The following is a 71725-nucleotide window of genomic DNA, read 5'->3' as shown; positions in this document are numbered from 1 at the left end:
TACGCAGTGGACTGTATTTGGGTTTGGGAATGGGGATGGCTATTGGCCGGTTTGGCCTCACCGGATGTGCTCACGTCTCCGCAGAGACGGAGCCAGGTGAGAGCAGGAGTATTGGGAACTCCTTCCCGAGATGCCCTCAGGCTGTGAAGTCCCAATGACTTCACCTCTCAAGTGGATAATGCTCGCGTCCCCGCAGAGACGGAGCCAGTTGGGAGCAGGAGCGGTAGGGAGCTCCTTCCCAGGGATGCCCGCAGGCTGTGAAGTCCCTTGCCAGCCGGGTTGGTGGTAGCCATCTCGAACGTTCCACGGCGTGCACTCACAGTCGTACGGGGGAATATGGAGCACAAAGGACATAAAATGGGGAAGTGGGGGTACAATGGGCAGTCAGCGATACAATTTCTTCTTTCAGTTCGCCTTGCGGACTGAACACACGTTTTATGGGGAGATTTTAGTTTTCATGTACACAGACGTCAGTATTGCGACCACATGGTGGTTACGTCAAAACGTTCTTTTCAATATACAGTAGACGTTCGGTCGGTGCAAGCGGTTTAACTGCAATGCTTTTTAACTGCAAGTCCGGTAAGTGCAACAAATTTGCAGTTATCGCACCGCCAAATGTCAAAATGGTGCGCCATGTTAGCCCAAATGAACAGACGGATGAAGTTCACGTTCATTTAACGTCAGTTGATGGTTTGTTGACACTGTCAGGCGTTGCAGTTATCGGATTTTCGTTCTCATAAATCGAAATTTTTCGTCTAAAACGATCTAACTAATTACGTTAAAGTATAGCCTAGGATATGACGAAAAACTTTGCCGAAGACCGCAAAGTGATCCGACGCTTGTGAAAAAAGTTATTCATCTGGTAACTTAGGCCAAAAATTGAGATTTTATTATTGATGTTATTCCTTTACATGTTAAACGTTAAGCACCACCGGGCAGTCTGTACGTTATAACTTTTTTAACAAGTGTCGGATCACTTTGCGGTCTTCGGCAAAGTTTTTCGTCATATCCTAGGCTATACTTTAACGTATTTAGTTAGATCGTTTTAGACGAAAAATTTCGATTTATGAGTAAAATGCAAAAAAGCACGTTTTCCCATACTAAATTCCATACAAATTTCAATCGCAATGCGGAATACGGGGAAGCAACCAATCGCTCCCGAATTTTGCACAGTTGCTTTGGACGCTAAAATGAATCGAAAAGGCTTTGTTCCGAAAAATCGACTTTGTTGACCCAGTCTAATATATATGTATTTATATAAATAAGTTTGTGGTTAAACAGTTAGTACACAGGGTCAAATATTTGTCCAAAAAGAAACCAATGCTCAAACATCTCGTTTGACTCGATCGATTAGTGTCAAACTGATATTATTTCTTGAGTTCTTTGCTTGTCAAATATTTGACCTTGTGTACTTCAGGCCTTAGGAACGGATAAAGAATATGGAACGGTTAGAAAAGAATATGTCCTTTTCCTTGTATCAAGTCGTAAAATGTGGATAACAAAATGAGATATACCAATATGTTATTAATGAGAAATCATTCTGTTTTCAATTAGTATTATTACATGTAACAATAATAACACTTAAATCATACAAAATAAAAACTCATTTCGTTATCAAAATTCGTGATATTTATAGGTATAACTGCTATAACCCCGGCTATAACTAAATTTGTTTTCAATTAGTTGTCATAAGCTATTTTACGAGACGTTCTACCGGAGGGCCGCTTATTGTTATTGTTTACATTTGATGTTTTTGTTTTCACGGAAAGTAGTACACGGGGAAACGAAATAACTCAAAAGTGAGATAAAAAGAACTTAAAATTAAGTACTCCGCCAACACTATTGAATTGAGTACAATTTTGTTCTGGTTGTTGGATACTTTTAACTTAATATTGTAGTATGGCGCAAATACTCAGCTTTGAGTAAATTCAGAGTTGACGATTTTGTTTTTGTTTTTCGCTTTGAAAGTATCCAAAATTAGGTGTTGTTACCATACACGATTTTGGGTGAAAATTTTGTTCTGCGCCATGTTGATTTCAAGTTGGGTATTCGGTGATCGTTTTGTCTGCTTATTTCGGTAAGTTCCCTCATAATTATAATAATTTTAGGTATTGTCAGCCTTTCTTTATCATTTTCAGGAATCTTTCGTTACCAAAAAATGTGCCAAACGAGAAGCACGCCCCATTTCCGGAACATTCCTGGACTTACACTACGAACTACTTGAAAAGGAAATGGTCACCTATTCTTTCACTTGTTAATCACAGGTAAGTTTCATACTGCATTTATTAATTCAACACAATACTGATGTTTCTCATCATTATCATCACAAACAGAACATTCATCTGATTTCCAGGTCGCTTCCGGCGCGAGTTCCGACGATGCAAGATGATCACCAAACGCGACCGCTGCCGTAACCAAGATCCGGATGGCGTATGCACCAGGCGAGAATATTTGTTAATAATATGTCATGTTAATTTTAAAATGTGTGAATAAAAACTAAATTGATACTTCGTTTGAAACCCATACGCGCATTTATTAATTATAAGAAATTATCATTTTTTCGTAAAAAAATCTATTCATAAAAACCTAGTTTTGAGTACTTTTTATCCAAAATCCTCTATTCTCAAAACACTTACTTTTTACTCAAAACAGGGTCTTTGTGAAACAACTCAAATTTGAGTTCTTCCAAAAAAACTCAAATTTGACTGGTTTTACTTAGCTGTCAAGCTGAGTGAAAAAGACTTAATTTTGTGTTATTTCGTTTCCCCGTGTATAACATGTGGTTAGCGCCAATCAGATTTTTGCTGGCAGAGATTTTTTGGTTTATAATGTGACATGTATCAATCCCCCGTGCTGCATGATGACACTAGCAGATGAAGAAAGATCCCTACGGTCTACGGATATTGATTATAGTGGTCGAATTGACGCATTTTTGCAGATAAATGAACCCCGTTTGTTGGATGGGCCTGTATCACATGTTATGCTAGCGAAAATGTAAATAAATGGGCCCACCGGTTTAACCACAGAGAACAGACATCCAGGCTAGAACAAATTTCATTCGAAAAGTTGTGTAAGGATTTGAATCTTTACTTGAGTTAGGTTGCAAACCAATACACGATGACAACACTAACGCCACCAAATACCATATTGCCACAGTCAGTGGTGAATTGAAACATTTCAAGTGGTGAATTAAATTTGTATGGGAAATTAACCGATTGCAGCGCCACGCTATTGCCACTTGTGTTGCCGATTTCAAATGGCCGTTAAATTCCTTACACAGTTTCGGAATTGGACTTGGATGTCTGTTCTCTGTGGTTTAACTTCAAAACTGGTAAACATTCAAAAAACAGCTGATTTGAAACGTCTCATAAAATGCCTTATTCACTGCTCGGGATGGTTGCGTAGTTTTTGAATGCACACCACTACATCGTGAGCATGCATGCATGTGGGCGAAGTTAGATCTGTTTTTATTTTCATCTTCAACGTCAGCAAACGAAAGTGATGTTATCATTTTGTTAAATATACCTAAAGTTAATTTTAGTTGTGGAAGGTCGTAAAAGAACAATATAATAATTAAGTACATAATAGAAACATTTTATGTACATTAGTGAATGTTCCGGAGGAAAAAGTGTATATAAACATTCAAACTACATTATGGTATTCAACTCGGAAACGGACCCGGTCAATCTGTGTCGGGTCTGCATCCAGGACGTCACGTACATCCCATCGGAAAATATCTTCCAGTCCTCGGATGATCCTGGCCATGTCAATATCTACCGTAAACTGAGTGCCGTTTGCTCGCAAGTATTCGCAGGTGATGAGTCGGAAAGAAAACCGTCGGCTACTGAAGCACTCGTACTGCCCTTGAATGTGTGCCACGATTGCAAAAGAAAGATAGACGATGCTTACGAGCTGCACAGAATGTGCCTGGAAAGTCACCGTCTGTTTGGGGAACTGCTGGCACCAAAGCTGGAGGAAGTGATAGTCAAGAAAGAACCGGTGGACCCGGTTGAGGACAATCTTGTACAGTTGGAAGAGCCTACAGTGTTCGCTGATATTCTGGAAGTCCCATCGAAAAAAACATCAGCTAGAGGAAAAGGAAGGCGCTCTAAGGTCAAACAAGGCATCAGAAACGAAAAGGTGAGACTTGCAACGATGTTGAGGAAGATTTCAAATGGTAATTTTGTTTTATCGCCTTATAAGCTAACGTGTGGGTGTTCTTTTTTCAGGTCGCCAAGAATCTAGAAGACAATCAAGAAATTCCAGCTTTTTCCTGTGAAAAGTGTGGCGCAGTAACGAAGCGTGAGTTTACCCTGCACTTGCACATGAAAACGAAACATCCCAAGGATGTCTTCCAATGTGACAAGTGCTACGAAGTTTACTTTGACGAGGCCAAAATGCTGGAACATAGGAAAAATCACGATCTTGCAAAACCGTACGCGTGTCCCAATTGCCAAAAACGCTTCAAACGCCGGAGAGATGTTACGCTTCATTTGGTACTCTGCAAGGGCCAGACGCCCTTCCTGTGCATCGAGTGTGGCAAGGGTTACGCCTACGCGAGTAGCCTGACACAGCATCTTCTAAGTCACAAGGAGAAATCGGTCGCGTGTGACCTGTGCCCGGTTAAGTTCCACACGAAGGGCGCACTAACTATGCACATCCGGCTGAAACACAACAAGGAGAAGAATTACGTCTGCCATATTTGCCCGAAGCGGTTCGTGTCAGGTGACTCGTTGAAGTTTCACATATTAGCTCATACAGGTTGGAGGGTTTTTTTCCTAAGCTAAGAAGAAACAAAGTTTGCAAATATCTTATTTCTCATTTTAGACGATCGACAGTTTAAATGTGATGTATGCGATATGAGGTGAGAGGGGGTCATTGTGATCGTTTTCCCATATCAAAGCTCTATATCTTCTCCAACAGGTTTTTGAGAAGAAACAACATGATGCGACACATGCGCACCCACACCGGGGAGAAACCCTACAAATGTACCCATTGCTATCGATCATTTTCCCAAACGAACGACCTGGTCAAGCACAGCAAAGTCCACTTCGGTGACAATCCGTACAAATGTGACCGATGCGATGCGGCGTACCGTCTGTTGACCGAGCTGCGCGATCACTACAAAGTGCACTCGGGCAGCGGCGGATCAGACCAACCGGATAACTTTAAGTTCACCAGTAGTGTTAGTGCGCTCCAGTGGCGTGCTGCGCAGGAGCTGCAGCATGACGTCAGTCAATCGTCGGCTGAACTAAGGCAGGAGAAAATGGCGGAATCGCGGATGGAGGCGAATGACGACTTTTGAATATTATGTAAGTACCTAAATTTTGAATTTATGTGTAGTTATTGGTCCGAACATTCCTCAGGCATTCTTAGATAAGCCTGTGTCTCTATTCGACACCATGTGCTCCATCTTGGCACTGTAAATTCAATTGTAAAGCCTATTTTTGCCGTCTTTCTTTTGAGAGCATCGCTTACCTCATCATTAAGAGATGTTTTTTTTTTCAAATGAAGGCATTTCGACTTCTCGGTCTCGTAATAAGTCGTAGGACATTTCAAAAACGAATTGAAAAGAGTAACCCCTCTGTGATAAGCACACTCTAGTCTGTGTCCTGTCTTGTAGATGTGGCATATGGCCAACGTATCTAAATACCAAGGTAAGAGATTCCCGCAAATGTCTTGTAGGGTCTAGCTCGAATTCAAAGTAAGGTTCAATGAGCCACGATCAGATGATTAACAGAAAATACCTAGTTCTTCAATTACTCGCGCTCTGGAAGACTGCAAAGGCCAAAAAATATAACGTTTCTCTTTAAAGATGTTCCTGGAGAAATTCCGGGAGGACTTTTTGGTAGAATCCTTAAAGGAATTCTTGAAGGAATCTCTGGAGGAATCCACTATGAAATCATTGCAGCAAACTATGGGTAAATTCTTGGAGGAATTCATTGATGCATTCTTGGAGAGACATCTGTAAAAATTTCTAAAAAAAAACGCGTGAAGCATTTATTGAAATAAACCCTGGAACACTCACTCCTGGAGACCCACAAGATTTCCATGGAGGTGTTCTCGAAGGAGATTTCTTGAGCAATTTGTGAGTGAATTCCAGGAGAAATTATTGTCAGAATTTCTGATGGAATCCTTGCCAACTCCAAAAGAAACTGCTGGAGGGATTCCCGAAAGAATCCTTGCAAAATTTTTAGGGAGGTTCTTGGAGAAATTTCTGAAGAACACACAATTTTCTGAAGGAGATCCCCGGTGAAATACTGGAAGGATTCCTAGGATAAGTTCTAAAATAATCGTTGGAGGAAACCCTTGAGGAATTTCAAGGGGATTAAAAAAATCCTTTGGCGATGTTTAGGAAGAATCCCTAAAAGACATTCACCCTCAAGACATCCCTGAAAAACTCCTAGAGGAATCCCTGGAGGAATTCCTTAGAAAATCCATGAATATGCAGACTATTATTGAAATGTTAAGTCATTCGGCACTCGTAGGTTGTTGCTCGCGATTCGTGCTAATGGGAAACACATGAATTTTAATTTTACTTATAGCATTCAAGGGCTATATGCGATCTTCACAATATGTATGGATTCCATAAAGAGCTGAAACAATCATCCATATCAGCCAGCTTACAGAAAAGTGGTAAGGTAGATATGAACGTTCTACTTACAACTATTGGGATCAAAGTAATCCGCGATTAGTTGTAGCAAGCCATGAGCTTTAGAATTAGTAATTTTTTTTTTGTCTTTATTAAAGAGATTTTCAGCCCTGGGCAGAATTAGTAATAAATGTCATTCCACTATCGTTACTCAACCTATCAAGACGTCTTTCAATTCCGATAGGTTATGAGCCCAGAGAAACGGAAATAACCAGAAGTCCTCAAGATTTTTTCAAAAGAAGATTTTTTTCAAGTAGTTCTGAAGCTCTTTCCATATGGCTACCGGAGGCGGAGATTCTGGAAGCGGAACGGGATCGGGATCAAGCGCAGCGGCCTTGGATCGTCGGACCGTACGACCCGCTGGAAGCAGTGTCGCCTTGGCGGTGGAGAAGCTCAAGGGAAGAGAGAACTACGTCACGTGGGCGTTCTCGATGAAAATGACCCTCATCCGGGAAGGCACGTGGAGCGCGGTGGAGCCACGACAAGGTGAATTCGTTGATGAAGACACGAAGCAGCGGGCGTTGGCCACCATCTGTCTTAGCTTGGAGAAGACCAACTACAGCTTGGTGATGACCGCAAAGGACGCAAGGAAGCCTGGGACCAGCTCAAGAAGGCTTTTCAAGATGACGGAGTGTACCGGAGGATAAGTTTGCTGCAGCAGTTGACGTCTATCCGATTGGAAAATTTCCAAACAACCGAAGCCTACGTGGATGCCATGGTTTCGACGAGCCACAAACTGGCGGAGATGAATTTTGCTGTTAGCGACGAGTGGTTGGCATCGTTACTGTTGATGGGGCTACCGAAGTATTATGCTCCCATGGTGATGGGAATGGAGGCGTCGGGTCAAGCAATATCAGCCGATGCGGTCAAGAGTAAGATCCTCCAGGACGTCAAGCCGAAGCAGGGACCCAAGAGCAGCAGCGAAGAAGGTGCGTTCTACAGCGGCGAGGAGCACCAGCGGCGTCGCAGGGGCGGCGGTTCAAGCAAGGGTAAGGACGACAGTTGCTTCAACTGTCACAAGCCGGGTCACTACGCAGCCAAATGTCCGGAGAAGTCTGGACCGTCGTCGTCGTCGAAGCGGAACAAAGGTCGAGCGATGTGTGCAGTTTTTGCCATCGGCGACGTGCAGCAAGAGGAGTGGTACTTCGACTCCGGAGCGACCACCCACATGACTCGTGTGGGAACTGGATTCGAAGACAAGCAAGAGCTGGCGTTTCAAATCGGGACGGCGAACAACGGAACCATGCGGTCGCAAGGAAGAGGTACGGTCAACTTGGACTGCGTTGAAGGTGACGTGGCCTTGCAAGAGGTACTGGAAGTTCCAGACTTGGCGGCAAACCTGTTATCCGTGAGTATAATTTGTGCCAAGGGATTCGAAGTGCTTTTCACGAAGCAAGGATGTCAAGTTCTAACCCAGGACGGAGAAGTTTTCGCATCGGGGATTGCGGAACGAGGATTGTACCGGCTCAACCGGCGCGAGGTCAACCGAGCGTACACGGCTGCAGACATGACCATGTGGCACAGGCGACTGGGGCACCTTAACAAGCAAGGTTTGCAGAAGCTCCACAGGATGGCGGACGGAATCCAATTCAAGAATTCCGATAACCTGGAATGTGTTGCCTGTATCCAAGGTAAGCACTCACAAGATTCGTTTCCTTCTTGCGAGAGTCGGGCGAAAGAGAAGCTAGAGATTGTACACACGGATCTGTGCGGGCCGTTTGAAGTTCTCTCGATCGGCGGCAGCCGATACTTCATGAGTTTCATCGACGATGCGACGAGGAAGGTGGTGATCTACACGCTCGAGACGAAGGCAACAAGCTGAAAGTCCTACGTAGCGACAACGGTCGCGAGTACGTGAATTCAAGATTCAAGGCAAGCATGACTCGTGACGGGGTGCGACACCTGAAGACTTGCCCCTACACTCCCGAGCAAAACGGGATAGCCGAGCGGATGAACCGCACCATACTGGACAGAGTGAGGAGCATGCTGAACGATGCGAATCTGCCCAAACGGTTCTGGGCGGAGGCGGTGAACACGGTGGTTTACCTCATCAACCGTAGCCCAACACGAGCGCTGGCGGGAGAAATGACACAGGAAGAAGCGTGGACGGGCAAGAAGCCATATCTGGGCCATTTGAAGACATTCGGTGCAACAGCGATGGTCCATCAACCGAACCAGAAGCGGAGGAAGCTAGACGCGAAATCCATCAAGTGTGTCTTTATGGGCTATGCTGAAGATACCAAAGGCTTCCGGGTATACGATCCGGAGAGGGACAGCATTGTCATCAGTCGTGACGTATTCATCGTGAATGAAGAACGCAGCGAGTTCAGAGCACAGAAGGATCCAGTCGAGTTCATCGAGATTGAATTTCCGGAATGGATCGAAGAAGCACAAGAAGAAGCACCAATGAGGGTGCCAGATCGCCGTCTGGATGAACCGGAAGTAGCAAGTGGTGGATCGATTTCGGGAGGAACAACTGCTCCGGCGGAACATTCGGAGGGCAGCTCATCGGACACCGACTTTGAAGACGCCGACGACAATGATGCCATTGCGCTCCCACCGCAATCAGTAAACCCAGCTGTCCTAGAGCATGGGTTAAGGCGCAGCGGTCGGGAGCGCCACCGTCCAGGCAAGTATAGTGATTTTGTTTCCTACGGTACGCATACTCGCCCAAACATTTCCCAACAGACACACCGGCCGGCAGAGATGAGCGATCCAACTTCATACACCATACAGTGAAGTGCTGAAGCGGCCAGATCGGGACCATTGCACTAAGGGCCAGAATCGCAATCTAGTGGAACAAAATTAATTACTCCAAAACGAAGCATTTCCGACACATGGTGTCTTCGACAAAGTTGTTTGACATTAGCAGGGGCATCTATTGCTATGAACGCAGTAGTTCGCAACTCGTCCGCATAGGTGGCGCCACCATCTAACTTCTTTGTTTTACGTCCTAGAGATTTGGCGTCTTCGGTAAAGTTGTTTATTTTTGCAAAATAAACAACTCTTTCTCAGACGTCAAAATTCCACAGCCTACTGTTTTCGAGTTATTTAAAAAATAAAAACCAATCAATGAAAAAACAGTTTTTTAAGCTTATTTTGACATTTTTACTAGAAACCATGTGAGTTTTTATTTTTTCCTAATGCATATGTGTCAAACCAAACACAATGTACGGGAATATGTTGAATATTATCATTAAAAATTAAAAATAAAAATACAAATTCGAAAAAATAGTGTGAATTTCAAGGCCTAATATCTCACAAAGCGCAAAAAATCGCAACTTCAAATTTTCAGCAAATACGGAGCAATACTATGTGAACATACTGCCAAAAATTTGGAGAGGTATTTTTTGGTGTTTTTGAGATAATAGCTTTTTAGTAACAGTATAAATATAAGTAGTGCCAGCATGTAACTTTTTACTGTTACATATTAGAGAGTTTATGTATTCGAAAAAGTTGTTCATTTTGACTAAATAAACAACTATTTCTTAAACGTCAAAATTCCACGGCCTACTGTTTTCGGATTATTGCATATAAACTAGATAATATTGATAAAAATGACAATAAAACACATTTTGATGCAATAGTATGAAGTATTTTTTATTGTTTTTACTTTTACGATGCATAGTAAGTCATGAAAATATCAGCTTACTATTGTCAGCATGGGTCAAGATATCTTTTAATCTTTTGCAAGTCATAACAATAAAAATAGTTCATACTACTGCATTAAAAGGTATTTAATTGTAATTTTTTATCAATATTATTTAGTTTATATGCAATAACTCGAAAACAGTAGGCCGTGGAATTTTGACGTCTAAGAAATAGTTGTTTATTTAGTCAAAATGAACAACTTTTTCGAATACATAAACTCTCTAATGTGTAACAGTAAATAGTTACATGCCGGCAATACTTATATTTATACTGTTACTAAAAAGCTATTATCTCAAAAACACCAAAAAATACCTCTCCAAATTTTTGGCAGTATGTTCACATAGTATTGCTCCGTATTTGCTGAAAATTTGAAGTTGCGATTTTTTGCGCTTTGTGAGATATTAGGCCTTGAAATTCACACTATTTTTTCGAATTTGTATTTTTATTTTTAATTTTTAATGATAATATTCAACATTTTCCCGTACATTGTGTTTGGTTTGACACATATGCATTAGGAAAAAATAAAAACTCACATGGTTTCTAGTAAAAATGTCAAAATAAGCTTAAAAAACTGTTTTTTCATTGATTGGTTTTTATTTTTTAAATAACTCGAAAACAGTAGGCTGTGGAATTTTGACGTCTGGGAAAGAGTTGTTTATTTTGCAAAAATAAACAACTTTACCGAAGACGCCAAATCTCTAGGACGTAAAACAAAGAAGTTAGATGGTGGCGCCACCTATGCGGACGAGTTGCGAACTACTACGTTCATAGCAATAGATGCCCCTGCTAATGTCAAACAACTTTGTCGAAGACACCATGTATCGGAAATGCTTCGTTTTGGAGTAATTAATTTTGTTCCGCTAGATTGCGATTCTGGCCCTTAGTGCATTGGATTGAAGCCATGCGAGAGGAGATCCAAGCTCTGGAAGGCAACAACACCTGGGTGCTGGAAGAGCTGCCGAACGATCGAAAGGCCATCCGAAATAAGTGGGTTTTCAAAACCAAGCGAGGCGTCGACGGGCGGATTGAGCGGTACAAGGCCCGTTTAGTCGTCAAGGGCTGTTCGCAGCGGCCAGGCATCGACTTCGAGGAAGTTTATGCTCCTGTGGTGAGGTACTCAACGATTCGGTACCTGATGGCGATGGCTACGAAGCACGATTTGGACATCGAGCAAATGGACGCCGTATCTGCATTCTTGCAAGGTACGCTGGGCGAAGAGGAGCTGTACATGGACCAGCCAGAGGGGTTCAGCGTGGACTCGATGAAGGTATGCCGACTGAAGAAAGCGCTGTACGGCCTAAAACAGTCCAGTCGGGTATGGACTCAGCAGCTGGACGTGGCCCTACGAGAATTCGGACTGGAGCGGTCGAAGGTGGATCCATGCCTTTACTACAAGGTCGAAGGCAACCGGATGCTGTTCTTGACGGTGTACGTGGATGATTTCCTAATATTCACGAACAACAAGAAGCTGAAGAAGGCCCTGAAAAAAATCCTGTGCAGCCGGTTCCAGATGAAGGACCTCGGTGAGGCGAAACACTGCCTGGGCCTGCGAATAAGAAGAGATCGTGTTAAAGGTGAAGTAAATCTAGATCAAGAACACTACATTGAAGCGATGCTGGAGAAGTACGGAATGGCGGATTGCCATGCCGCGGCTACGCCGTTCGAGCCGAGTCTACGATTGGAGAAGTCAATGTGCCCGAAAACAAAGGAGGAAGAAGACAACATGAAGAAGGTACCGTACAAAGAAGCCATCGGAAGTTTGACGTACCTGTCCCAAGTTTCAAGACCGGACATTAGCTATGCCGTAAACGCTGTAAGGCAGTACAGCAGCAATCCAGGACGGCAGCACTGGGAGGCGGTGAAACGAATCTTCCAATACCTGCGAGGAACTGCTGGCAACCGCTTGTGCTACAAAAAGGAAGGGAACCCGGACATTGCAGGCTACACAGACGCAGATTGGGGAGGAGACGTCGACACCCGGAAATCGACGACGGGCTACGTCTTCGTAATGCAAGGTGGCGCAATTTCCTGGAGCGTGAAACGTCAGCCGACGGTTGCGTTATCGTCATGCGAGGCCGAGTACATGGCGATGTCCCGGACCATTCAAGAAATCAAGAGGCGTTGTGGTGGCAGAACATGCTGGAGCAGATTTTCGGCAAGCGGAAGGTCGATATCTTGTGCGACAATCAATCTGCGATCTGCGTTGCCAAGAACGGGTCGTACAATCCGCGCACCAAGCATGTGGATATTCGATATCATTTCGTGCATGATTCGCTGGACAACGGAGCGATCGACCTGAAGTACATCAACACCAAGCAACAGGCAGCCGACGGTTTTACCAAACCTTTGGCGCACACGAATTTGAAGATGATGAAGAAGCAAATAGGAATCGAGGATTAGGGAGGAGTATTGGGATCAAAGTAATCCGCGATTAGTTGTAGCAAGCCATGAGCTTTAGAATTAGTAATAAATGTCATTCCTCTATCGTTACTCAACCTATCAAGACGTCTTTCAATTCCAATAACAACAACTTAAACATCAGAGGCTGGACAATTTTATTCGAAAATCTGCTACAAACATGAAAAAAAAACGAAATTGGGGGAAATACTATGCTTAAAAAGAAAGCGGAAATTGAATAAATAAAGAAAACAATAGAAGGTTACAGATAAAATATAAGTACAGATTTGTCCAACGAGGAGTGCATTGTAACTCGAATATTTTTTTTTCCAAGAAATCCTTTAGCGATTTCTTCAGTACCTCCTCCTGGGATTTCTTCGAAAAATCATCCTGGGACACTTCCAAGCATTCCTTCAGGAATTTTGAGACATTTCACCAGGAATTCACTCACGAATTTCTCCAGAAGTTCCTCTAGATACTCCTCTACAAATTCCTGAAAAAAGCTTGGAGGAATGCCATGAGGATTTCCTAGAGGAATCCTTGAAGGAGTTCCTGGAGGATTGCCTAGAGAAATTCCTGGAGGAGTATTTAGAGGAACTTCTTGAGAAATCTCTAGAGCAATTCCTGGAGGAATTGTTTAGAAGAATCCATGCAAGTATCTCTGGAGGAATTTTTGGGTTTCTTCCTATAGACATTTCCGGAGATGTGCTTGCAAGTATCCCAGGATGATTTTCTGAAGAAATTCCAGGATCGTTGAAGGATGTCTTGGAAAATCCTGAAGGAATCCTGTTTGCGCCTAAACCGTTTTTTGCTGCGATGGATTCATCTCATTTCTACTCTCACTGCCACCCTGTTGAGCCGGGTACCGGCCACTAGTATTCGACATAAATTGGAAACATTATGGGTATTCATAATATTGTCCTGAAATTGTTGTTGTAAAAATACTCAAGGACTGTAATTTTTCTTTAACAAACCTTTATTACTATTCAAGATTATATACAATCAATTATACAGTTACAATTTAACCTAAGTTATAATTTTGACTATGACAAATTAAAATAAATACAAAGGATGAATGAACGCGTACACCTTACTTGTATAAAACAACATATTTAATAATACTCGTATCTATAAAACAATCAAAAATAAACACAAACATCGACCTCGAATCTAAACTATTTCAGCTACCACCCACAGTGTGCTCTCCCCGCCCATAATCGCAATCCTTCAGATAGTAGAAACTGTTCTGGTTGATCAGGTCATTGATCGTCCGCTTCAGTCCCAGCAGCGAAGCCAGTCGATACTTGAGCGTGACGGATTCTACCAAATCCACCAGTCCGGCGATGGCCCGTTCCATTTCCGGCGTCACCCGTGGTTCCTGCTGGAACTTTTTGACCAGCGCTTCGATCATTTCGTCTGTCAGCGGTAGGCGGTCCAGGTAGTCTTCCAGATAGTTGAGTTCACCATTGACAATGTAGTGCTGGTAGAGGGCCGTGGTCCAGTTCACTTCGCAATCATACGTCCGGGCAACGATTAGCGCCTGGGGGACACTGGAGGGGAAGAAAGGAATTCTGTAGGATCAAGTCGTGTGGTTGGTCACAGAAAAAAAACTTACCTCAGAGCACTGTACACGAACAGCTCCGGATCCTTGATGTTGAGCACCGAGTAGCAGGATTGATGATCCACCGCGCCTGGTCCAGTCTTCTCCGCCAAAACCTGATTCACCAAAGATATCTGCAGGGCCACCAGCTCAGCGTTGGATGCCGTCCTCTGCGCCAGATTCATCTTATTGTCGAGCAGGTAGTTTTCGGCCGCGTGCATGTACGATTCCATGGCTCCGTTCAGTTCCGATACTACGAGTGGGGTACACGAAAGGCGAAGTATTCCAGCCTTAGGACTTCCACCAGCCACCGTGGAGGGCTTCTCATACGTAGATAAAACCTTGGCGATCGCGGATTTGGCCTCGGTTTCCCACATTTCCGCTATCTCTTTGTACATAAGAAAGTGCAGTGCGGCCAAGCGGAAGAACTCCTTCTGTTCCGGGCAGTGTTCGTTCAGGAACGAAATGATGGCAGTTTTAAGGCCGTTGGAATGCTTCTCGTCGAACTGCCCAAGCAGAGACTCAAACTGATCGTGCTTGATCAGCGTTTCGAAACAATAGTACATTTCCCGGTAGCGTCCGATTCCGACGAGAAGTTTCACAATCAAATTCCACGATTTCGCAGCGGTCAGAACGGAGTTCAGCGCCTTACAGCGTTGCAGTACTTCAACGATGCCCTCGACGGAACATTCGTGGACGAAGCAGTCGTGAGCTTTGATCAGTAGCGCAACTATGATCGTGTTCTGCTTCTTGAGCGACAGAACTTGCCCCCTGAAGATCGTTCGCAGTTTTTCCAGAAGTTCTCGATCGCCTTTACCTGACCCTGAATCTTCCGATTCTGACCTCCCAAGTTCCGGAGATTTCTCCAGGCGTCTATACTGTTTGATGGCGTCGCAATACCTCAGCAAGCAATTTCCCAACATAGTTGTATTGGGAGCCAGTTCTAAGAACAAGTGGAACTCCTGATCGATGTTGTAACCCCACAGGAGTTCTTCCACCGGTTTCGTACTGATGACCGGTGGTGACCCCTGCTGCAGCAGGTAGAACTTGGAACTTACCACGGCCGTTGCTATTTCTCTGGACAGAAACTCCGACACCACCTCGTCGCGCAGCTTGTGCGAGGTCATCACGTCGCTGATGACCTCCAGTTTGTGAATGCAGTCCTCTTGGATGACCTCCGCTAGGAAACCGATCGGATCGCGGATTTTCAGGATTTCGTTGTACTCTTTGTCCAGGTACATGGCGACCCGGTAGGTGAGCACGATTCGCTTGGCAATTTCCTGGCCGTACTGGATTTGGACGCCCAGGCCCTGTAGATGGGGTGGAAAGCTCTATTAGGGGTTGATCGACTATAGATCGGTGTCGGGGTATCCTTGATTGATTTCTCAACCGGATTGCAAAAAATCAGTCTCAAAAAATAATCCAAGGGGAATATCGGAAGCAATCAAGGGAGGAATCCTTAAAAATCGAGAGAAATCCCCGCAGGGATTACGAGAGGAATCTCGGAACGATCCCTGGATGAATCGCTGATAAAATTCAGAAGAAAGCCCAACTAAAATCCCTGAAGAAATCCTGAGGCAATCAAGGAATGAATCCCTAGACGAATCCATGAAGGAATCGCTACATGGTTCCAGAAGAAATCATTAAAATCACATTGGAAGTATTTCCCGAAAAAAATATCAGGAAAAATCCCTGATGGAACCTGAAAGAACTCCCTAAAAGAAATTCGGGAAGAATAAATGAAGGAATCGTGGATTTTCCTGTATTGACAAGATTTAACGAGACATCTATGGAAGAACCACTGAATGAGTTTTGGGAAGCATTTCTATCGTAAACCAGGAAAAGGTCAATCAATCAATCAATTAATCCCGGAAGGAAACCCGAAAAAACGGCAAGAATGCTGAAGGAATCCCTAATACAATCTCGGGAATAAACCATTAAAGCATCCCGGGTGAAATCTTTTAAGAAATCCCAGGAAAACAGCTAATGAATTCTGGGAAATATCTAAGAAGAAATACCAGAGTAATCCTTGAAGGAATCTCGGGAGGAATCAATGAAAAAATTCTAACGGAATTCCACAAAGAATTCCTGTAGGCAGACTCGAGTGCCTGTCGGTAGAAGGGAAGAGGGGAAGTTGTGGTCAGGTTAAAACACCAAACAGCTCCACCTTAGCACGGCCCTGCCTGTAGGAATCTTTTTGAGAATACTAGTAGGAACTCGTGAAGGAAAACTCCGGAAAAATCAATGAAGAAAACTCTGCGGAAATCGCTGTAGCAATCCTTGGTAAATGACTGAATAATACCGGGAGAAATCCCTAAAAGGAATCCCACGAAGAGTCACTGATGGCGGCTGATGAGGGTGACTTGTTGGCGGGAACCCTGGAGATATATTTATAGAAAGCCCTAATGAAATCTCGTGAGAAATCACACCCCAGGAGAATTTTCTGTAGAAATCTCTGGACAAATCCCTGCCTAAAGGAATCCCGTGGTAAATTAATGAAGGAGTCTCAGAAGAAATGTGTAGAGGAATCCCTGAAAAGATCCAGGAGAAATTCTCAAAAGAATTCTGAATGATTCTCGGGAGGAATACCTTAAACATTAAGGTATTCCTTTCGAGAATTATTCAGAATTCCTTTGAAAATTTCCCCTTAAAGAATGTCGGGAGCAGGGCCCTACATTTTCAATTTCAATTGAAATTTTCAGGCGAAGTTTGTAAACAATGTTTTCAATCGTCAATGGAAACAAGGCGCCGTCGTCGTCACTCAGCCCGACTGTCATCGTCACCGATGAACCGACGCTGCTGCGTCGTCGTAGATGCCACTTTGTTTCGCACTCACAAGCTCACGCGCGCTCGATCGACATCGAATGAATTTCTCTGTTATAACTCAATTAATGAGTGTAACAACCGTCAAATCTGTGTGATTTTAATGTATGCTATGCATATTTTACTGAAATAGTTTATTATTCATAAAAATATTAAGCAAACATACATTTTAGACAATTTGAAAATTTCAGTTGAATCCCAGTCGATGTGAAAATGAGCCGCCACCCGTCGTTGCGTCGAAGAAAGTGACAAGAAGGGCGGATGAAGCGAAGCGCATGCATGTTGTTTTGAATGTTCCCGTCGTCGGCGTCTGTCCGATGCTGATGTGCGCTCGCTTTCAGCGTCATGTTTTGATTTCGACGATGTAGGCCCCTGGTCGGGAGAAGTCCTGGAAGAAATCTCTAAGGGAATTTCGCGAGAATTCAATTAAAGAATATCGGAAGAAATCCTGGGAAATTCTCTAAATTAATCCCTGTAAGAACCCCTTAAGGCTGCGGCCAGAGTGGACGCGTCACGCGACGCGACGCGGTGCGGCGCGTTTTTGACGCGGCTTCCAACGCGGCTTGATAGCCACAGTGAACGCGGTGCAACGCGTCTGTTCGTAAAGCAAACTGAAAAGTTTTCATAATTTCCCTCACCTTTGCACATGAATACTGACCATAACTATTTTATTAACCAATATATTAAACTGACCATAATTATTTTATCTTTCGAATTACAACAAACGGTGAGAAGTTTTGATAAGATTTTTTGGATATGTATTGGATCACTTCACACCATCAATGTATAATTCCCAACTCGGGTTGCAGAGACAGTTTGTGATAGGTTCGTCTTGACAACAAGTAGCACACAATCAAAGCGAGCTGTCTCCTCTCTATCGGTTTAAAAGCCATAACATTTCAACAGTTTTTAAGAGTTATCTGATGAAAAATGTCCAAGAGATATGTGATTATTGTGCTCAACCTAAAATTAAAGTGAACCATTTATCAAAATGCACCTTTAAATGCTATTTATTTATTTCGGATGATTCAGAAGAGGTATACATTTGGGACAATGGTGGTTCCCTAACCTTTAATCTACCCGTCCTACAGGTACAAATTTTGAAATTTTATGAACAAGTGAGCTTGTAGTCCGAGCTGCCACAGGGTTGTATACGTAAAAAAAATGGCACCCCTTAGTTTATTTTTAATCAGCAAGGCAATGCAACAAGTTTGTTAACTCAAAATTAATATATTTTTATTTTGAAACTATTTTTAAGCTTACAGTCCTAGTAGAATACTTCGAGATAGTAAAATAAACGAGAGGATGCCAACCCTTTTTGTGCATGAAACATAGGTAGGGGTAATGTGAAAGCTCTGCTTGTAATGGGTGTAGAATGACGTAAAAGAGATTTTGATTATTTCCGTTAAGTCTTAAGTCATAAATTTGAAAGAATTACTGATTTTGATTCGCAATATAGGTGAAAAGTGAGGTTACGAGACGTCACCGGATAATAAACATGTGGTATTATTCATGTTAATATTTTTTACATTCATATTTGAATGCATTTGAAAAACATTTTCGTAAAATTAGCGCCATGATTTGGTAAAAACGGACGAAATCCACACAAAAATACAAAATTCTCCGCGCGAACCGCGTGACTTCCGCATCAAAAACAGTGCATGCACTGTTTTGTCGTGCGTCGCGCGGCTAAACGCTTTCCGCTTCGCATCGTTCCGCGCGCACTCTGGCATGTTGTGATTGTTTTACATACCTGTATTCTAATGAACGGAGTTCTGCCGCGCGTCGACGCGCGACCTGTCAAATGCCGCATCGCACCGCGCCGCGCCGCGTGACGCGTCCACTCTGGCCGGCACCTAAAGAATCCCTGAACGAATCTTTGGAAGAATCCATAAAGGAAATCCGGGAAAAGACATTGAAGAAATCTTGGAAAGTATCAATGGGAGAACTTCCTGTTGCAATCCTGGGAGAGAACTTGGAGAAATTCCTGGTGGAATTTCGGGAATAACCCGTAAAAGAGTGCGGGAAGAATCCCGGACAAAACCTTAGAGAACTCCGGGAGGAATCTTTGGGGACAACGCCTGCTGGAAGGCCAAAAATATCCCTGAAGGAATGCCGGAAGAAATTCCTGGAGAAAGCCCGGGAAGAATAAAAAAAGTATCCCGGGAGGAATTCCTAATGGGATTGAAACATCCTGGAGGAATACCTAAAGTAAGTAATCCCAGGGAGAAACTCTTGAAAGAAGCACAGATGCAGTTCCTGGAAGAGTTCTTAAAATAAGAATATTGAAGGGATTCCAGGAAGGGTCCTGAATGGAATACCGAGAGGAATTCCAGGAGAAATCCTGGGTCGAATATCTACATGTTTCCGGAGAAGAGTTACAAGATGAAGCCTGCTAGAAATCCCAGAAGAAATCCATGGAGGTTTTCATAGAGATCCTTAGGATCCTTCCACGGCAGTACAATACTTACATTGATCGCTTCATAGATGTCCTGCTTCTCCCGGGAGGGCACCTCCTCGAACTCAGACGCCCCGGCGCTCGTATCGGACGAATCGTTCGCATTGACCCTCATCGGCGAGTTGATCCACGAGTTGTTGGCCGAGCTTGCACTGATCCTACTGGTTCGTAGCGTTCGACGCTGGAAACGATTCGACGCTCGCTTGAAATCCTCGTTCAACATAAGTCGTTCCTCTTTGGTAAGATTGTACAGACTGACCAAGGACTCGGCCAAGGCCATACAGAATACGATGAAGTGTAGATCGTTCGGTCGTTGGTCGAAGATCGCCTGGTACCGAAGTGCTTGCACGATGTCTCCCTTCTCTAGCAGTCGGTTGATGAGATTGTCCAGTTGCGCTACTTCATTCGGATCGATCAGCTTAAGGCTCGATATGGTCAGATCGTTGATTCCGGCCACTTCTTTCAGCTCCAAAAACGTGTGGTACAGAACGCCGCGATCACGCTTGAATGCGGTGTTGAAGAAATGCGAATGATACAGCTCCAGCGTGGACGGATCTTGACGGCATCGAACGTAAGCCACCGCCAACTCGAACTCCAATCGATCGCGATCGTATACTTCACTCGGGTACAATCCGCGATCGTTGATCAGATCCAGCGTTTTCTTCAGCAGCGCATACCTCTGGGGATCACTGTCTTCCAAACGGTTCGCAATGTGAATGTAGAAGTTAAGTAGGACCTCGGCGCCGAAACCGTACCGGTTCAAGTCGGTCTGGTATTGATCAAAATCACAAGTTCCGCGAAGATCAAATTCATTGACCCAGTGTTCGAAGATGATCCTTTCTTTTGGAAGTTCGGACAGATCAGCGATCTCAACGGCAGCTTTGTAGAACCTGCCATCGACAAGGCGTCCGCACAGGTCGTCTAGCTCTTTTTGTAGGTTGAGAGGACGATCGTAGAATTTGATAAAATCGATCCTCACCGTAGAACACTGAATGATTTGGGCAATTCGGAGCAACGTGGTGAAATCGACTTTATGAGTAAAGTAGTTGATGTCCGAAGCGACTAGGGTTTCCAGAAGCTGAATTTGATAGTAGAACGACTCAAAGTTGTGATCGAGGTGTAGGATTAACAATTTGGCGGTAAAGTTGATCAGCTCAAGCTTCTCTAACTGCAGTATTGGACATTTTGAAGCGATGTGCAAAAATTTCTTCAACATCTCGGTTGTAGCTTCCGAGAAGTTCAATGCATACGTTTCGGTCAAAAATTTCACCAGAACGTTGAAATTAGACTCCGGGAAGAACAGTTCAATGCTAGTTTCCAACGTGTTTACGAAACCTGTTTCTACGCAGTACACAACAAGGTCCGACACCAGAACATTTTCCGACAAGGTTTCTATCCTGTCCTGATACGGATATTCAACCGACATCATCAACCAAGTGATCCAGCAGTATTTGAGATTCGCTTCCGCGGTCATACCGGCCAACACGGCTAGCAGGGGCCATTTACGTTGAACGGCGCGTTCCAACAGCTTTACGAAAGTATTTGCAACACTCAATCCACCCTGTCCCAAGACCAATTGTTTGAAGTTCTCGTGGTCAAACACCGCTTCGTGGCTGCTACTTCTAGCGCAGCTACTGGTCTCATTCGAGCACAACAGTACCGTGGCAAACAGGTCATGGTTGTACTGTTCGCACAGGAACTGCGCACCACCGTAGTCACCTGGGATGTGCTGTAGCTGTCGTCCGGATTGGATGTCACTTTCACTCGATACGCTCGAATGACTCTCGATTGGGGCAGTGCCGTTGCTCACCTGGAAGTAAATTTGAAGTTTAACTTGTGTCAATTTGCTTGGATACATGGAATAGCTACATGAATTCAAAAAGGTTTATTTAGAAATTATCCAAGCATTCATGTATCTGAGGAATACCATAGAGTTCCACAGAATATCAGAGAACCATGAAATACCACATAACACCATGGGGTATCAGACTTACCTTTCTTCTTCTCCGGGATGACTTCCTCCGCAGTAACGTTGGCGAAGAGCTCCGTCGCTGTTGCACCGTTTCGACGTAGTACTTGATCGCCCTCATGACATTTGTTCCGATATTTACATCACCAAATCCCGTTCTACATAACTCCAGCACCTGTTCAGCAGGATAATCCAGATATTCCACCAGCAACAGAAACCGGAACCAATTGTTGTCCGCCAGCAACCGCAGGAGAAATCGCTCCGGATATTTGAGGGCACTGCAACGACACACCGTAATGATCGCTTCCACGTCCAGTAGAATTTCCGGATCGTCCCAGCTTTTGCCAACAATAACCGCCTCGCAACGATCGAGCAGTTCCAGCGTGGACAGTTTGAGCGAGTCGTTCGTTTTCGGGATCATGTTCAGGCATCGCACGTATGCCCGTGTTTTGGCACTATCCACGCCAAGCATTTCGATGAATGCGATGCAGTGCGCGACCAGGTTGGAGTCCTGGTAGTGTTCCACGGCCACTTCGGCGGCCGATCGCGCTGCTAGGTTGATCTGAGGGGGTGTTATCCTCGAGTAACACCGCAGTTGATCAAGGTAGAATAGGTAGAGGGCGTAGCACGAGCGATATTGCTGAATATAGTGCAGATAGTTCAGATTGACTGGTGTTCCGTACTTTTCGCAAAGTATCGGATGGTTGAAGTGAGGGATAAGACCATGTTCTTTGAGGACGGCCTGTTTGGCATGCATTTCGTCTTGATCGTTCTCATCTTCGTCACGATTCTTGAACAGATTGCTCCGTACCGTTTCCAGGCAAGGCAGATCATGCAATGCTAGCAATTCTTTGGTCGATATCGACGACACTGGATTGTGTTTTAACCTGTTCATAAAACTGCGCAGGTGAGGCAGCTTCCACAATCTTTGATCGTCATCGGGGAATGTTTCATTTTCAGGGTCCAGAAAATATTCGAATAGAAAAACGGCGGGGTATACATCGTAAAAACTTTGCTCAGCGTTGCTCAAATACTCCGAAACTTTGCGGGACATTTTTAGAACACTATCATTATTAATATCACTGTTGTTCAGTCCTTTCAAACACAAATACAACTCCACCTCTCTCCTACTATCACAGTTTGCATCCGTACTCATCTTTTGGAGACATTCTTCATTGATCATACTCAGATCGAACAGTTGGAACAATTTATTCTCAACCAAGTATTTGGTCAAAGCCTCCTGAAACTCTTTTGCCCGCAACAATTCCATATTCGCAGACAAAGTCTGCGTAGTAAACAGTCTCCTAAGAACTAACTGCGGGTCTGACCGCTCATGGTCTACAAACTTCCCACACGTTGCCAGCGCATTCAGCAATACCTCGTTTCGGCACATGCTTCGTTGATTCGAAAGCTGCGACACCATGAAGTCGTTGATTTCCCAACGCTGGAACAGCTGCCGCAGTCGTTCGTTGAACCTCGGATCGTCGTAGATGTCGATCTTGATGTGGGACAACTGCTTGGTACTCAGTGTGGCGTCCTTGGCCAGTTCCGGAGACCATCGGATGCACGCATTGATCTGAATCCATATTTTGACCAGGTTGTCTATGTTGTTCCGTAGCAGATAGTTCCAAACGGCATGCTTGTCCAGCAGCGGGGAGATTTCCGTTTCTGAAATCATCAATGAAGAAAGAATGGTTAAACTATTTGCTTCAGTATTCTTTTGTCCTTGGACATTGCTGAAGTTGAGGATTATTATGGGTCGAGCGTCAAAAGGTTACGTATGGGAAGAACGTTTCAAGAAGCTGGATGTTAGTGTCTGGTACCGGGCGGAATAGAGAGCGCTACAAGGAAGCGATAGCAGCCGAGTAAAGAAGTCACTGCAAAACATTATGCGTAAAACATTATGGAATAAAATGATATGCGGAAAATTTACGAAACTATTGATGGCATGCGGAGAAAACAGCGTGAAGAGAACGTTAGCGTGTTGACAAACAGATTAAGCATCAGTGAAGTTGAACAAGCTGTGGCGCCCCTGACGCTAGATAAGTTGAAAAGAGGCTATCAAGGAACTCAAGAACAGTAAGAACAGTAAGAATAGTGCTGGAAAGGACGAACTCCCGGTAGAATTTCTCAAACACGGAATGGAAATTAACATTTCCTTGTGTGGCAGTTACGTCCTTATACTGGTACTTGAATGAGAAGACGGTAGGCAAAAACTGTTCCCAGTTGATAGTCAACTTACTTCCCTGGAAACAATTGGCTTTCAACCGAGTCCAGTGAAGGAAAATGCTTCATTCGGCGTATATTGACAAGAAGTTCGGATGGTATAAAACGACTTTTGTCACAGTAGACAAGGTAAAGGACATTCCCGGAGTTGCAGTGAAGCAGCTACCAAACCGTAGCTGCGTAGAATTGTTGAGTCAGTCCTATCTTTGTAAAAATGTCAAGTTCAATAAATGAAATAGAAGTAACCCACCTCACCCAGTTTTTCTATAGACCGTTGACGGCCGACAACGACACCAGCAGAGAAATTCAGAGACGCATTGTGGCAGGAAATTGAGCTTAGTTTGGCCTCCGCAGAAGTCTACAATTGAACAAAGTTCGCCGTCACGCGAAGATAGCTATCATCTAAACGCTGATTAGACCGGCAGTCCTCTATGGACACGAAACATGAACTCTACGTGCAGAGGATCAACGCGTTCTTAGAGTTTTCGAATGGATGGTGTTGTGTTCCATCTACAGGAAGACAGAACTTGGAGAAGGCGAATAAGCCCCGAACTGCATCAGCTGCTGAGAGAACCATCCATCGTCCACACCGCAACAATCGGGAGGCTACGGTGGACGGGCACGTCATCAGGATGTCGCATAGCAACCTGACTAAAATGGTTCTCGAGAGTTATCCGATCGATACAAGAAGACGTGGTGCACAGCGAGCTAGGTGGGTCGACCAAGTGGAGACAATTTGCGAACCCTTCGCATAATGCGGAACTGGAGACGTACAGCCATGGCCCGAGTAGAATAGAGACGACTCCTACATACAACAGAGGACACTCAGGCCTTCAGGTATCAGAAGGTCGGCTCCAGAGGCACGTTATGCTCCATTTGGGACATTTGTGCCATCGTCATACATATAAGCCTATTTCATCATTTACCTGAGGAAAAATGGGACAAGGAGTGGGAATAAGGAAGGGGTGCCCTAGCAGAGGGAATGAACGCATAAGCGCAACGAGAGCTTTCTTGAAAATGCATACAACTTTGTGTAAAAGAGCCACTGTGGACATCCCAAATTGGGAGGAATGTGAGTTCACATGAATAGGCATGTTAGCCAGACGAACATCACAGTGTGATAATCGACAATGCGTTTCAAGCATTCCTTAAAGATCGGGATAGAACTATAGAGTAAATTCTCGCCATGAAAATACCCAATAGAAAATTACAAGAGTTCAAAACATGTTTGAAATACGCAAATCCCTATGAAGAAAAATAGGACAAACCCCATTTTGCTTCTGGAGATTTGAAGTAGGGTCTGGGACCATTTGGGCAGGAGCACCTATTTTGGTCACTTGCTGCTATAACTCAGTCAATTTTGAACCGATAGACTTGATTTTTGAGACACGATCAGATAGGCACAGTATCTAGCCATGTTCAAAAAATCAAGTCAATCGGTTTGAAATTGACTGAGTTATAGTAGCAAGTGCCCAAAATAGGTGCTCCTGCCCAAATGGTCCCAGACCCTAAGCAGATTTTTAGTACCCTCTAAATCGATGCTATAGCTACAATCCTAGGTAAGGTAAGGTAAGGAGCAACCTAGGCAATTCAATTCTAACAAGGCTCTGTCTATGATCTGTTAAAAGTAAGTTAACATTGATGGTCTACTTCCTATGAAACCGATCAATCAGACTAGTAATAGCGACTGCCAGAGAGATTTCCATGTCTAGAATAATCGATAGAACTAAAGAAAACATAAACAAATTAATTGCTCTCGAAGGGACACGAAGCTATATTTAGGTATTCAATTCTTCTTTTTTCTTTCCGTTCAGCTCTGCTGATAATGCAAAAGTTAATCCCATACACTGAGAACGTTTCTCGCTCTGTACGCCTTTTTGAATGAACCTGATCTCCTTACGCGCCCGCCAGCAGTAATGGTTCAGGTCCATTTCATACGCTCTATGACGACTGTTGTATTGTATATGTTGTAGTTCTTCGCCATTGTGAAATAATGCGCAAACCGGTGGAAATGAGGTTACCTCCGATAACAACTGGCAACAGATGCGGCGCGGCCAGTAGTCCGGTTTGGCTCGGAAAGTTGTCGCCTCCTCGCCATCAGGCAGCGTCGATGATGGCGCCTAGACGAGGCTGTAATCTATCTCGGTTGGGTGATTATTATGAAATTTATGAACCAATTGATCGTTCGCTTTTGTTTGTTGTACCTACATATATGTATACGGTACGGAATCAATAGTCGATAATAAAACGAAAATGCAGTGCAGTTAATTGCAAAGTTCACAACTTATTACTGGAATGATAACCTGGGCACATATTGTGTCGTCGAAGTTTTTTTATGGGTCAAGCATAAATGATAACAGGCTTGTTAGGTAATTTCAACTAAATAATTGCTTCAGGATTTGAAGCTTCTCTCAAACATTCGATTACCCTGTTCAGTGCTGAGAATGTCATTTCGACATATCTAAATTCAACTACATCCAGCTCATTTTAGAAGCTCAACCTGAGAATATGATATATGACAGGCTAGGGCGCTGTCCATAAACTTCGTAGACTTTTTTTCGGCCATCTCGGTCATGTCGACAGATGCTGGTGTCGGGGACCCGTTTAGCAGGTCCCGATATAGGGAAGCAGAGTAGCCGAAAAACTTCCACCGCAAAAAGAAAAGAGATCATGAATGAAAATAATGAGCTCAGGCAGAGTAGAGTGTGGAACAGAATGACATGCGGAGATTTCATGATTGTTTATGCAAATAGTGTTTTTTTTTTCAAAATTACGTTGGTACCTTGTTGTGTTGGACTAAAGCAGTCCTCAATAACAAACCAATAACTCATTGACGTATTTTTTGTCGATGACTCAATACCAACACAATACCAAAATAAGCTATTTTCAATACCCAACCAATACTTTGTATTGGTACGTCTCCTGACTTTGGTATGCCGGAGTTATGTGTCAGTTATTCGTTTATTCCTTTTAAAAGGGAGACTGTGAGGGTTGGACTTAACACCATAAAGGCCAAGTAGAATGGGGCGGGGCAAGATGCCTGGTTTAGACTGTTCTATTGAAACGAGCATAAGAGTAGCAAACTTCTCAAACATGCTCAATCCAATGGAATGATGTGTTTAGACTGAGAAAATGACTGTGTCCACTTGCATGCTCTGGGGCTGTTCATAAACCACGTAGACCAAAATTTAGACTATTTCGACTTTTTTAGGGTCGTAGACTTTTGTCCATACACAAATTTTGAAATTTGTATGGAGCGTAGACTTTTCGTTTGTTCTGTTAGTTTTAACACAAGGATGATTTATGAGGCAAAAAACATGGAAAAATTGAGAGTTTTGAAAATGTCTGGAGGATCTGGCATTGCACTTAAAACTTTTGAAAATTTCGAGAAATTTCTTCAAAAATTTCATAGGAATTTCTCCAGCAGTTTTGTAAGGAATTTCTTCTTTGTTTCCTTCAATAGTCATGCCAATTAGTAAAAAATATTGGAACATTTTTGGAGAGATTCTAGTAGGAATAACTGGAAGAATCCTGCAGTCGAGTCTCCCATTAAACACTGCCACCCACTTACTGCCCATAACTGCATAATTGTAACATTTGCAGTTTCTGCCAATATTGATACCGGAGATCATCTCCTAATCATCAATACTTTCATCCACCCAAATGAACTTTATAAGTTTGCTCTGCAAAATGTGAAACAAATACCAAGTCGTTTTAAGTCGTAATTCTGGGGCGTTTCGATGGAAATGCTGGCTGCATGTCCAAAAGGGTTGCAGTCAGACAGAACTATTGTAGCATCGAAGCCTGATTAGGTATGCGGTTCAGTCTATGTTAGTGGGAATTCTGCTGTGATTCTCACGCAAATCATGTGAAAAATCTGGTGGCATTCTAGGGATGTTGAGGAAAATTCGATAAGAACGTAATGAAGATTTTGGTGAGGATTTCTAGGATCTGGAGGAATTGAGAAATTCCGTTCAGAATTCGGCTGTAATTATGGTAGAAGACATTCCGGTGAGGCTAATAAGGAAATATGTACTGGGATTCAATGGCATAGGGCCCATATAGCCGAGGCGGTAAACGCACGGGTATTCAGCATGACCATGCTGAGGGTGACGGGTTCGATTCCCGGTCGGTCCAGGATCTTTTCGTAAAGGAAATTTCCTTGACTTCCTTGGGCATAGAGTATCTTCGTGCCTGCCACACGATATACACATGCAAAATGGTCATTGGCAGAGGAAGCTCTCAGTTAATAACTGTGGAAGTGCTCATAGAACACTAAGCTGAGAAGCAGGCTTTGTCCCAGTGAGGACGTTACGCCAAGAAGAAGAAGAAGACTGGGATTCAATAAATATTTTGTTGAGATATTCTGGTGGAATGCTCGTAATAATATTGAGAATTTTTTTTTAATTACCGTAGAAATTTCAGCGAAATCGTTCCGAACAATCTCCCACAACCTCTCCGTTTCATCCAGAAGTTCTATTAAAGATCTCTCCAGGGTATTCTGAAGAGATTCTTTCAGAGGTTCCATCCGGGAATTGTCTTGGAATTCCTTCGGAGATTCCTCGAGAAATTCGTTCCGAAGTTCATCCAGTAGTTCCTTCCGAAATTTCTCAAGGAATTCCTTCCGTCTGAGATTCCTGTAGAAGTTTCTGTAGGAATTCCTTTGGGAGTTTCTTCAGATTATTTTCTTTTTCGAGTCTTCAGGAATTTTTTTTTCTGGGATTCCGAAAAGAAAAACTTGTTACGCACAATGCGTGCGGGAAATTTGAACATTTTTTAGATCAGTTTGAACACCACTGTGATTGCCCAGACTACCCATTATTGTACACTGAGGCAAAAATACTTAGGAATTTAATAAGTCGCAACTTATGAACGGACGATTTTCATGTTTCATTACTCGCTTATTGATTTTATAGTTGTCGCGAACGCGTTCCATATCTACAACTTAAGATTCACATAAGCGACATGGTTGTGAAAAAGCCATAATTAAAATCTATGAAAATCTTTACATTTAGGGTATGGATTCCAGCATGCTGCGTCTTAGACAAACAAGCATTACTCACAAATCAGTTTTCGGAGCTGTTGGACACTCAAAATCAAATTGATTTTATTTAAGTGTCCATGAATTCTCCCAAATCAACAACAACGATGGAATTATACGTAAGTAAAATGATCGATTCCTCTTAATTGATCTAGCGTTAATCGTAAAAGTGACAAGAAGCAAGTTTGTGACATTGTATGGTAAAAACAAATAATGCAAACATGCATTATTAAATGAAAGCACAGTCGAATACACTCCTTGTCACTTTGTTCCATGTAGTCGATGAAGAGAAATCGAACATTTTACTTACGCGGTAATTCAAGACACATGACATGAATTGGAGCAGAAAGATTTCATCAAAAAATCCACAATAAATGAATACGAATATCATTTTGCTTATGACATGACATTCATAATTACTAATATGGATTTCTATAAGTTTCAGTAGTTGGTTTCAATAAGAGCAAACATACGATAGTTATAGTTTTGATTCAATGATATCTCTAAGCAAAACTTTGATTTTGGTAAGTGACTGGACATACAATTTTCTCTCTTTTAATCATAAGTGAAATTTATGGCGTTCATCAATAATCGTAGTGTCACCAAATCTTAAGGGGATCTTATGCTCTTCCTAAGTTTTTTTGCCTCAGTGTAAAATTTATGCACAATTATAAGAGGATAGGGACGCAAAGCGAATTGTAGCGCCAGTATGGAGACATTTGTTTACGAGGACGGAAGCAATTCAAATTGTCCTTCTGTGGTGCGAATAGAAACGGTTTTATTTTTCAAGCTAGCTAACATACACCTACACACTCCCGGCACACAGCTTGTAAACACGCACGAGCGTTCAATTTTCTTGCAACCACCTCTCTCAGCGCGGTTGTCAAACACGCCGTCGCGACGCTGTTCGGAAATGGTAAACATGATCAATCCACCATTATTCCGATTTTGTGCTCGTGTTCAAAGTTTATTATTTTCCATTCGCGATGGAAATGTTGATGGATAGTTGTTAAAAAATTAACTAAAATAGGCTCAAAACAATTTTTATCCTTCTCCTCGCTTTCCAACGGCTTGACAGCGGCAAATGGAGATATCGTGACAACAGTTTTGATTATATCCGCAGCACCTAGATATCAATACTCTTCAATCAATCACACAGGTTCAACAATGTTTAACATAACCTCCATCTTCAATGTTTGGCTCCCGATGTTTGGCTCCCGATGAGAGTGCATATTGAGTCAGTCCGCGACACTCAGATTCTGACATGAAAACCTTATTTTATTCTGATGATTTTCTAGAAGAAAGTGCTGAAAATCCACGCTATTGACTAATTTTACGATATTTTTCAATTCGTTTGTAGTGATGTACCTTTTATCAGGTTCACAAACAGGATGCACTTTATTCTAACGGATTATGAAATTGTTTGGACAAAATTCATCATAAAAGTAATAAAACAGAGGAGTGCTCTGCCCCGCCCTAAGCTAAAACGTTTGCATACTCTTTCACGCCAGCGAATTCAATGGAAAACGGATTCAAACGAATCAGAAACGTTCAAAAGTAAAAACGTTCGCAAACCAGATTGAGGGTGAGTATTACGGAAAAAATTCCTGGGTGATTCACAGGGAGTACTTCTGGATAAATTCCAGATGAATTTCCTGGATGAATTGTATTTGGAACTCTTGAAAGAATCCCGGAAGAATTTCCTAAAAAAAATTTCAGAAGGAACTCATGGATAAATTCTTACGTACAATGCTATAAGAAACTTCTTGAGAATGCCAGAAAGAAGTTCCTTGGAAATCCAGGAGTTGTTTCAGTGATTCCTCCAGGAGCTCCTTCTGAAATTCATCCAGAAGCTCATTATTGTTCACGTGATTCCTACAGCAGTTTCTCTTGATATTACTTACGGTGTTCATTCAGGGATTTATACAGAAAACCCCTCAGAATTCATCCAAGAAATTATTGTAGGATTCCTCCAAGAACTTCTTCAGGGGTTCTTTCAGGAGGTAATTCCTAGATTTTTCCATGATTTCTCAAGGAATTCGTTCTGGTATTTTCAGAAAATTCTTGCGAGATTCTTTTAAAAATATAATATTGGATTCCTAAGAAACGTGGAGCCCGTATCTCAAAGCTAAGTGGTCTCCCACGGGGCCTAAAGTTCTCAGATAGTATGGGGACACAAAAAACATGTTTTTTTTCGACGAACAAATATCCTATTCTACTAAAAACTAATTCTACTTTCCGATTTTGAGTTATTGAAGAAAAACTACCTAAAATTCAACATTTTGATCATTTTTTGAGATCCCAATGAAAACCTACCATATTTTGCTCAATAACTCAAAAACGAAAAGAGATATCGCATAGATAAGCACATGTTTGGTCCAGAGATGAACCAGCCCAAGGCTGAAAGTCTCTAAAATAAAGCGAATTGAATGTTTGGTCCTTTATGGTCCTAATATCGTCAATTTTAATGGAATAGGAGGCAATAGGGTATTTTTACGTCGAAAAATAAAATCATGATCCCGAGATGAACTAGCCTAGGGGCAAAAATCTCGTTAATACGGATAAAAAAAAAGAAAATCATGATGATTAACCTGGGCTTGTTAGGTTAACAACAGTACTTAAAAAAATCATGTTTTTTGTGTCCCCATACATTTTTTGAGAACTTTAGGCCTCGTGGGGACCACTTAGTCTTGAGAAGCGTACTCCAAATTTTTACATGATTGTTTTCGCTAAAACGATCGTTTTGCACTACATATAAAACTTTTAACATTTCTAACTGTCGCAAAAATAGAGACGGCCTTCGCGTCGTGTACCGTAATCTGGGGGGTAGTTGATCAGCGGGGTGAAGTTGATCACAATGGGGTCCACGTCCTTCAACCGCTGAGGACGCCTCAATTCTGTTTCAATGGAAGAACTTTTGATGTAAATCGATCGTGTGAATATATTTGAAGAATTATTGAAAATTGTTATGGCAATAGTGACAGATTTTACATAAAAAAATCGACTTTTTTGGATGCATATTTAAACTCGGCGAAAAGACTGCCTTTCAAAAAATCGCCTCCCAACAACGCCTTGTATAACGGATGACTCACAAAACACTTTTATTTATTCATGGTAGGCTTATTGAACATAGCTTTGAGTTAAATTTGATGTTAACATATAAGTTTTATTTGAAAAAAGCATATTTTTGCGAAAGAGAGACGTTTTTTAAGGCAATTGCATACCTTTAGGCGTTTAATGTGGGTCATTCTGTAACTTACTAAACTTTATCTTATTTTTAACTTACAAATTTCACCAGTTGTAAGAATTTTAAAAACTTATTCGGATTCAGCATCATCAAATTTAGTTTGTTCAATAATTTTCCATTCTTAGAATGTTATGTCATTGGTTGATCAACTTCACCCCGGATTGAAAGTTTCTAATTTGGCCATTTGAGCAATTTTTATAAAATTTAGCAACTTCTTGTAAGAATTTCGTTTACAGAACTTGAAACAGGTCCACTCAGTACATGTTTTAAAAATATTTGTTTGGAGTCATGTGTATTGTACTTGATTTTATTCAAAATAATAGAGGAAAAGTGATCAACTTCCCCCCAGATTACGGTACTGAGTACACACACCATCAAAACGCTCTACTCATCCAGTCTCCCTAGAACGTTACGTGAATTATGGACGACGCCCAGCGCCTTAGGAAATAAGGAGTGTATCGTAAAGTAGTTGAAAATGTTTACAATAGCCTCAAAAATAGTTTAATACAACTTTTGAGTAATTTTATTTTTGGAGATACTGTATAAATCCTTGAAAAAAGAAATGGCTTTCATGATTTTCTAAAATGTTCTTTTAACTGGGTTTTTAATCTAGATTACTGAACGCATGTTTTTGAATTTTTGCACATTTTCTAAAAAATTGAAATTGCGAAAAAAAATCGATAATGTTCGAAAATTGTTAACTTTCTTGTGCAAATATAATAAGCTCCAGAATCCTCATGAAATAGGCAAATTATTTTTTTCAAGAAAAATCTCCACTGCATTTAAGCGCAATTCTTAAAATGAAAAAAGGCCATTTTTGAGGAACCCCTTTTTTCTATGCTCCTCCAAATCATGTTTACGCAAATAAAAAATAAATAAAATGAAAAATTCGCATTTTTTTAAATACCCTATTTAAAAAAATGCGAATTTTTCATTTTATTTATTTTTTTTTTAATTTATGGACGAGTAAGTTAGAGCTAAAAATAGAATTTTATAACCTTTTAAGATATTAAAAGCAGAACTTCAAAGTTTGACCAAAAAATAGACGTTTTTTGGAGTGGACCATTTTGTAGATATAGGAGATTTTTCTATCGAAAATATGAATTTTGAAAGTCGGTGTTGAATGATATGTTATGTGTACATAACTGTTAACAAGCATCAATATTTACCAGATTTTTTATCGTACAAATTTTATTCGCTACAATTTTTTGAAATTTTGAAAAATCCTAACAAAATTGCATTTTGTGCAGATTTTTATTTTATGAGGTGTGTTCATTTAATCATATTTTCGATAATACTAAACATTTTCCAAATTTTTCCAAGCTGTTCTAAACTTAACTATATTGTGAAGATTTCATAGAAGAACCGAAATGAAAAGACCAACCCAGCTTCGTGATAGAGCATCCTGAACATTTTCAACTACTTTCCGATACACTCCTTAGTCAGTACGTTAACGCGTTGAATGAATCAATACAATAATAAACAATCACGTAATTGAAATATTCCACGAGCCTCTAGGTATGTAAGCTATAAAGTGAACCGCTAGAAGCATCAATACAGTATCAATTTCTAATCGTTATTGCATCAGTGGATTCCACCCCCTCTCCCAGCACCCTACTCGAGTACCTACCTTGATTCTTGAAAAACAAGTCCAACGCCACGGCGTTCCGGTACACCTCATCCTTGGTGTAGAACGTATTGAATGACATGGTTTCCACCTCTAGCACACTGTATTCACTGTCCAACTGCTGCAGCAGCCCCGCCAACTGGCGCACGTTGGCCTTCAGCAGGGAGTACACTCTCCAGTTGGCTTCGATCAACCGACCTTCACTATAGTCTTCGCCGGTTTCGATGGGCCGGCTTGAACCACCACCGAGACCGGAGCACTGCTCGAGCGTTTTGTCCAAATGGTCCCGTATAAAGTCCCTCAAACTGAGATCACTGGTTTCCGCCGCGATCTGGTAGAACACATACTTGGGAACGCGATCGATGTTGGTCAGGATGTGTTCCGCCTTGAAGAGCTGACGGTTCGACAGCAACCGGTAGACGTACGCGTTGACCTGCGTGCGAAATCGAAGAAGTACAAACGTTGAATGAGCGGTGCTTGCAACTCGATCGCTAGATGTAGTCAAAGCAGGAAGCGAGGATCGTTTTGATTGATTCTTGAGTGCATCCGTGTGGAACGGCGCAGGGGTGCTCAACTCCAGGAGAGAAATTTTCTCCCACTACACAACAGTGGAAAATTGTTACATCGAGTTAACAAAATGAATAATAATTAGAGTGGGTCATCGTTTATATGGAAAAGTTAAAAATTCAATGGTATCCCATCAGATCAAAGCTTTTTTGATCCCATTTCAGGACCCAAATAAGTGTGCAAAATTTGGGCACGATCGGTTATGTCTACGTTTTGCGCATCGCGTTTGAAGTTTGTATGGGGATTTACATGGGAAAACACACTTTTTTGCATTTCTCTCATAACGAGCTCGAATTTTTCTAAAACCGTGTAACCGATAAAGTGAAAACATAGCCTAGGGTGTCCTGAAAAACTTTGTCGAAGACCGCGCAGTGATCTAATGCTTATGAAAAAAGTTATAGCGTTGGCATTGCTTGGCGAAACATCATGATTTTGTTGCTATTGTTATTCCTTTACATGTTAAAACATAAACACATGCATGCGGTTGGTTGGTTATAACTATTTTCACAAGCATCGGATCGCTTTGCGGTCTTCAACAAAGTTCTTCAGAACATCCTAGGCTATCATTTTACAGTATCGGTTAAAAAGTTTCAGACAAACTTTTTCAACTTATGGCTGAAATGCAAAAAAGTATGTTTTCCCATACAAAATCCCATACAAATATCAATTGCAATGCGCAAAGTGTAGACTCAACCGATCGTGCTCAAATTTTGCACAGATACTCAGGACCCGAAACGGAACCAAAAAAGCTTTGATCTGAGAAAACGCTTCCGATGACCCACACTAATAATTATTCTCCATAAGATTGTAAAATTGTAGTCTGGATGCTTAATGAGGTTTCCTCACAATAATGTTCAATACATTGTTTTTGTTAATGTAAACCCGAATGGAATGAAATGAAAGTTTAAGCCTTCTACATATTTCAACTTAGTTCTAATTTTATCTAAAGTGTACACAGACAAACAGACGTCACACTCTAATCGCTTCTCATCGATCACCTTTTTAACGGACGATAAAAATATTCAGTAGGTGGTCATTGAACACTCGCGGCGTTGGCAACACTTTTGCTCCTATTTGACGTTTGCTCACTACCGCCACCTAGTGGTGGCACAGTGCGTTTTAGCATCGGGCGATTACGTTTTCGTGTCGATGTTTTTTAATGAAATTTGTTCAAGGTGTTACGTCTGTTTCTCTGTGGTGTAGATGTAATTATCAAATCCCTGAGGCATCTCTGACAATTCCGTTCAAAAGTTCCCACGTGGTACCAAAGATATCTCAAAAGAAAATATCTGGGGTTTTCTTGAAACATTGGACACCACTGTTACTCAAAGTGTCCAGAGAGCGAGAGTGTAAGCAGCAAGAACGTGACGAGAGAATCGCAGGAAACGATCCGGCCGGTTCGATTCAACAATGAAGATCGGTCACCGGTTGCTGATAAGGACCACGTCGTCGTCGTCGTCGTCGTCGTCGTCGTCGTGGTCGGCCAAGTGGCCAAAACGAGGAGAGTGAAATTTTGTGTTTACGGCTAATTAATTAGCTGATAATTCACTCAAATTTATTGAGGTAATTTGTTATACCAATCGCTCGAATGGGAGTTCATTGTGCGCGCGTGAGATCGATACCGAAACGATGTTTTTCTTTCGATTTTTTTATTGCATCTGAAGCGGATTTAGACCACAAGCGCTAATTTTGTCCTGGCTGTTCCTTGAGGCCTATTCATAGCTGCACCCAACTGACCCAATCAAGACGAACCTTATCGCTCTGTCTGTCTGTGCCCGAGTAGTTAGTTGGTGAGCTACTGGCACGTTCTCGTTACATCTGGCTTAGGGTTGTTTGCCCATATGTACAATACGCACTGATAAGCACTATTTTCAAATATAAACAACGGAATAACGTGGCGGCGGCGACGACCGGTTGATCTGATCATCTACCTCAGTCTAGATGGCATACGTCAATCAACAGCATCCACTTCAGTTCGAGTTTCTCAACATGCAGATTGAGTTACAGAAAGGTAACAACACCATGTAGGATAGAAGCATCAGTTTTGTCCATTCGGTTGTTTTGGCCATAGTGCGTTAAAACCAGCAAAAAAAATATTTTTTTCTACATACTTGATCCCAATATAATATGATGATTAAAGCTGTAACAGGGTGTCTACTACCTGGAAAAACCTAGAAAACCGGGAATCCTCCGGGAATTTTATTTAACAGGGAAAAACCTGGAATACTCAGGGAATATTGTGAATACTCAGGGAAATTTAATACAAATTGGGTCGTAAGAATAAAAAGTAGCTATTTTTAGTACTTGAAGATCCACTAGAAAAACGACTACATTTTTTTTTTCAGAAGCACCTTCAGGTTTTCTTCCTGGAATTTCTTTGGAAATATATCTTGGTATATGCCCCAGGATTTCCCATAAAATTCCTTCCGTATTTTTTCACATTTTTCTTGGTATTTCTTTCTGAATTCTTTCCATAGATTCTTCTGAATTCCTACCAGCATTTTCCCAAGATTCGTACATTTGTTTTCGGAAGTTTTCTTTCAGAATCTTCCAGGATTCCTGGATTGTAATTGATTTCTTCGGGAATTTTTAGAGTATTTGTTCCAGTTTTTTCGGTATTGCTCCCAGTTCACGGGGATTTTTGCCAGAATTTATTTCGAGATCTCCACAAGAGTTTCTTTCAGGATATATAGCAGATGTTGTCGTGGAATTTCCGTTGGAGTTTCTCTAGGGATTTCTGTTGAAGCTGCGATTCCTTCTATTGCTCTTTTTGGTACTTCTCCAGGAGATCTTCCTGGGATTTCTTCCAGCGTTGCTACAGGAGTTATTCCTAAGATTTTTATTTAAACTCCTCCTTTTAAGAAGTTTTTCACCAATTTTCAGCAGGCATTTCTTCTTTCAAAGATTCTCCTATAGTTACTTCAATAAATTTTCGGAAGCTTTCTTATGTAGTTCCTCATAGAATTTCTAGCATAAGAGGGGAGATTTCCTAAAGGTTCTCGCGGGATTTATTTTGAAATTTCACCCGAGATTTCTCTTGGTGTTTCTCTCGGGACTTTCTCCTAAGATTATTTTCAGAGTAGGTATCTTCTGGGATTTATCATGGAGTTCTTCTCGTGATTTTTTTAGGCTTTTCCTCGTAATTGTTTACCGGATTTCTTGCAGTGATCCAGCTGATATTTTTTTTCTGATTTTCTCGGAATTATTCCCAGAGATCTTTCAGGAATCCCTACAAAAAATAACAAGATTTCCCGGTGAAATTTATGGGAAACCTCCGCAGACTTATTGGGAGAAATCAAAGGATTTCGAGCAAACTTTGAAAGAAAGGACTTCCTGAGAAAAACTGAGGTATCTCGAAAATTTCTGGGAGTAATCCCAGGAGGAAATATTAAGGAAATTTTAAGAAGTTCTCTGAAAACCTCTAAGACAAATACTGGGAAGAACTACGGGTGAATTCCAAGAAAATTATCGGAAAACTCTCTGGAAGAAATTCCAGGAAGAACATTTGCAAAAATTTTGAGATACTTTTGGAAAACTATCCTGAAACTACTAAGAGAAATTCCTGGAAGAACTTTGGAAAAATGTTTGCAGTATCTCTGGGAGGAATCCACCGATAAACTATAGAAGAAATCATGGGGGTAATAGTCTTGCACAACCTCGTGAAAAACTCCTGTTGAAATTCTGGGTGGAACTGTTGTAGAAATCCCAGGAATAGCTATCAGAAATCCCGACAGATTACCGAAAAAATCTCGGAAGTAATTGTTTATGGAAGAAAATACGTAAAAACCTCAGGTTATACTTGAAAAAACTGGACAAAGCCAAAAATAAAGCTTTGATAAATTCAAGAACGAGCTCACGGAAAGAATTTTGGTAGAAATCCAAGGAGAACTTCTGGAAGGAATTAAAAAAAATGTTCGAGCTGATTTTTTTAGAATGTTTGGATGGCATTGTAGGTGTAAATGTCAATGCAATTTCTTGCAGGTCACCCAAAAGAACTCGGGAAAAATCTAGTAAATACTTTAATCAATTTTTGTGTGGACACCTACAGTTTTTGAAAAATCAAGAAATGGGGCACGTTCGGTGTAGTACTAGATTTGTAGTAATGAGCTGAATTTTAGTATGGTGAGAAGGTCAATTCTCCGTTTCTGTAATGAAATGGTGCAAATAGCGTGGGTATTATGATTCCTTGCTTAATTTGATGCTGTTTGAGCAAAACTTTGGATAACTATGTTGTTTATGTTTCAAGAAATGGAGAAAACAACAACACTGTTGTCCAAAGTTTTGCTCAAACAGCATCAAATTAGGCAAGGAATCATAATACCCACGCTTTTTGCACCATTTCATTGCAGAAACGGAGAATTGACCTTCTCACCATACTAAAATTCAGCTCATTACTACAAATCTAGTACTTCACCGAGCTGTCCTATTATAAAAGGGCAAATTTTAAAACTTTCAAAATTTCCCCCTGGAAAAACCTGGAAAACTCAGGGAATTTTATTTTGTCTCGTGAGTAGACACCCTGTGTAAAAACCATACAATTTGATTACAAAAATGCAAGAAAAAAAATTCCTCGTAAAATCTGCTCCTGTACAGGGGATAGACAAAATGATCGGGACAGGCAAAATTTTCACTTTTCAAAAAATGTTCATTTAGCTGTGACTTTTCGAAAAAAGCATCAAATATTCTCAAATTTTCACTGTAAACTGATCAACTAGTTATGTATTAGTGGACAAAATTTGGAAAAGATCGGGCTATTCTGCACAAAGTTATAAGCATTTTAGAAAAAAGGTAGAATTATCCGATGGCCAACTTTGAGCTGTTATATCTCCGGATTCAATGAACCGAATGTAATGAAATTTTGACCATTTATGACTTATATAATGAGCTTTGAAAAACTTTTGACTCAACTTGAAATTATTAACAAGAGAAAAAGTTATAGCGATTTCATTTATTTTACGATTTTTCAGTGAATTGGTCTATTTTTCATATGCATCCCATTACTTTTTTAATGAGTTGCCGGCTATATTAATACTTTCTATCAAATCATATTTATATTCAAGACAAATAGAAGGAATTTAAGTGAACTATAATTAGCATCTTGAATTTTGAAACGATGATGAAATTTAAGAAAATTTGATGTTTTATTAGAAAAATAATCTAATCTTTATAATTTTCTTCCGTGTTAAGAATTTTAAGTTAAGTCAAAAGTTTTTCAAAGCTCATTATATAACTCATAAATTGTCAAAATTTCATTGCATTTGGTTCATTGAATTTAAAGATATAACAGCTCAAAGTTGGCTATCGGATAATTTTACCTTTTTCTAGATTATTTATAACTTCGTGCAGAATAGCCCGATCTTTACCAAATTATGTCCACTGATACACATCTGGTTGATCAACTTACAGTGAAAATTTGAGAATATTTGATGCTTTTTTCGAAAAGTTACAGCTATTTGAAATTTTTTCGAGAAGGGAAAATTTTGCTTGTCCCGATCATTTTGTCTATCCCCTGTATGTCTATTTTGGCCAGCGTGCTTCTAATTCGGCCACCCCCTTAAGAAATACATGTGATTACTCGAGTAGGTGAGAAAATCCAACGAATAACACATTCAGTTAAATAAATGACTGAAGAACAATAACTGATATTGGTTTGATTGAGATAAGAGGTAAAACATCAGAAATAATGTCAATATTTAGTGTGGAGAAGTGCACAATAATAGCTCGTTAAGATATTACAAGATCAAAACAATAGCAAAAAAAGATTTTTCGACCATTTTCTTGAAAAAAGAAATGACAACATCCGGCATCAAACCTGCGACCCTAGGAATCACGGGCAGTGACGCTTGTCACTCAACAGCGGCTCACTGTTGTGAAAATCATGGTAACAAAAGCATGAGGTTCTTCATTTTCCCAGCTCAGAAAGGGGCACATGGCATTTCACTAACTATTAGAAAAACCGATTCATTGGAAGGAACGAAACTTCTCGAAGGCAATTTACTGTTTTGACTGCTTTAAGAATTTTAGATCCTTTTTCTGTCTTCCAGTGAATCAAAATTCGGCCATCGCGCAACAATAATGACAATGTCGCAACCTGTATTTGTTGCGACAACCCACCCAATGCGACATAAGTTTGTCCCAACTTGAAAATAATAGGATAAACATCGTACACCACGAATTTGGAGATTTTTAAGCCTTGCATTGCGATTTTCGAACGGTAATTTCGAGTCGGTAAACACTGCAACTCTGCTGAAGATCTATCATCAAACTGTTTTGACTTTGGGTTAGTAATAATCGATTATTCACGAGTTGAAAAGTACGCAACGAATTCAGCTTCCGTTCTGTCTGCAACAAAAATTTTGAAGATCATGTCATTATCTGTTACCAGTAGGGATAAAGAGTAATCGTCGCGCCTTCTTTGTTGCTTGTTTTGTGCCACTTTTGTCTGACAATTCTCTTCACTGCTGTCTTCCAATATGCGATTCATCTAACATCTTCAATTATACACCATTAGTAACTATCTCGTAACTATATTCAGCGAAGTAACTTTCCTATAAGACACCACATAACAATGTTCTTTAACCATTCTACATCTGTTCTGTCTGTGACAGAATTTAATGAAATCCAAATACTATTCAACGGAGAACTCGGGTGGGACTCACTAAATACGGAAAGAAATCGTTTGCCTAATTCTAACACTAACATTGAGCCATCTCTATGGGTATATGTGTTCCATTTCGTGCAGAAGAGCTAAATTAGTTCTTTGTAGAAATTTTCAGATATTTCTACACGAACAAAAACTGACATCATATCACATTGAGTTATTGGTGTGATATTCTTTCAATTTTTGAATAACACATCAAAATCACATCGAGCATGACATGACAGCAAAAGTTGTACGATTTGAGATATGATTTAGATATTCTCGTCTGCCCGGGTGGGCAAAATATAAAATCAAAGTTGAGAAAGACATACGCAGCGCCTCTATTATGACCAGTGTCACTTTAAATGCAAAACTCAAGTATTAGCTTGATTTCTGCATTTTTCCTATAAAGTATGGATTAAAACCTTTCATTTTTGACACATTGGTTGTTTCTAAAGGATTATCGGTTATTTAAAAAAAAAATTTCCTTAGACTGGCCAAAACCGGTGCGCACACCCTATTCGAGGTACCGTCAGTAAGGGTACATAGGGGAAGCACTATAAATCAAGGGCGTAGCCAGCTTTTTGGTCATGGGGGGCAAGCACCCTTAGTTAATTATATAGCTTTTACAACTTTACGCAACACGATGAAATTTAATATAATAAAATTATATTATAAAAAGCATTATGCAACTCAGGGGTTCCCAAACTTTTTTAGGTGGCGAACCCCTTTCAGAATTGCCAAAACATCTCTGGGGCCCAATAATTTTTTTTAGAAAAAAAAATTAATGAACGTAACCGATTTTTTTTTTGGGTAAAGTGACGTAGGCAGAAATCTACTGTGGGAGGGATTTTCGACGATCAATGATACGTTTTTTTTCTTCGACACTCACATTTCGTTAACAATGATGCCATGAACATTCAATTTAAATTGAAAAAAGCGACGCGGCCGAATTTTTTTTTTCTTCTGAAGGCGTTTTATACTGAAAATTTGTTTCTCAAATTGTGGCTATTGGGGGTACCAAATTAAAAATTGGTATGATTTGCACAAAATAGAATAAAAATTCAACAATTTTTTGGTAAAATCGCGGGCCCCCTGGACTGGCCTCACGGTGATCACTGTAATCCCCCATTTTGCCCCATACTGCTTATCAAAAATGAAAAACTAGTTTTTTCATAGATTTTCAAGCTCTCCTCTATGTTTCCGTGCTTATCATGAGAATCATTATACAAATACTATTGAAAAAAATGATAGAGTTGATTTCCTTAATGAATGTGGCACGGGATGTGGATTTAGCCCCAATTCTCCCTAATTTTCATGTTTCAGTGCAAAATTTGATCAAAAAGCATTTGAGGATCTCCACTGAACATCTACGTTAATGAAAAACGTTCAATATTTTAGCTAAGAAAATTCACGAGGAGGGTGGAACATTTTCATGTTGCCCAGCGCACAATAAAGTCCCATTTTACCCCATATTCCTCAAAAAACTATTCTAATTAGTATTTTTTTATAACTTTTCAAAGTGTTCTCGAAGTTTTCATGTGAAACAGAGCAATCACGAAATAAAATTGATTTACACCATGGCAGACCACAAGGAATGGCCTTTTTTGCCCCGATTCACACCAATTTTCATGTTCAAAATTTAACCAAAATGCATGATCTCCACGGATGATATACATCCATGAAAAACGTTCAATATTGGAGCAAAGATAGTGCACAACGAGGGTGAAACATTTTTCATGTTGTCCATATCACGATGATGCCCCATTTTACCCCATATTACTTAAAAAACATGTTTTTTCATAAGTCTTCAAGCTATTGTCGATGTTTCCATAAAAATTAAGGGAATCATTATATAAATAGTTTTGAGGAATTAAACAACTTTGATTTCAACCTTGGCTAAGAACGGGAAGTGACCTTTTTTACCCCAATTCACTTTTTTTATGTTTTATTGATTTTTTTTCCACGAAGCATATTTAATGTAAATACTTTACTTCACTTTATCTTTTAATGAAAGATGAAGAAGAAAAGATAAAAAATACTACAGTATATACTAGTAAGCTCCGATAAGAATAAAGTACACATTCGTCATTTTTAACACAAAATGGTCAATTTTAGAGGGCTGTAAATTGGCTTCAAGGGCACCAATTATTCTGAAATTTTAAGTGCAGCTGAGAAATAACTTAAGTGCTACCGCATAATTGTTCACTCTTACAGTATATACACCTTTGTAGAATAAACTTAATCTCTGCAATTGATTGTTTTACAAATATTTTAAATAGCTTGAGAAATAAAAAGGTTGTTTTATTTTGTCAAAACTGACAAGCTACCACGACACAATTTTTTTAAAGTTTCAAAATTTTTAAATTTTGTAGGTTGTTCGCCATTAACATTTTTAATTACTTCCGAGTTTCAGTTAAAATTTCACTAGAACTTGAGATACAGGTTTCCAAAGATTAGTTGTGTTTGTTAAAATTTTTATTGAAATAAAATATTCTGTAGAAAATCATAGCAAGTGCAGCTGGAGAAATTCGTTTCGAAAATTCATGGAGAAATTCCTGGAGGCTGCCTCAATACTGGAGGAATTTGCGCGAAAATCCTTGAGGAATTAAGAATCTCTATATGGAGGAGTTCGTAGAAGAATACCTGATTCCTGAAGGAATATCTAGACGAATTAATTTCTACAAAAAAATACATTAGGAGATTTGTTAAAGTAATTTGTTTATAAATTTCTGAATACATTTCTTTGAGTTATTCTGCATAAATCCCTGTAGAAACTTCTAAATGGATCGTTGAAAGTTTTTTTTGATGGAATTCTTTTTAAGAAGTTTTTTTTTCTGAAGGAATCTGTAGAAGATTTTCGGTACGAGTCCTTAGACAAATGCATCAATTATTCTCAAATTTTCACTCTAAGTTGATCATCTAGTTGTGTATCAGTTGACAAAATTTGGAAAAGATCGGGCTATTCTACACGAAGTTATAAAAATTCCAGAAAAATGTATAATTATCCGATAGCCAACTTTGAGCTGTTATATCTCCGGATTCAATGAGCCGAATGCAATGAAATTTTGACCATTCATGACATATATAATGAGCTTCGAAAAACGTTTGACACGCGTTGTTACTTTCCTTCAAAACATATTTATATTCAAGACAACTAGAAGGAATTTAAATGAACTATAATTAGCATCTTAAATTTTGAAACGATGTTGAAGCTTTAGAAAATTTGGTGTTGTTACGTACTGTCAATGTATGTGATACACTTCGTGATTCGTCGGTTGATGTAATGTGTTCGGATAGGCTGAATGGCTTCTCAGAGGAATAATAATAAAGCAGACTTTAGTCTAATCTGAAACTTGAAACTCTACGGATATCTTTTGTACATAGCTGATCACGACAATCCCGTCAAACCCTAAAGTGAACTTAGCACTGTTCTTAGGTTCTTAGCCTTTGCGTAATAGTAGTGCTTCTGCTCTACAAATAATATTCGCTATTAGACGGCGAATATAAAAGGTGTTTTATTAGAAAAATAAACTCAGTGTACCAGTTATGGCTATAGTACCTCAAATTCGCCATAGTTGATTTTCGATCTTTTATGATGCAAATCAACAAGAAAAAAAAATAAAACAACAGATCGAGCTCACAAAAGATGGATGCAATCATTTAAACTTCACAAAAAGCTCAAATTATGATAGAAATAAATCATTTTATCATTTTCCTAAAATTTTCGGCTTCCTTGCACCCTATTTCGCCATAGTGTACCAGTTATGGCTAATCCCATAAGGAACGCATGTAAATAGTGCGAAGTGGAACACAAATTAACAACTGTATCCATAACTGGTACAGGGTTCCTATCATTGGCACACGCCGTAATAAATACTAAAAGTTGTTTTGGACCCGTTTCTATGTTTTTCCTGTAAAGTATGAAAACTAATCAATCATTTGATTTGACATATCGATGACATTCGACGGTCTTCTTCTTATTTTTGTAGAAATATTTCTTCTTAGGTAGTGCGATAACTGGTACAGGCACCCTAATCGTAATAATTTTCTTCCGTGTTAAGAATTTTGAGTTGCGTCAAAAGTTTTTCAAAGCTCATTATATAAGTCATAAATAGTCAAAATTTCATTGCATTCGGTTCATTTAATCCGGAGATATAACAGCTTAAATTCGGCTATCGGATAACTATATTTTTTTCTAGAATCTTTATAACTTCGTGCAGAATTGCCCGATCTTTTCCAAAATTTGTCCACTGATACACAAGTAGATGATCAACTTACAGTGAAAATTTGAGAATATTTGATGCACGTTTCGAAAAGTTACAGCTAGTTGAACATTTTTTGAAAAGTAAAAATCTTGCCTGTCCCGATCATTTTGTCTATCCCCTGTATATCGGCGGCAGAGGTTTATCTTCGATTTTTTGTTATGTTTTGCATTAAAATAGTGCAAAAAAGGCGAAAATGGGTCAAAATGAGACATTTCCCGAGGTCTGCACAAGCGAGACCGCCACCATTCGATTCCTTGTCATTTTTACATAGAAACTAGCTGTACCCGGCAAACTTTGTCTTGCCTACTACGTTTTTTGACGTTTTAAGTTTTTGGCCAAGACCAAATCCCGGTCAAAATGTATGGAAGATCGATTTTCAAAAACTCTCAATTTTTCCATGTTTTATGCCTCATAAACCTTCCTTGGGTGAAAACTAACGGAACAAAACTAAGACGACCAAAATCGAACCTTTCGTTCGCAAGTTATGCGCGGTCCCACGTATGCCATTGCATTTTTATATATTTATATATAGGTAGGAAAGGCATCAATTTTCAAAACTAGCGGCTTCTCAAAGTTGCGATTTTGGGTCCATTTTTTTCCACTGTAAACCGGTTGGGAACCCGTGATTTAACCCTTCAGCAGTCATGCTGTTGTATTTTATACAATATGTACGTTAAAGAAAGCTTGTCTGTTCTACACAAATTAATGTGTTGCTGGTAGCGGTGGCCACTTTCTGGAAGATGTATGTTTTTTATTCTCTCGTGCATTATTTCTTCGGGAGCTCATAATGTTTTTTGTTATTATTTGTTTTTTTTTTATTTCAGTTCGTAAGTGAGGACTAACATAGAATTTTCTTTAACATTTTTTTTCCAATAGAACATAATGAAAACCCGTCCGAAGATTTTTCAAAAATGTCTACATAATGTCTTCCATGACTAACTGAAGTTCTTACAGTAATTAATCATCCAGTTTGTCTATTGGCTTATTGACAATCTTGAAATGTCCTGGATCTCTATTCTTCTAAGAATAAACCTTAAGTTGTATTGTCCAGATTACATCTTTGTCGGAATCTCCCTAAAGATTGTTTTTAATACTCATATAGGCGCTGTCCATAAACTACGTAGACTTATTTTTGGTAATCTCAGAATTCCTGGGTGAATTCCTGAAGGATTTCCTGGAGAAACGTTTGATAGCACTTTTGGCATATAAGTACTTATATGCATGAAGTAAGCCACAGTGACTTCTGCGCAATCGAAACCTGCGCTGTCGTGGCTCTTCTGTGACCTAAAAGTTACTTGGAAGCATCTCTGGAGGAGTCATTGTCTCGTTTATTGTAAGAATTCCTGTTGGAATCCCTGAGTAAACTTCTGAAAAATAAAGAAGATAGATACCTGAAGAATTTCCGAAAGTATATTATATTTCCCTTTACTAGCATTTACCTTATTTGCTGGTATGCTAGAAACATACTGAAAAACTTGTAATTAGAAGGCACGAAATGTTGCTAATGGGGAACGTTCGGTGTAGTACTAGATTTGTAGTAATGAGCTGAATTTTAGTATGGTGAGAAGGTCAATTCTCCGTTTCTGCAATGAAATGGTGCAAAAAGCGTGGGTATTATGATTCCTTGCCTAATTTGATGCTGTTTGTGCAAAACTTTGGATAACTATGTTGTTTATGTTGCAAGAAATGGAGAAAACAACAACACTGTTACCCAAAGTTTTGCTCAAACAGCATCAAATTAGGCCGGGAATTATAATACCCACGCTTTTTGCACCATTTCATTGCAGAAACGGAGAATTGACCTTCTCACCATACAAAAAATCAGCTCATCACTACAAATCTATTACTTCACCGATCTGTCCTATTGACAAATGTAGAAACTTCTGAAGGAATCACTGAAAGAATTCTTGGAGAAATCCCTGGAGCAATCCATGAAGCGATTCCTGGAAATATCTTTAGAGAGAATCGTGGAGGAACTTCTGGATAAATTTCTGGCTGAATTCTGGGAGGATTCCCTAGAGAAATTTCTAAAAAAAAATCCTTGGAGGAATTTGTGGAGGATGTTCCGGGAGGAACGCCCGGGAAAATCCCTGGAGAAATTCGTTGAGAAATCCCTGAAGCAATTCCTGGGGCAATATCCCTGGAGGAATCCTTGAAAGAATTTTTGATGGAATCCCTAGAGGATTTCCTAGATCATAACTTCTAAAAGGATGTCCAGAAGCAATTCCTCTAGCAGGGTGTCTACTCATAATTCAAAATAAAATTCCCTGAGTTTTCCAGGTTTTTCCAGATGAAATTTTGAAAGTTTATAATTCAAAAAATAACCCAAATTTTCTAAAAAATATAAAGGGTGTCTTGGGGTATCATCGGCAGGTTTGTTGTCTTCGTCATGAGGGATTTATGTCGGCCAAATTGCCTGAAACTTGATCATATTCAGCTTGGTTGGTTTCAAAAGATCCCCCATGACGAAGAGAACAAAACTGCCGAAAATACGTAAGCTACCCTACTCTTCAAAAATTCTTTCAAGATTTTTGAGAAAAATTCCTGGAATTTCTTCCAAAGTTTCTTCATGGCTTTGCGCAGCATTCTTTCACACGAGATATCTGTTTGAGTACGTCCCGATATTTCTTGCAAAGGTTTTTCGATATACTTCTAGAGATTCTCGCTGGATTCCTCCTGAAGTTCCATCCAATGTTTCTTCAAGAATGTCATTGGTTGAACCTCGTAGCCATGCGGTTAGAGTCCGGGTGAATGAGGATTCGATTCCCGCTCCGAGCGATGAAATTTTTCACGAGAATAGCTTCTTTTCCGTAGCCACTCTGTGTTAAGTTTCGTTCAATCGGTACAGCCGCCGGCTGAAGCCAGTGTCCATGTCTTTTTTAGTGGTTTTCCAGGACAGCTATTCATAAACTGTTGGATTTTTACCGATATTTTTACGATATTCCTCTTGTTTTCCTCGCGGAACTTCGTCCGCAGCTGCTTTCAGGATTCCATGAGGTTTGCAGAATCCCTCCTTGGATGTCCTTAATATTCGTCAACGACATCTGTAGCCTTCTTCGCTGTGACTGTTTGATGTATGCGGATGACCTGAAAATCTTCCGAACTATTTTGTCACCATTGGATTGTTGTGCTCTCCAGGAAGACCTGAGCGCTATATTGGATTGGTGTGAACGAAATGGTATGCAGGTGAATGTCTCGAAATGTAAGGTGATATTCTTCACTCGACAACAGTCTTCGACCGCCTTCTCGTACAAAATGGGATCCGAAGTCCTGGAACGAGTCAATAAAATCCAGGACCTTGGGGTATTGATTGACTCAAAAGCCAAGTTCAATGAACATATTTCAGTGACCGCTAAAGCAACTTCTCTACTTGGATTCATCCGGCGCAACACAGCAGCCTTCGAAGACGTGTATGCGTTGAAAACTGTTTACTGTTGAATAGTGCGTAGTACACTGGAATACGCGGTCCAGGTTTGAGCGCCGTATCACAACGAACAGATAAACCGAATTGAAAGCGTTCAGAGATCATTTTTAAGATATGCGTTGCGTCGCCTTCCTTGGTCTAACCCAACTGAACTACCTGCCTATGAAAATCGCTGTAGACTGATCAACCTGGAAACTTTAGCTGACCGCAGGAAAAAAATACGTAGACTGTTTATCTTTGACCTAATTGTTAACCGTATTGACTGTAATTATTTGTTACAAAATCTATGTTTTTATGCTCCTGTGCGTTCTCTCCGTAATCGTTCGTTTTTGTGGATTCCTGCTCATCGCACGAACTATCCGTTTGCCACTAGTTGTAGATTATTTAACGAAGTTGCTGATGTGTTCGATTTTAACGTCTCCAAAAGTGTTTTTAGTAGTAGGATTAGATTTATAAGTTAGGCAACAGTCTGTACAACCTAGTGTTGAAGATGATGGTAAATAAATAAATAAATATTTCTTCTCGGGATTACTGTTACCTAGAACTTTTTTCGAGATGTCTCATTTTTTTCTCAGGTTTTTCCAGAAGTTCCTGTCGAGATTTCTTCAATAATATTTTGCGGAGTTTCTCGCAAGATTTTATTTGAATTTCCTCGAATATTTCTCCATGAATTTCCTATAAGGTATTTCTCAGGAGACATTCTGAGGAAAACCCGTAGAATAATCCATGCAATTACCTTGGAAGAAATCCCTAAAGGAGTATCCAGAATCTCGGGACAATTTCTGGTAAAGATTCCGGGAAGAATTTTGGGAATAATGCACAGAATATCTGTAAAAACTCTCAGGTGGATCACTGCATGAAATCCGGTACAACTACAAGAAACAGCCTGGCTCTGAAATAACGCAAGAGAAGAATTTAATGAGAAATATCAGCAATAACTCATGTGGAAATCCCAGAAGGCACTCTGGAAAAAAAAACTTAGCAGAAAATCCAGGGTAAATTAAGAAAAACTTTGAGAGACATCTCATGACCAACATCGGAAGGAATCTTCTGAGAAAAGTTCCAGGAGATACTCCAAGAAAAATCGCAGGTAAAACTTCAAAATAAACCTCCTGAAAACTTAAAACAAACTCCTGTAGGAGACCAGGAAGAACATCTCGAAGAAAGCCCAAAGCAATGGTTTGAAGATATCACAGGAAAAAAATGAAAGAAATCTCTTGAGGAACTCTTGAAGTACCGTCAAGGCACCATTCACCATGGATCTAAGAGGATTCGGGGTAAATAAGGCCTGTCATTTGACACCAGTCTTATAAACATTGTTGGTGCCGCTTTTAATTGCCTTCATTATAGGTTAAAATTAAAGCAATATCCACAGAAGTAGAAAATGTTTCACAAAATTTGGTGATATAGTACAATTAGTAAAGGGTAGTAAGGTCGCCTAATTCCGTGGTAGGTCACCATTCACCGTGGTAGTAGGGACCCATTCACCGTGTATGAGAAATTTTATTCTAATTTGTTTAAAAATGATCAAAACAACCCAGCCAAGGAAATTTTCATCGTTTAAATTCATTTCAAGTAATAACTTGCAAGATTTTATTAGAAAAACGAATGTTCAAATTTTCGATTTTTTCTAGATATATGGGACAATATGGGGCACGGTGAATGGAGACCATTGATTTTTGGGGTACCCATTTACCGTGTTTTTTTGTTTCAATTAAAAAGTACGAGTAATCGTACTTTCTTGTTAAACTTACTTCGGTAATGCAAAATACATACCTGATATGTGAATTTAATTGCTTCTTGGTGGAATAAAAACGTCACTACATTTAGTTTATCGCTTAAATCACCTTAGCGCAGTTTTCGTTTTTTCACTATGAATGCAGTGAACGAGCAGAAACCCGCTTCATGTAAACACACTTTAGTGTCAAAATGATACTTTTAAATGTTTCTAATGAGCATTTTGACATGGTAACGATACATTAGTGTTGTATTGGTGAAATTGAAGGGAAATTGTCATATCATTCAATCATAATATGGAAATAATGAAAAAATATTCGAAGGCACACGGTGAATGGAGCCCCCACGGTGAATGGCGCCTTGACGGTAAATTCGTGAAAACTCCTTCAGAAACCCTTGCAGGAAGGAACTTTAGTAGAAACCCCAGGAATAACTCCTTTAGCAACTCTGAAAGAAATTCCGTAAAGATCTTCTGGGAAAATCCCAAGAGGAACACCGGAAGGAATCGGGTAAAATTTCCGTGAGGAGTGCCAAAAGAAATTCCACGATTTATCCCGACAGATATTCTTATAGAGTATTCGGGATAAATTCTGGTAGAAATCCTACGAAGATTTCTTTGAGCAAAACACTGGAGGAACTCTGGAAAGAAATAACATCCCCGTGAAAAACTCCAGGAGAAATCGGTTGGAATTCAGGAATCCTGGAAGGAATCCGGAAGTATACCTTTCCGGAAAAAAAAACAAAAAGGAGTACCAAGAAAAATAGCGTAAAAAATGCGGTAGGAATTTTATAAGAAATCCTGGGAGACATTCCAGGAGGTATTTTTAAAGAAGCTCCAGAAAGACGGAATTTCTCGAAAAAAATCCTAATAGCGAAATTTCTATATGGAAATTTACTATTAGGTTCGTACGACCCAATGTTTTTTTTTTTTTTTTATCGGAGTAAAATTTCCCTGAGTACTCAAGAAATTCCCTGAGTATTCCAGGTTTTTCCCTGTTAAATAAAATTCCCTGAGGATTCCCGGTTTTCCAGGTTTTTCCAGGTAGTAGACACCCTGTCTAGGTATTTCTATGGGAATTACTGGAGGAATCCCTGTAGGAATCTCTACAGGAATTCTTGAAAGAATTACTGGATGAATTCCAGGAGGAATCTTTAAAGTAATTTTGGATGAACTCCCTGAAGAAAATTCTGAAAAAAATCCTTGAGGAATTCCTAGAGTAAATCCTGGGGAAATCTCGGAATCTTTGGAAGAATTAAAAAAAAAAACCTTAAGTTGTTACTTAAAGAATCACGGAAGAAATTTCTGAGTGAATCCCTGGAGAAATTCTTGGAAGGATATCCTAGAGGAATGCCTGTAGTGATTTCCGGATGAATCTCTAGGAAAAAAATGGAGGAATCCTTGGAGGAATTTTTAGAGGAAGCCCTTCAGCAATTCCCAGAGAAATCATTGGAAGAATTCCTGAAGAAATTGCAGATGTAATTCTTGAAGAAAGCCTAAGAAAAAATCGTGGATGAACTCTTTGAGGAACCCTTGTTGCAGTTCCTGAAGGAATCCCTACAGGAGTTCCAGAAGAAACCCCAGGAGGAACCCAGGAAGCAATTCCAAGGAGGCATTCCCAAAGGAATCCCCAAACAATTCCAGGAGGAAGTACTGGATTAATTTCTGGAGGAGTAGCCCAGTACGCCCAACTCTGTTGGGTTAACGAGATATTTTATTTCACTGCGATGCTGGTGCTTGATTACGTGCGAAAGGAAAAAAAACATCTCACAGTGTTTGCTCGTGAGTGAATCATGTGTAAACAGATTCCCTGACGAAGCAGGCTGGGCTGTACGGTGGGGTGGTGCCTCGCACGCATGACGGACAATAAAACTCAAAACAGAACAACGACGGAACCCCGCTCTCGGTATCTTGATAAGAAAGACGCAAGACCAGTGAACGGAAAAAGGTCGAAACTTTGATGAGATTGTACGCAACATAGGTGAAATATTTACAATCAAAGCAATTCCTACTTACAGTTTATATCCAAAAACTATTCCAAACTTTGATGCGTTGAAATAACAGAATAAAAACCAGTCCAAACTTCGTTTACACTATAGTACAACAATTTTATGAGTAGGCCATGCCAAGCCAAGAAAAAACTGAGCAGGTTAAACAGTCAGTCAGAGTAGGCTGGCTTGTCGGACAGTGCCAATCGATGTACTGAGAAGACATCTGGAAAAGGCCTACTCTGAAAGGGGACTCTGAAGCTGCAGGTAGATGAAAATCTGATGATTCATGAATCGAGTATCGCTCAGGTACATAGTATTAATCCTGATTCCCTGACCTTTCCCAACGCTTACCTTCTGTAGAAAGTAGTTGGTCGCCTCGTTGTGGGACAATTCGTTTCGCTGGGCCAAAAAGGCAATGCAAAGATTGACGTGCTTGCCCTTGGTGGCCACTTCCTTGATGATAACGTCATCGTCCAATTTCTCCCACGTTTTCAAGATGATATCCTTCTCGGGAGGCATTACTAGGTCGGTATTTCCTATCCACAGCTCTGATGAAAAACTACACAGGATTCACACAATCTGATGTCTGCACAAAATTAGGGTTTCATCACTTTGATCCAGAATCACTCAACAAAATTAAATTGCACAGGAAAATCACACAATGGAAACGGAGTCTTCGGAAGCAGCATCAAGTAGAACGCACTGTACGAACTTCCCGGATAATTTAACACTGAGCAGACTGCATTATACATCAGCTGATAACACGAATTACTACTATCTTGTTATAAACAAAATGCTACAGCAAACAATAAATCCGATTATTTCGAGTTACTTATGCGTGCGTGCGAGGGCGGACCAAAAGATTTTTTGTTTTGTTTTGTGTTGCCCGTTTTGTTTTGACGCGATCGTGAGATCAGCTGTTCGATGATTCCGTCATCAAAATAATGGTGCACGAAGTTAGCTCTTGATGATGATTACGATAGGGGCTTGTTCGAAAATTGCGTCATGCGATTTGAAATTCTGTAAGCTGCTACCCGATTAAAAATTTACAGTAGATATTCGGTCGGTGCACACGGTTTAACTGCAATGCTTTTTAACTGCAAGTCCGGTAAGTGCAACAATTTTGCAGTTATCGCACCGCCATCCGTCAAAATGGTGCGCCATGTTAGCCCAAATGAACAGTCGGATGAAGTTCGCGTTCATTTTACGTCAGTTGATGATTTATTGACACTGTCAGTCGTTGCCAAGGGGAATGACATATCCTTTTCTAACTGGAATATCCGCATTTATCCGTTTCTAACCGTCGCTAACCGCGTCTAACTTCTGCTCACTTAGCAGCTCGCTTAGCAACGGTTAGCGACGGTTAGAAACGGATAAATGTGGATATTCCGGTTAGAAAAGGATATGTCATTCCCCTTGGTCGTTGCAGTTATCGGATTTTCGTTCGCTAAGTGAAACGTAAACATGTTGCAGTTATCGAACGTCTACTGTACCGTTTCTCATCTTGCCGTTCGTTGGCGTGTGACGTGGACAAATAGAGGTAATAAACTATAGAGGGAGATTACACTGTTGAAAATGCTTTGACATCCATGTGCACAACAGAACATGTGCTCGATGAACAAATTGAGATTTGAAATTATGAAAAGAAATCCACGTACTCCGGTGAGACTCGAACTCACGACTCCCAATTCGCTAGACGGGCGCTTCTATTCCTTCAAGCTACGGAGTCACTCGACTATCTCCGTCGCCAGCAGGCCTAGAACTGAACTCGATTCCACAATCGCACATGGTTATCTTCTTTTCACAATCCAAACCCCCTTCGGATGGGATTAGATGAACATCTAACACATTGTCTGTTGTGCACATGTATGTCAAAGCGGGAGAGGAAGTTACACATACATGTGCACAACAGACAATGTGTTAGATGTTCATCTAATCCCATCCGAAGGGGGTTTGGATTGTGAAAAGAAGATAACCATGTGCGATTGTGGAATCGAGTTCAGTTCTAGGCCTGCTGGCGACGGAGATAGTCGAGTGACTCCGTAGCTTGAAGGAATAGAAGCGCCCGTCTAGCGAATTGGGAGTCGTGAGTTCGAGTCTCACCGGAGTACGTGGATTTCTTTTCATAATTTCAAATCTCAATTTGTTCATCGAGCACATGTTCTGTTGTGCACATGGATGTCAAAGCATTTTCAACAGTGTAATTTCCCACATGGCTTGGTCAGCCAAAGCAAAATCAAGAAATTGACATATAGAGGGAGAATGTCGCTGGCGTCGCCGCCGCAACATCTCTTGCTGGCGAAGATAGGAAGGGATATAAGTGTCAACGCGAAAAAGTATGCAGTTTGACAGATAGATACCCGGGATGTTTGCGAACGAGAACAAAGGGAACAGCAGCGACATTCGTCCTCTATAGTTTATTAACTCTATTCGTGGACAAGTCCGAAGTATAGACACTATAAATTCCATAGACTCGCGGAGGCGTAGACAACTGTAGCCAAACGAACTGTCAGTTCGTGTAGCCAAACGAGCATGACGTCAGGATTTCAATAGCGACAATGGATTGCGTGACGTCATATTCGCTCGATACACTCTAAATTCACGGTAAAACACACTAAAATCGTATTGCTCAACCATGTCTCCACGAGTCTATAGTCCGAAGAAGTTCATTGCATCATTCATGGACGTTCCCTTCACGAACCGAGAAGCAACACGCTAACCTGAAACTACCCATCGCCTGGGTCGATTCTACCCGGATTTTCATGTTGTTAGCAGTTGTCAGAATCCGGGTACAGTAGACGTTCGCTCGGTGCAAACGATTTAACTGCAATGCTTTTTAACTGTAAGTCCGGTAAGTGTAACAAATTTGCAGTTATCGCACCGCTATCTGCCAAAACGGTGCGCCAAGTTAGCCCAAATGAACAGTCGAATGAATTTTGCGTTCATTTAACGTCAATAGGCTCCTAAAGGCCCATCTCAATTTCTGCATAATTCGATCAAGCATTGACTAAAACGACATGTTTACTCATTTTTTAGGTATTCCTATTAGGAAAAGCCCATAAAATATATTTTCAAAAACTTTAATAATTTTTGCAACACTCCTTGTTTAGCACCAAATTTTGGGTAAAATTTGTTGACCGTGTATGTCAAACAGGAATATTTGTTGTCAAAAGTGAACCAATGTGATGTATTTTGCAACCCGCCGTTTCACTTTCGTTTACGTAAAGGTTGACCTACAATGTCAAACAAGACCTGCTCATCATTATTTTATTTTCGAGTTTATTAATTATTCTGTCATTGTTTAAGCTCGGGAAAAATACCAATGAGATCAGAAAAGCATACTCCTTCGAGTTATGCAGCAAAACCGGTAAAATATTTTTCATTTTAGGACCCTATTGATGGGTTCTTGACGTCTATCTGACGTTGCAGTTATCGAATTTTGTTCGCTAAGTGAAACGTAAACATGTTGCAGTTATCGAACGTCTACTGTAATCCGAAAACCCAGATTGGTTGAATCTGGGTAAAGATCTGGGTAAAGATCTGGGTAATCGGCACTTTGTCACTTTCCGGCTTGAGAATATGGCAGCGATCAGGCGAACGCAGGCAATTGGCTTCTTTAACGGTGTTGAGATAATTCAATATTCTGAATCTGCATGTCAAACTGAGCCGAAATCCAAATTTTCATGAATTTTGGAGCCCGGAAACCTATTTAAAAATCAATTTTAAGTTTGTATGGGAGCGATTTGTCGAATCACCCCTCGTCGCATTTTGTACTGAGCGGAGCTGTCAAGCAGTTGCCCACCTGTCAAAAGGTGATTTCGAAAAATCTCTTTGAAATTGACTTTAGGTACCAAAATAATGTTCTTAAAAATCTGAAAAAAATCATAGCGGCTCAGAAAAAGGTGCTCTTTTGTTTAAAAATAAAAAATCATTGATTTTTTCTAAATTTAAAAACCCAATTGGCTTCTTTAGCGGTGTTGAGATAATTCCATATTCAGAATCTGCATGCAAAACTGAGCCGAAATCCAAATTTTCATGAATTTTGGTGCCCGGGAACCTATTTAAAAATCAGTTTGAAGTTTGTATGGGAGCGATTTGTCGAATCACCCCTCGTCGCATTTTGTACTTGGCGGAGCTGTCAAGCAGTTGGCCAGCTGTCAAAAGGTAATTTCGAAAAATCTCTTCGAAAGCGATTTTAGGTACAGTAGACGTTCGATAACTGCATCATGTTTACGTTTCACTTAGCGAACAAAATTCGATAACTGCAACGTCAGATAGACGTCAAGAACCCATCAATTGACGTTAAATGAACGCAAAATTCATTCGACTGTTCATTTGGGCTAACTTGGCGCACCGTTTTGACAGATAGCGGTGCGATAACTGCAAATTTGTTGCACTTACCGGACTTGCAGTTAAAAAGCATTGCAGTTAAACCGTTTGCACCGAGCGAACGTCTACTGTACCAAAATGAAGTTCTAAAAATCTGAAAAAAATCATGGTGGTTCAGAAAAAGGTACTCTTTCATATAAAATAAAAAAATCGACACATTTTTCTTAATTTAAAAACCCAATTATGGATGTTTCCACGGAAAATATGAGGATAAATGACGGGAAAACAGTGAAATTCTTCCAGGGAACTGTTTTCCTGCATCAGGTAAGTGAAAAGCACATGGGAATTAGGAGCTTTTTATCAAAAATCTAAATTGGAAATAAATTAACAAAATCAAGGTCCCGGAGGAGCTGGGTACCGGTTACCCAGATTTTGAAACCAACATCGGTAACCCAGATTTGAGTAAAGGTGCCTTTACTCAGATTAGAGTAACTGCAGTTTTGCTCAATCTGGGTAACCGAGGGTTAGCGTGAAGTGAACTCGCCGGTTTGAGTAAACAAAAATAGTGACAGCAGTTGACATACAGTAGACGTTCGCTAACTGCAACATGTTTACGTTTCACTTAGCGAACGAAAATCCGATAACTGCAACGCCTGACAGTGTCAACGAACCATCAACTGACGTAAAATGAACGCGAACTTCATCCGACTGTTCATTTGAGCTAACATGGCGCACCATTTTGACGGATGGCGGTGCGATAACTGCAAAATTGTTGCACTTACCGGACTTGCACACGCTCGTTGAAATCTACTCAAAAGTGAGTAGAATTCGACCAAGGGGAATGACATATCCTTTTCTAACCGGAATATCCACATTTATCCGTTTCTAACCGTCGCTAACCGTTGCTAAGCGAGCTGCTAAGTGAGCAGAAGTTAGACGCGGTTAGCGACGGTTAGAAACGGATAAATGCGGATATTCCAGTTAGAAAAGGATATGTCATTCCCCTTGAATTCGACTCACTTTGGTATTACCCGTTGCAAGAAAATAGAGAGCGAAAAAGGTGCAAAATCGCTAATAGACCTCCGCTGGTATGTTTAATCGTTATGGTGTCTTCTGCAATAAGTGCGCGAATTGGCCAAGGAATACTGCGCCGAAAACCAAGGGGAATGACATATCCTTTTCTAACTGGAATATCCGCATTTATCCGTTTCTAACCGTCGCTAACCGCGTCTAACTTCTGCTCACTTAGCAGCTCGCTTAGCAACGGTTAGCGACGGTTAGAAACGGATAAATGTGGATATTCCGGTTAGAAAAGGATATGTCATTCCCCTTGCCGAAAACACCGAAATGATTTTCCTTACAGGCGGAGATGTATGGGCGCTTGCGCGTACAAATTTTCGCGCAACGCATAATACAAAGTGGAACACAGGGGGTGAGAAACTCGGCACAAAGTGCCCGGCACACTCGCCGGCACATTTATGAAGCTGGCTGTCATCAAACTGGCAGCACTTTTTTGTGATTTTTTTTTTAGAAGAGGAGAAAGAAAATTACGAAGTCAACAATTTGATAAATAGAAAAAAAAAACAAATTGCAAATAATTGCTAATCTCCAAATTAATCTCATTTTAATCTCATATATTCAATCTGAACTACCTGAGCTTGTCGGGGTTTTCATCTGGGGCTTTATATGATTTATTGGCATTCCAAAGACGGTATCGAATGTTTTAACCTGAGAAGCGCAGAGCTACAAATCCTTGGAGTAACAGATAATGGGGCGCATGATTAAGACGAGGACCTGAATTTTGGGCTTTCTAGAGCTAAGCTCGGGATATTCTTCGTGCCGACAATTTATGGAGGAATACCAGTAGGAATCCATATGTTTCCGCCGGAAAATTTTAAATTGGTGGATCTTTGCAGGAATGTTCTTGAAATGAGAACGCTAATCCTGACCCAAACATTGATTCGATTAAGAATTCATAACGAAACATTTGATCGTCGATTGCAAATTTCTCAGTTCTGAGAGAAATAAATACCTGGAGGAATGTTTTGCTCAAAATAAGCTTCACAGACATTAATTGAATCGCAGCAGAATCAGCGAACGGCCTGGCGAACGGTTATGATTACAAAAAATCAGGATCAGGAGGACACATCAAAGCAAAATCAAAACAAGAGAAAGGTTGCCAGACTTATAAAATTCATTGAGTCAACTGACAGCATAACTGCCAGCACGCCGGCACATTTTGGCACCTTTGGCACATTACCGGCACGTTTGGCACAAAATCGAGTGTTACATACTAGCAAAACGCGTAACATACGAATTACAAACGAACATGCTAAAACGATTTATTTACACTTCATATTTACAGATTAAAATTGTACATAAAATGAAATATAAACATTCACGACACGAACTGGACGAACTGTGCAAGTGGCCATCTTGCATGTTGACAACTGGCTTGATTGTTGTCAACATCTATTGCGTCACTACAGTGACACTCCGGTTGTCACTGGTGAGCCCACAGTTGACTTGACGTATACTGATGTAAACTGTGGAGCGGAGCAGTGTTGCCAGGATGTTTTTCCATTGATCCCAACATCTCCGCCTTGAATTGATGATGATGACTGTGTTGTGAAGAACATTCAACGAATCGGTCTTCACACGAAGAGCGTCGTGAATGATCGTTTATGCTTGACCAACGTACTGATGATGCTGTTGGTCAGTGTTGTTTGTCTCTGGATGATGATGCAACGCGTAGGCCCGGAACTTGTGTGGAAGCTGCTTGCATGCCGTATGAATGAACGATGCTGCTTGATGATGATGCAAACATCATGGCTGCTGAGTGCTTCTCACAGTGTTCCGGATGACGTCACTGTAACGAACCCTTGATGTGATGGGTTCAGAGGACATGACTTGATTTGTCCTCATACAGTTACAGCAAATGGTAGCACACTTTGTGATGAGTGCAATTCTTAATGGTGATTGATCCAGTCCCAAGTGTAGTGACCTTTGGTGAGCCGTGGTTGGCTTTGATGATGGTGAATCCGTAGGGAAACTCCATTTTGCAACGTCTTCCCTTGCGTGGATTTGTTTCCGGGGTCTTTAGGACCCACTTTCTCGTCGCCACTGTTGCATACTAGCAAAACGCGTAACATACGAAATACAAACGAACATGCTAAAACGACAGGGTGTGGGAAACTCGGCACACTCGATTTTGTGCCAAACGTGCCGGTAATGTGCCAAAGGTGCCAAAATGTGCCGGCGTGCTGGCAGTTATGCTGTCAGTTGACTCAATGAATTTTATAAGTCTGGCAACCTTTCTCTTGTTTTGATTTTGCTTTGATGTGTCCTCCTGATCCTGATTTTTTGTAATCATAACCGTTCGCCAGGCCGTTCGCTGATTCTGCTGCGATTCAATTAATGTCTGTGAAGCTTATTTTGAGCAAAACATTCCTCCAGGTATTTATTTCTCTCAGAACTGAGAAATTTGCAATCGACGATCAAATGTTTCGTTATGAATTCTTAATCGAATCAATGTTTGGGTCAGGATTAGCGTTCTCATTTCAAGAACATTCCTGCAAAGATCCACGAATTTAAAATTTTCCGGCGGAAACATAGTGATTCCTACTGGTATTCCTCCATAAATTGTCGGCACGAAGAATATCCTGAGCTTAGCTCTAGAAAGCCCAAAATTCAGGTCCTCGTCTTAATCATGCGCCCCATTATCTGTTACTCCAAGGATTTGTAGCTCTGCGCTTCTCAGGTTAAAACATTCGATACCGTCTTTGGAATACCAATAAATCATATAAAGCCCCAGATGAAAACCCCGACAAGCTCAGGTAGTTCAGATTGAATATATGAGATTAAAATGAGATTAATTTGGAGATTAGCAATTATTTGCAATTTGTTTTTTTTTTCTATTTATCAAATTGTTGACTTCGTAATTTTCTTTCTCCTCTTCTAAAAAAAATCACAAAAAAGTGCTGCCAGTTTGATGACAGCCAGCTTCATAAATGTGCCGGCGAGTGTGCCGAAAGTGTGCCGGGCACTTTGTGCCGAGTTTCTCACCCCCTGGCAAAATCAAAACAAGAGAAAGGTTGCCAGACTTATAAAATTCATTGAGTCAACTGACAGCATAACTGCCAGCACGCCGGCACATTTTGGCACCTTTGGCACATTACCGGCACGTTTGGCACAAAATCGAGTGTGCCGAGTTTCCCACCCCCTGTCCCAGGGTCATAAGCAGTTTCAGTTCAATTTCAACAAATCGAACTGATCGATTTTTTAATCGACAAAAGCACATACGACCTATTCAAATCAAGCTCTGCATCAATTGCATCTTTCATGGACGTCTCCTTACGAGCCGAGAAGCAAGTGAACTCGCCGGTTTGAGTAAACAACAAAAAAAAGTGACAGCAGCTGACATAAACAAACGCTCCTGATTCGTTTGAAGAGGTTTGGAGTTGAGGCACCGGTTTTTGAGTTCTTTGCGCGAAATATTAGAAAAGGGGATGGAATCCATTCCGGCAATCGTAGTGAAACCAGCGGCTGCGTCCATGCCTGTCGGATCGAAGCTAAGTGGCGGCCCGGACGACGGCAGCAAGCACAAGGGCCGGCACCGTAAGAAACAAAAATACAATGCCATCCGGTCGCAGATGGAGTTCTACTTTTCCGACGCCAACCTGACCAAGGACCGGTACCTGGGGCAGCGAATCAAGGACGATCCATGTAAGTTTTGTTCTTTTTTGGAGTCATTGCAATATTGATGATTGGTTGTTGTCCGTAGTCATACCTCTGGAGGAGTTTCTCAAGTTCAACCGGATAAAGCCACTGGCCGACTGCGTCGAAGACATTGCCATCGCGTTGAAGAACTCCGAGATACTTTTGCTTTCGGATGATCGCAGCAAAGTGCGCCGTGTGACCGAGCCGACCGAACGTAGCAACTGCGAGCAGTGCACAATCTATGTGGAATGCCTTCCCCCAAAAGCGGACCACGACTGGGTGCGGAACGTGTTCTCGGCCTACGGGAAGGTGGCCTACGTATCGCTGCCAAAGTTCAAATACTCGAAAAAGATCAAGGAGTTTGGATTTGTGGAATTCGAGGAGGAATCGAGCGTACAGAAGGCTTTGAAGACGTTCCAAGCGTTCGGAGGAGTGTTGACTTATGAGGATACGGATCCGTCCAAACTGGTCAGCATTGCCAGTTTCGGCAAAGAAAAGGAAGAGGAAGAAAAGAATGCGACGAAACAGGAAGTGGAGAAGCCTGCCGATGGCGAGCAAGAGCTGAAAGAGGACGTCGAGGAAGACTTGGAGGCTCCACCGGCAAAACGCCCACGCAAGGACGACGCCGGTGATGGTTCTGAGGTGGACGAAGGCGACAAGGAAAGCGTTGCCAGTGGTGAATCAGGTAGTGAGAACGATGAAGGAGCAAATCCTGAGGAGGGAAAGAATGTGGGCAAAGGCGATGGGTGCGGTGAAGCGAAGAAAAAGCGACGACGGCGGAAGGGAATCAGCGGCGTCAAAAAGGAAATTCAACAGGACGACAAAGTCTATGAGCTGAAAATAATGACTAAGTGAGCGGAAACTTTGATTACACTCCAGACTTTCCAGAAATCCTTTGCAATTAGGTATTAATGTCTTTATTATTTTCGCACGCAGGCAAGAATGGCGAAGACTTCGCAACAAGTATCTCAACCTCCAGAGAGCAGAAGCCAAGAAATTGAAGAAGCTTTTCAGTAACTCCCGCAAAAGCAGCAAGCCCAACCAAACTCGTATTCCGAATGCATCCGCTCCGAGTTCGAAAACCGTTAAGTCGTCTCCGAGGGTGAACTTTTACGGTGCACTCACCGACGAGGAGGCAGCTGCCGAAGCCACCAAGCTAGAGGAACAGGAACAGCAAGCCGTCAAGCAGCCGTTGTTCTCCTTCGAACCGGGCCTGATTGTGAACATCAAATTCCGGGTTCCGTGCGCCAACGTGAAGGATTTCAAGGCGGAACTGAAGCAGTACCCTTACGTGAAGTACACCGATCTGAAGGAGGCGGACATGGAGGCGTTCGTGCGGGTGGACAAACCCAGCTCGGCCAACCAGCTGGTCAAGGAGTACAACTCGGCGGAGTACGGTGCCCAGATCTTGAGCGGAGAAACGGAGAAATCCTACTGGGACAAAATCAAACGGGACCGAGAGGACAAGCTCAACAAAAAGGTGAAGGTGGAGAAAAAGCTGAGAGGCCGAACCAAGCTGATGAGGAAAGTGAATACACACATTAAGTTCGACGAGGATGAATGAGATAAAACAGTGTGTTTTAAATTTAAATGTACCGAAAATACATTGCACATTAAATTTTGTTTAACGTTGAATTAATTCTCGTCACTTTTGACTATGTCACCAACTTGTTTCTTTTTTCAACCCAAGTTATTAGAGAAATCCATGGAATTTCTCTGTGTTATTGCTGATAATAAATTGGGGGAAATTTTGGTTGTGTTTGAACGGATATCGTTTTGCATTCTGAATACTCACAAATTGATGTAATGAGTCTTTATTACAAAATATGTTACATACGTGAGTGAAACATTTAATGACTTCTCCTGACTCCTAACCATAGATTCTTACATTTATCTCACAGGTCTTACTCAGAATACTTCTCCGTGTCAGTCGATTTCCACTACGTCGCTTTGCGCCATAGTGTAGGTTACGCCACATTCCTGTTGCTGGTGTCGTTCCAACAGCGCTTCGCTGCTGAAAGCGGTTAGGCACTGCGTGCATGTGATACGTAATCCTGAGGCCAGGCTGAGGGAGCTGGGCGCGTTGCCAATTGTTCCATTTCCAAAGGCTATGGGGCTGCGTTCCGTTCCGCTGTCATTTGCATGCTTCGTCTCGAAGTGCAACCGAATGTCGGCTTCCGTTCGGAACTTCTCGAAGCACACTTTGCAGTGGTAGGAGTGCTTCCCTTGCAGGAACGGATTAACTATCTCGCTCAGGTTCCGATGGAAGGACTGATGTTTGACCAGTTTAGACGCGGAGGGAAACGAACGATCGCAAACGTAGCAGAGATTCTGCGCATGGACCGTGTTGATGTGCATGTACAGTGCCCTTTTGTCGGCGTACTTAATCTGGCATGCCTTGCACGTGGTGCTGGCGGGACTGATAATGAAATTCTTCCTGGTGATTGGTTTACTCTTTGGTAGAACAGTTTTCTTCGATAAAACAAGAGCGTGGGCCGTTACCCTGTGGCTTATCAACTCATCCACATCTTCGAAGATCTCGGTGCAGTTGATGCACTTCAAAGAAGGCATTTTGTTGCCGTTACCGTTGACCATCGAAGGCGGCGTGGTACTGGATGTTGCCTCCCCATAGACTCGTTTGCTTGGTTTTGGCGCCAAATGTGTTTTCTGATGTGCACTCAGTTCCTCAGCGGTTCCAAACTCATCCGTGCATTGCGAACAGCTAAACTTTTTGACTGAAAATTGCGTCATGCTCGAATTCTGATGATTCTCGTGGTAATGACCAATACAAGCAGATATCTCGGCAAACACTACATGGGGACACTCATTGCAACGGTATCGCCCATCGTTTAACCGTTGAAAAGGCAGTACCACAGTTTCTCCAGCTTCCAAGTTATTATCTCCCGGGTTTCCCTCCACTAGTCGGCTACTTCTTACCACCGTATCAACCGATTGGCAACTCTCCCTATACTCCAGCAGTCCCGCATCATGCCATTCCTCCAGCAAACCATCCCTATTGGATTCCGCCAACTCTTCCAGTTTTTCCACACATACCGCACAAACGGCACACGGAAAGTCACCCTCCAGCTCGTCCAGCTGAACGCGCAGCTGCTTCCAAATAACCGGCACCAGCTCGGATTGACTGCTGGTCAACACCCGGTAACTGGTCAACGAAAGGCATAATCGGCAGTACGCTGTCGGATCTGAATGAGGTCTGAAATGAAATGAACCATTTCGAGCATTGCTACTTTTTACTTAATAAAATAGCTGAATAAACTTACACCTCCAGAGTGTTTCCGTTGCTAGGATCCATCATTCGGGAGGAATTGCAACGGGAAATTCGGAATAACTACCGCAGACCACCGGCTAAAAAACGCGTCGCTGACCGCTGTGTAAGCGAAATTTTGACAGATGTTTGCATGTAAACAATCATCAATAATCATTTTCCGTCATCAAGAATCAGCTGCTACTGGAACAGTGGCGTTTCGGTTTTGACACTAGTCATTTTATTCACTACTCGCCAAATTCACTCTCCATTTTATCACGGTTTTCGTTTCGTTTTTATCACGCCTTTTCTAAAAAATCGCGAAATCAACATAAAATGTTAGGCGTTGTCCATAAACTACGTAGACGTAATGTATGGCCATCTGAGACCCCCTCGTACACTTTTGTCCATACAAAATTATCGAAATTTGTATGAAGCGTAGACTTTTGTCAGAAACCCTCCTCCTCCTGAGAGTTTACGTAGTTTAAGGACAGGCTCTGATTGTGAAACTACTTATTTATTAGCTTTCCAAAGTCTATTTTACCTTCTCATAGTAAAAAAGTGGGAATATATTTCTTTGAATAGAGGTTTTAAATCTCATAGTAAACATAAAACCGAGTAACGAATTTTCACAAATTAAAAATATTTTATTTTTATTTCAATGTTTATTTTCCTCAATTTCCCTGAAACAAAATTATAGAGATTTTTGGTCATTGCACGTTGAACCATTTCATAAATGAATATTGTAAATATCTAATTAATGAAAACCGTTAGGGAAGCAATTCATACAAAAACGATTAGTTAGATTATGGAAACTTTGATGATTTTACGAATAAACTTTATAAGATAAGTCATAACAAATTTGACAAGATTACCATTTGTTATTTCTTCACTTTCATGATTGCTGCTTCTGTTCCCATTACCTCGTTCATTGAAATTCCATTTAGTAAATCGTCTGATTATTTCTTACAGCTTCATATATAAAAGAGACTTTGAATAATCTACTACAAAATATAAACTTCTTCAATTCTCGCGCTCAGTATCATGCGGGCATATCTACAATGCTTGATATTTTCTTCATCGATTTTCTCTTCAGTTTATTCCGAGAAATACGTTCAATATTCGGATGAAATGTTTTGGTGATGGACGACTAGTACTAGCTTCTAGAACAACGAAAACAACCGAAAATAATTTGTCGGCGAAGTTATTACAAAAGAGCAAATCCATAAACAGAAAACGATCATTGTATATACGCTTGTATGATACTAAGCGCGAGAATTGTACAATGTCCTTGTAAGTTTCGACTTCTAATCACGGTTGGCCCGTTCATAAATTACGTAGACTTCAAGGGGGAGGGAGATCTGGCGAAAGTCTTCGGTCCATTAAAAAATCAAAATTTAGTTAGAATGAAAGTCTACAGGGGAAGATGGTTTTTGGATATGACCCGAAATGGGTCTCTTTAGTATATGGACAACGCCTAAACAATACTTTCATTGACACATTACTAAAGCTGTTAATTACGATTTAAACATTTTGCAGGTTATTGATTTTAAACATAAAATTTGCATTTATTTTTCATTTCGCCAAATTCACGGTTTCGCTAAATTCACGGTAAAAGATTTTTTGACCGTGATAAAATCGAAAAACCACTGTAGTTCACTCATTACGTAACGATACACGAAAATTCTGGAGCTCGATTTGAATAGGTCGTATGTGCTTTCATCGATTAAAAATTCGATCAGTTTATTTCTAGATTGAGTTTAAATAAGGGCGAAAGTAACATGAGAGAGTTCTCTTCATCGACTCTCTCTTCTTCAAATTAAAGTGACAAGATGCAAGTATGGTTGAACTTTTTGGTCATAAATCGCTAGGTTGCGATGCAATCTAGCGTCTAGGTGTAATAAAGTTCGATTGAATTTGCATCCTGTCATTTTAATTTGCAGAAGAGAAAGTCGATGAAGAGAACTCTCTCATGTTACTTTCGCCCTTATTTAAACTCAATCTAGATTTTAGCAATACAGTCGACTCTCCACATGTCGATGCTCTACATCTCGATATCTCTCCCTGTCTCGATGATTTGATCGGTCCCTTCAATCTGCATACATTTTACTTCTCTGTATGTCGATATCTCTGTATGTCGATATATCTTTATCTCGATATGTCCATATCTCGATGCGATCTCGTTGGTTTTTGTTCTAGATTTTCTCTCCATATGTCGATATGCCCATATTCGCAGGTTGCTAGATCTTGTCTCGTGGGTGCAAACATTCTGGGAAAGCAAAGTGACATCTGTTTGTTGACGGTTTTTCCTAGTTACGGAAGACTTTTCAATTTAGTGTGCATAAGAAATTTGTTCTGCATTTCAATCTCTCCCTATCTCGATGGTCCCTTCAATATCGAGATGTAGAGAATCGACTGTAGCAGCAATATGGATGATATTTCGATGGCTTAATGATAAAACCGAAAGCCGGTTTTGTAAGGAATCGTTTATATGTATTAATTTTGTAAAATTTCAACAGTTTCCGCTATAAGAAGCGAATCCAAATGATCGAACTTTATATCGACGAAAGCACATACGACCTATTTAAATCGAGTTCCAGAATTGGACTTATTTCCAGAGTAATTCACGAATGAGCGTAACTGACCAAAAATATTAATCCTGTATGTGTAATATTTAAATTTTGTCACTTCGTAAAATGGCTCATTGCGGCGCTTATAATAAATCCACATTGGGTGGCGGCGATGTGGCTGCTAGGAGATTCTGCCGATATTACAGACGCACACACTATTTTTAATTCGCTGGAAACCAGCAAAGTTTTGCTGGTTTTTAACATGCTGTAGATACAGCAATCTATCCAGCAATATATTTTTGCTGGATGTTCAGCAATGCGTTCTGACAGCATATTTTGCTGGTCAACCAGCAATTTTGTCCGTGCTCAATTCCGGCTGCTTTTTTTTGTTTTTTTTTTCCCCTAAAACTTTAAATGTTTTTTAATTAGCTGAAATTTATTAATCCACCAGTGTACAAATGCAGGAGACATACATGAAAACACTGCGCTTTATTCTCTATGCTGCTGAAGACTTTTTTGTCGGAATTTTCAAGATTTCTGCTACAGTTCTAACGTCAGTTTGTAAGTCAGAATGAAGAGGCGAGAAACACTTTTTATAGAAAATTGTAAGTTTTTGACAAGTGTTTTGCTGATTAGCCAGCTATTTCAATGTTTGCTGACTATTCAGTTAGCAGTACCGATCTTTCAGCAAAATGCAATTTGTTGATGCTTATCCAGCAATTCGTTTTGCTGGATGAGAAAATCAAAATTTGGTGTGCAGTGTCACCCACACAGGCAGCAGTCTTCAGCCGGTTTATATCAAAACAAAAGTTAGCACAATGGCAACTCAGGCGGCCAGAATCGTAAGAATATTTCGACAATGATTTTTCTTAAGGGCCTAACTGACTTGATCGATTTCTCTTCGTCGACTCTCTTTTTCGCTAATAACTTGATCAAAACAAACAAAATCATTATTCTTTTTGTTTCTAGAGCAAGATGTAGTCGTCGTCTTTGCATTTCAACCAAAAAATCTTTGGAAAACTTAACACACTTTCCGTAATAGCACAAAGAGAGGTTCGATAAAGGGAAATCGAAAATGTCAGTTAGGCCCTAATGAAGAATCAGTGTCGATTTCTAGATTGAGTTTAAATAAGGGCGAAAGTAACATGATCGATTTCTCTCCATCGACTCTCTCTTCTTCAAATTAAACTGACAAGAAGCAAGTTTGATTAAACTTTTTTACGTTTGGACGCAAGACAGAATCCCAATCTAGCGTTTTATGGCCAAAAAGTTTAATCAAACCTAGATTTAGTTTAAATAAGGGCGAAAGTAACATGAGCGAGTTTTCTTCATCGACTCTATCGTTACTATCGCCCTTATTTAAACTCAATCTAGAAACTTTCATCTTGTCACTTTTAATTTGCAGAAGTGAGAGTCGATGAAGAGAAATCGATCATGTTGCTTTCGCCCTTATTTAAACTCAATCTAGATTTATCGCAAAATTGTTCCTCTTAACGCATACTCATCACCTCATCGATTTTGTAGAAATATGAATGATGAATAGTGATGATGCAGGAAGATGCGGCTTCACATTTTCCATTTCGTCATTGCGTCTGTATCGCGTCAAGTATCGCGTGCATTTCCTCGCGGTCATATCGCCGCAGCCTCATGTGTATTTGATTGCGCCGTATACATCGACACTGATCTTTGTGTTATCACAGAATGTCTATTGAGTTTTCCAAAGATTTTTTGGTTGAAATGCGAAGAAGACGACTACATGCTGCTATAGAAATAAAAAGAATAATGATTTTGTTTGTTTTGATCAAGTTATTAGCGAAAGAGAGAAACTTCTTCTTCTTCTGCTGGTTGCTCTTTTGCGACAAAAGAGCGGAAAATGACACAGCGATGTAGCGCTATATTGCCAGTTAATTTTTCGTTTATACTCCAATGGAGTTTACTTTCTGGGAGCACACCGCGAACACGATCGATCGTGTCGATCGCTGCAGTCGTACTCAAAAAAGAGAGTCGACGAAGAGAAATCGATCAAGTCAGTTAGGCCCTTATGAAAATTCATTGTCGACATAATTTTTGACCATCTGGTGCTCACAGTGATGCGGTCAAATTTGGGGAACTTGATGGAAAAGAAGAAGACAAACGCGTTTCGCGGATTTATCTTGCAAGGAACAATAGGGTAAAAACACTAGACTTCGCCCCCCCTAAAATTCTGCGCTAATCTTCGCCAGTTCATACATAAAAAATGGAATTTATATGGAGGGGCAAAGACTGGAGCAGTGTTGCGAAACTCATGCTCACGAGTAAAAGATACTCACTCACCTTACTCATTTGTGAGTAATGCTCACGCTGTGAGTTACTCACATTTGAGTATACTCATTCGTGAGTAAGACCTTACCTTGCTCTAGAGTCCTATAACTTTTTAACCGTTTGACCAATTTCAAATTTTTGAGCTTGCTTTTGCAGATATTTTTGTTTTTGTCTAAGAATGCAACGAATAAACTGTACAGTAGACGTTCGATAACTGCAACATGTTTACGTTTCACTTACCGATCGAAAATCCGATAACTACAACGCCTGACAGTGTCAACCAACTATCAACTGACGCAAAATGAACGTAAACTTCATCCGATTGTTGGTTTGGGCTCACCTGACGCACAATTTTGATGTTTGGCGGTGTGATAGCTGCAAATTTGTTGCACTTACCGGACTTGCAGTTAAAAAGCATTGCAGTTAAACCATTTGCACCGGCCGAACGTCTACTGTACCTTAAAAAAATCGTTTGATAATGGATAAATACAAAAACCGTTCAAAAACACGTATTTTATTAGAAAAATCAGAATTTTGGTAAAATTTTAATTGTTTTCGTGCATAGTTTCGGGCTAAAAGTGAAAAAAAAATATTCTAAATAATCATATAGAAGCCTTAAACTTCAATTTTTCGAGTGTTTTGAATCAAAAAATATTTTCATGTTCTAAATGCGAGGAAAAAAAATGAAAAAAAAATCTTCCAATCTTCCCTACATATGATGCTAAGTATCTGGTTTAGAGTAAAAAAAATGCAAAACATCGTCAAAAACTACAATTTTGCATGAAAAAAAAACAAGTTTTAACAGTTTTTGGTAAAAAGTGTTATAAAAATGACTACTTTGACGAATAGTTTGTTTGGGACAAATATAGGCAACAACTGGTCAAACGGTTGAAAAGTTAATGGACTCTAAAGTTAAAAATTTTCGTAAAAAGAAGAAAAAAATAAATTAGATCTTTAAAAATTCATATTTTGCGTAACTTTGGTAAAATTTAATGTTCTACGCGTTTATTTGAAATTTAATTTGTGAGAGATTCATAAAAAAGATTGAAAATTGAAAAAGTTATGGCACTTGAAGTGAAAACATCTTTTTATTACTCGAAAATTCAACTTTGAAGCGATTGCACCACCTCTAAATTTTAATATTTTTGGCTCAAACTCAGATTTTTCTCTATTTATGTCATTTGAATCCAGAAGAGCTTACGAATTCTAGGTTTCAACAACTTTTGAAATGATGATTAACCTGGGCTTGTTAGGGGAATATCTGTAAATAAAAGAAAATCGGGTTAAGTACGGTTCCTTTGAATTCCACTAAGAATTTGCATCCTTTGACAGATACGTATTTCGACCTCAACTGTAAGGTCGTCTTCAGTGTCTTGTACTTGACTCGACTGAAGAGATCCATCGCATTCAACACGTCTCATACATCATAGGTAAAAATAATAGGTAGCTTAATCTAGGTAGTTTTTTTTTTTTTTTTTTTTTTTTTTTTTTTTTTTTTTTTTTCCCGAGCATGCAAAAACTTATATCTATATTAACCTCCACCATAGAATAGGTAAAATTTCCCTCCACCACCGAATAGGTACATTTCCCACCAGCACAGGATAGGTAAACAAAGTTCATGTATCACAGGTACATTATGAGACGCACGCCATACGAGAGTGCTTAGAACTTTGTTTACCTATCCTGTGCTGGTGGGAAATGTACCTATTCGGTGGTGGAGGGAAATTTTACCTATTCTATGGTGGAGGTTAATATAGATATAAGTTTTTGCATGCTCGGGAAAAAAAAAACTACCTAGATTAAGCTACCTATTATTTTTACCTATGATGTATGAGACGTGTTGAATGCGATGGATCTCTTCAGTCGAGTCAAGTACAAGACACTGAAGACGACCTTACAGTTGAGGTCGAAATACGTATCTGTCAAAGGATGCAAATTCTTAGTGGAATTCAAAGGAACCGTACTTAACCCGATTTTCTTTTATTTAACTTTTGAAAAATAAGCCGCAGCCTACTATACAAGGTTCAACGACACAGACAAACAGACGTAACACTTAGGACAAATTCCTTTGAAAATCATCGCTCAGTTACACTATCACCAGCTGGGGAGCAGACCTGTGTGTGATGGTTAAAGCACGTGACTATCACGTCGAGGATCTGGAATCAAACTCCCGACAAACTCGCAAAATGTGAGTTCTTCCTTCGGAAGGGAAGTAAAGCGTGGGT

At 40.5% G+C, this 71725-nt stretch overlaps 4 protein-coding genes across 5 annotated transcripts; 2 read left to right on the top strand and 2 right to left on the bottom strand.

Annotated features, from left to right (window-relative positions):
- The first annotated feature begins 3456 nt into the window (after positions 1–3456).
- On the top strand, positions 3457–5332 carry LOC109429953 (gastrula zinc finger protein XlCGF57.1). Its single transcript, XM_019705950.3, has 4 exons — positions 3457–4140; positions 4230–4761; positions 4828–4864; positions 4924–5332. The coding sequence occupies exons 1-4, from the start codon at positions 3598–3600 to the stop codon at positions 5303–5305; spliced, it is 1494 nt and encodes a 497-aa protein (XP_019561495.3). The 5' UTR covers positions 3457–3597; the 3' UTR covers positions 5306–5332.
- An 8321-nt stretch (positions 5333–13653) lies between these two features.
- On the bottom strand, positions 13654–53310 carry LOC109398300 (spatacsin). Of its 2 annotated transcripts, XM_029880202.2 has the most exons (6): positions 52668–53310; positions 33695–34124; positions 21576–23218; positions 19595–21391; positions 14316–15610; positions 13654–14250 (listed from the first exon to the last, which is right to left on the bottom strand). In XM_029880202.2, the coding sequence occupies exons 1-6, from the start codon at positions 52833–52835 to the stop codon at positions 13881–13883; spliced, it is 5703 nt and encodes a 1900-aa protein (XP_029736062.2). In that variant the 5' UTR covers positions 52836–53310; the 3' UTR covers positions 13654–13880. The 2 variants fall into 2 exon arrangements, with proteins under 2 accessions (XP_029736062.2, XP_062705156.1); XM_062849172.1 differs by lacking the exon at positions 33695–34124 and having other exon boundaries at positions 52668–52802.
- A 7776-nt stretch (positions 53311–61086) lies between these two features.
- On the top strand, positions 61087–62930 carry LOC109429949 (la-related protein 7). The gene is made up of 3 exons (XM_029864266.2): positions 61087–61370; positions 61429–62215; positions 62301–62930. Exons 1-3 carry the CDS (start codon positions 61154–61156, stop codon positions 62926–62928), a joined length of 1632 nt encoding a protein of 543 aa, XP_029720126.2. The 5' UTR covers positions 61087–61153; the 3' UTR covers positions 62929–62930.
- A 232-nt stretch (positions 62931–63162) lies between these two features.
- Positions 63163–64748, bottom strand: LOC109429950 (zinc finger protein 84). The gene is made up of 2 exons (XM_019705946.3): positions 64646–64748; positions 63163–64578 (listed from the first exon to the last, which is right to left on the bottom strand). Exons 1-2 carry the CDS (start codon positions 64678–64680, stop codon positions 63291–63293), a joined length of 1323 nt encoding a protein of 440 aa, XP_019561491.3. The 5' UTR covers positions 64681–64748; the 3' UTR covers positions 63163–63290.
- Positions 64749–71725: the final 6977 nt, after the last annotated feature.

Source organism: Aedes albopictus, chromosome 2, assembly GCF_035046485.1.
Source record: "Aedes albopictus strain Foshan chromosome 2, AalbF5, whole genome shotgun sequence".
NCBI lineage: Eukaryota > Metazoa > Arthropoda > Insecta > Diptera > Culicidae > Aedes > Aedes albopictus.
The sequence above is the reverse complement of the archived record's forward strand: the minus strand, read 5'-3'. Positions and strand labels throughout refer to the sequence as shown.

Excerpts from the sequence above, each read along its gene's own strand:
- LOC109429953 (XM_019705950.3), top strand. The coding sequence starts at position 3,598 with ATGTACATTAGTGAATGTTCCGGAGGAAAAAGTGTATATAAACATTCA. Across the intron at positions 4,141-4,229 it reads AAGGCATCAGAAACGAAAAG|GTCGCCAAGAATCTAGAAGA; the intron begins GTGAGACTTGCA and ends TTCTTTTTTCAG. Across the intron at positions 4,762-4,827 it reads TCACATATTAGCTCATACAG|ACGATCGACAGTTTAAATGT; the intron begins GTTGGAGGGTTT and ends TTCTCATTTTAG.
- LOC109398300 (XM_029880202.2), bottom strand. The coding sequence starts at position 52,835 with ATGCCTCCCGAGAAGGATATCATCTTGAAAACGTGGGAGAAATTGGAC. Across the intron at positions 15,611-19,594 it reads ACATCTATGAAGCGATCAAT|GGCCTGGGCGTCCAAATCCA; the intron begins GTAAGTATTGTA and ends CCCCATCTACAG. Across the intron at positions 14,251-14,315 it reads TTCGTGTACAGTGCTCTGAG|TGTCCCCCAGGCGCTAATCG; the intron begins GTAAGTTTTTTT and ends CTTCCCCTCCAG.
- LOC109429949 (XM_029864266.2), top strand. The coding sequence starts at position 61,154 with ATGGAATCCATTCCGGCAATCGTAGTGAAACCAGCGGCTGCGTCCATG. Across the intron at positions 61,371-61,428 it reads GCGAATCAAGGACGATCCAT|TCATACCTCTGGAGGAGTTT; the intron begins GTAAGTTTTGTT and ends TGTTGTCCGTAG. Across the intron at positions 62,216-62,300 it reads GAGCTGAAAATAATGACTAA|GCAAGAATGGCGAAGACTTC; the intron begins GTGAGCGGAAAC and ends TTTCGCACGCAG.
- LOC109429950 (XM_019705946.3), bottom strand. The coding sequence starts at position 64,680 with ATGATGGATCCTAGCAACGGAAACACTCTGGAGGT. Across the intron at positions 64,579-64,645 it reads AACGGAAACACTCTGGAGGT|ACCTCATTCAGATCCGACAG; the intron begins GTAAGTTTATTC and ends ATTTCATTTCAG.